Source organism: Sminthopsis crassicaudata, chromosome 5 (assembly GCF_048593235.1).
Source record: "Sminthopsis crassicaudata isolate SCR6 chromosome 5, ASM4859323v1, whole genome shotgun sequence".
Classification (NCBI taxonomy): domain Eukaryota; kingdom Metazoa; phylum Chordata; class Mammalia; order Dasyuromorphia; family Dasyuridae; genus Sminthopsis; species Sminthopsis crassicaudata.
The window spans coordinates 287,537,826-287,609,914 of NC_133621.1; the positions used below are offsets into that span (position 1 = coordinate 287,537,826).

A 72,089-nucleotide genomic window follows, 5' to 3' on the forward strand; every position below is an offset into this window, starting at 1 on the left:
AATATCCCCAAATTTAAGATGTCCTGGTAGAGCTACTTAGAACAGTCATGCAAGTAGAGACATTGGTTAAAAGTATACATCCCGTCATGCCGTCATGTTGATATCAGCTTCACTTCCCCTGATCCTGTGGCTCCCTCAAGCCATTGTCTTATAGCCCTCTTCCTCTTTACTCCTAAGCTGTTTGGAAAGAAAAGTCTGGAGTCATCATCTCATTTTCCATTCATTTCTCAAGACCTTGTTCCTCTGGCTTCAGATCTTAAAGTCAGTGGCCTTCTGATTGCCAAATACAAGTTTTTTTCATTTCTCATTCTTCTCAGTTTCTATAGATTGACCCTGTTGAGAATTTTCCCCTTCTCTTCATTTGGTTTCTTGATATGACTTTCTCCTATTTTTCCCCCCATCTGTCTTATCCCCTCTTTGCCAATCTCCTCCACTGGTTCAACTTCTACACATTTCATAAATGTTTTTAGTCCTGTCCCCTCTCTTAACCCCTGTTCTATCCTTTTCTTTTGCCTTCTCTTTTTTCCTGCTCTCCCCTCTCTTCTACCTTCCTCTCTCCTCTCCTTGGACAATCATTTCATTGATAGCTACAGCTTAAATGATCTCTGTAGGTAGCTTCTCAAACTATATCTAGTCCCAACCTCTCATTTAATTTCAGTCTTGCATGTCCAGCCACCTACTAGATATCTCCTGCTAGATGTCCTATCAACATCCCAAACTGTTTATTAAATTAAATTACTTTAAAATTAAAATGATTGTCTCTCCTTCATCCCTACCTCCAACCTGCTTCTTCTTCAGCTCTCTTCTCTGTATTGATGGTGTTATAACCCTTCCAATCACCCAGGCTTTTTAGCCTCTGACTTACCTTAGATATTTTCCATTTCTTTATTCAATATATCCAATTAGTTGTTAAATCTTGTAGATTTAACACTATAAATCTTCTTGTATTCTTTCCCTCCTGGGCATCCATATTACCTCTACCATAATGGAAGTAACTTATCCACTCTCACTCTCTGGACTATATAGACTATGAGTCTCCAAATTAGTTTCCCTGAGTCCCCTTTCATCAAGCCAACCTTTTTCCAACTGCTCATCTTCTGGTATTCTGATCACCTTGTGCTTCAGCTCAGTAGTCTTCAGTGGTTCCTAGGGGGTCAAATATAGAGTCCTTAATTCAGCTGGCATTTGAAACCCTCAATTTGGCTCAAGCTTACCTTTGTGGAATTGTTTCCTCATTATTCTCCTTTACATACAGGGACTTAATAGCTATCCAACTTAATCCTACATTTTCCTACTTTTTTTTTTAAATTTTTTTTTATTTTTATGCTGAGGTAATTGGGGTTAAGTGACTTGCCCAGGGTCACACAGCTAGGAAATATTAAGTGACTGAGGCCAGATTTGAACTCAGGCCCTCCTGACTCCAGGACCGGCACAGTATCCACTGCACTATCTAGCTGCTCTATTTTTCTAATTTTTTATATGTTCACATTCTTCCATTCCTGGAATTGATTATGAAACATGCAAACTAGCCCAAAATTGTCCAATATGACATACCTACATTAAAGAAGATGCTGTTCTTTATAAGCAAAGTCTAATTGGAGGAGCTTCAAAGAAGTGAGATGCACAAATTTAGAGACATCGCCACTCAAAATATTCATATGAATTAATTGTGCCTTATCTGTGGTAGAACATTCTGAGCTCATATTGGTCTGATTAGTCACAGTCAGACAGACATACTGTATTTTGACCCTGATCTAGGGATATCTTTGAGTACAAAGGACAACAACCTGATTGCCTTCACATTTATGCTTTTTGAAATCCTTCTTTTTCTTTTTGATCCAGTTCAGGTGCCCCTCTCCTGCAGACATCAGCAGTAACCTAGTGGAGTGAATAGTGTTAGATAGATTGAGAATCAAGAAAACCTCAGTTCAAATCCTGCCTCCAAATAGTTACTAGCTAAGAGAATCTAGGCAAATCATTTCACATCTTTCTGCTTCAGTTTCCTCATTGGTTACATGGAGATAATAATAATAACACCTATTTTTCAAAGTTGTAAGAATCTAATGAATTAACACATGTAAAACTCCCTCACAAATCTTACTATGTAAAGGCTAGTTATTATTATTATTCTCCAATTTTTAGAGATGAGAGTAATTTCTCATCCCTTATATCCTCATATGGTGCTTTCTTTGGATCAAATAACATATAGTGTGGAAAAATCATTTTGTATTTATTTCATAAACAACCTGTATTTGTCAGTGAACATTCTGTATTCCTCCAGCAGAAGGCAAGCTAGCTGGGGGCAGGGGCACTTTCCCTTTAGCCTTTGTATAGTCTTTTACAAAGGTATATAGGGTATGGGTTTGTGATATCTTTCTTTCTTTCTTTCTTTCTTTCTTTCTTTCTTTCTTTCTTTCTTTCTTTCTTTCTTTCTTTCTTTCTTTCTTTCTTTCTTTCTTTCTTTCTTTCTGACTGTTTAATTTGATCAGAAAAAGGAAAGAAATAAAAAACAACAACAACAAAATAAGCAAACAAACAAATCACCAGCATGAAAAATTAAAGGGTTGAATATATTACCAGTGAAAAAGAAATCAAGACAACAATTAGGAGCTATTTTGCCCAATTATATGGCAGCAAGTCTGACACTTTACCAGAAATGAATATTGACAAAAATATAAATTGTTCAGATCAACAAAAGAGGAATTAAAATACTCAAATATCCCCATTTTAGAAAAAAGAAATTGAACAAGCCACCAATGGACTCCCTAAAAATAAATCTCCACAGCCAGATGAATTTGCAAGTGAATCTGTGATTTCTTAGGATAGGAAACTTCCATCCTTTACATTTGGAGGTTGGCAACCTCTCTGCAACTTTAAGAGCTAGATCTTTGGGAGGTCATAGACTTGCTTAGATTCTCACACAGCCTGAATAATGAAGCATGACTTGAACCCAGGTTTTCTTGGTTCCAAAGTCATCTGTCTTTTGAATATGTCACTTAGTAGGTGCTTAAAATAAGTGCTTGTTGATTGATTGATCTCTCTTTTGTCTCTGTAATGCTGAATCTTATATATTTGTCTAATTACCATGCTTCCCATATTAGGTGCATGTCTTTGGTAAAATCTTTCATTTTTTTATATCCAGAGTCTAGCAATGTGCCTTTGTCATAACAGTTATTTCACAAATTTTTATTGATCTGAATTAATGTTTTATTCTTTATCTTGAGAAATCTGAGTTGCCCCTTGGTTGATCTCAGCACTACCAACTGTCCCTTTATTTCTTGGATTCAATTCCACTGGCATTTCTTGGAAGATTTTATTTACATTCCCTTTTCCTCTCAGATGACTATCCTTTAAAAGTTAAAAGCTTCAAAAGTTACTGACTGGTTTTCTTGTGTTTTCTTTGAGTAGGCCATCATTTTTTTTCCCTCTTGCCAGCTGTGATTAAATGACTTCCATGGGGCAGCTAGGTGGCGCAGTGAATAGAGCACCAGCCTTGAATTCAGGAGGAACCGAGTTCAAATCTAGTCTCAGACACTTAACATTTCCTAACTGTGTGACTGGGCAAGTCACTTAACCCCAGCCTCCAAAAAAAAAAAAAAAAAAAAAAAAAAAAAAAAAAAAGACTTGTCCAGAGTGATATAGCTATCACAACTAGTAAGTATCTGAAGCTGGTTTAGAACTCAGGTACTGCTGACTCTAGGACTGGTGCTCTGTCCATTGTGTCACTTAGCTGCTTTAGGTGGATCTGTGTTATGCCAGATTTAAGATAGATAATTACCCTAAATCTGGCATAACACACCCATCTTTAGCCACATTCAAATGAGGTTAGTAATCAGAGGCAACTAAAAGAACCTAGTTTAAGACAATCTCACTTTTTATTGATTATGTAAGCTCCTTAAAGGACAGGACAATTCCTTTTTCTAGATCTGTACCACCTAGCATGTCTAACCCAGAGTGCTACATTTGGAATCAGGAGGTCTACAGTCATATTCGAGCTCTGCTATTTGCTGCATTGGGTCACTTTAACTCTCTGTGAAATTTTTGGACAAGAGGGTTTCTAGCAACCTTTCTAGCTATAGGTCAATGAAGCTATCATGATGCTTAATAAATGCTTTGTGATGAAAGGAATAGCACAGAGGACAGTATGTATTTAGCAAAGCTTCTAATAAATGATACTATAATCATTTCACAGAGCTGGACCTACCTTCAAAGAGTTTATAGTATTATGCCATCTGACTTATGAAAGATGGCATTGATGAGGGAAATTCATACATGTAACATAACACTAAGTAGGAGGAAAACTTCTGAAGGAAAATAAAAGAGAATTCAAATTTCATTATTTAAATGTAAAAAGTAGCTGCATTTCAAGAAGAGGTCAAAGAAAGTAAAACAGGCAAGTTGAGTTCCAGAGAAGACAGAGGGATACAGAGAGTCTAAAATAAGCATATGTCCAGCAATAAGATATTTGATTTTAGTTTCTCCATTGAATTGTAAACTCTGAGGGATCAAGGATTTAGCCACACTTTTTAAAATCCTTCATAACATTTAGCATAATGCCTTCCATATAGTAGAGTTTTTGTTTTTTTTTTTTTTTTTTTTTTCTTAAATGAAGTGAAGAATGTCTGTGGTCTGGACAATGATGGATGGGTAACTCATAGTTGAGTGGACCAAATGAAAATCAATTTTCCAAATGATATGGCATGATATAGGGAGAGTCCATAAAAGAATGTACCAAGTGAAGAAAAGCTATTTTCTTGTCTTCATGAAATGCTAGGCAAACCACATTACTAACTTGACTCCATCAAAGAGTTGGGGAAAATTCTCTTTTTTTACTATCCTACTATGCCAGACTTAAAAAAAAAAAAAAAAAGCCCAACATATGGGGCAGCTAGGTGGCACAGTGGATAGAGCACCACTCTTGAAGTCAGGAGGACCTGAGTTCAAATCTGGTCTCAGACACTTAACACTTCCTGGCTGTGTGACCCTGGGCAAGTCACTTAACTCCAATTACCTCTGCAAAAAACAAAACAAAAAACAATATATGAATAATCCAAGCAACCTATGTGCTTGCCAGTGACTATTCACTTACACAGCAATCTTTGTCCTATGCAATGGATGATTTAAATGAAGAGTGTCTGTTGATCAGATTTTTGTATGCTGTGGATGAACAAATCCAATAAGTCAATCAAAGTGGATGAAAAATGCCACTTTTTTGGGTAGACAATTCATAGAGTTTGTCCACTGAATATATGTTGAATAGCTCTGGCAAATGGATGTTGAACTGGATCCAAAATTTAGCAGAAGAAGAGACTAGGCTAAGTTGTCTTTGGGACAGCTTTTTAAAAAATAACTTCTAGCCTTCTCTTTGAAAAAAGGCCCATCTCTTTAATGCCCATAGACTTTTGGTAATTTAGAGTACTGTTTCTGAGAGCAAGTACTAGCGTCTCCAAGGAATTGAAATGGAGGAATAGTCAGAGGAAAATTGAGAGATAAACAGGTTCCAATGCATTGTAAATGGCAAATTATGCTAAAGAAGGATGTTAGAGGAGAAATGGATGTTGGGAGAGGGGGGAGGGGCTAAGATGAGACCAAGGTATAAGCAATTGACAGCTGGCATGCTTCACTGATACCTACATAATTTAGTCAAGGAAACTCAGTAGCAAACTCATGGGAGGACATGACTCCAGTCCCATGGAACCGGAATGCCTAGGTGAGTTTTGATATGCATTGCTAGAAGAGAGATCTTACATCTATTCAAAGTACTGTGGCATTACAAAAAAAAAAAAAAAAAAAAAAATACAGGTTTTTAGCACATTTAGCACAACCCCAGGGTTGGAAAATTAATTTTTAAAATTAAATTTAAAATAATTTAAATACATTCCTTATGTAAAGTCAATCTATAAAATTCCTTAAAAATAAAGATTAGTCTGGAGCTGTGCTCAGTATGCACTCAATAAATTCTCTTTGAATAAAGAAATCTCTCTAGCCCCAGCATCTCACACAGGGTGCAATTTGTTACAATGCCAAACCAGAAAATCACTAAACTAATAAGTATTTGTCAGTTGCCTCTCATGTGTCTAGATGGTCCTCAAACTTTTTAAATAGAGTGGGTCAGTTCCCTGTCCCTCAGACTGTGGGAGGGCTCACACTCTGTCTTGGCCCCTCAGCCCATTTGCCATAACCCAGCGGGCCCCTAAACGTCCTCAGCCGGCTCACAGGCGTAGTTCAAGAACCCCTGGGTGAAGACTTCTGTGTAAGTGAATAGTGACTGGCAAACACATAGGCCTCAACTGTTTGGAGTATTCACATATTGGATTTTCTTAAAGCCTGTAGTAAAGAAAGTGAATGGTCCCCAAATTCTTAGAAGGATGGAGTCAAGCTGGTATTACCGGCAGCTCTCCTTCCAGCCATTAGCTAAGTCAAGAGAGGGCTATTAAAATATATGTAATAGGCTATGAAAGGATTAAAAATCCGGCCCATGAATGAGAAGCAGGTTGTTACCTTTAATTCTATGTTGGAGTTTCAAGTACTAATTGTCACGTTAGAGCCAAGTTAAATTCGAGATACTGAGGGGATGCTATAATTAGGGCCTTGTGGGCTGGGCCCTAAGGAATTAATGTAAAAGGGCAGGAGGATTCACTTCAATTCAGTTCAGTTCAACAAGGACTCGGTAAAGGCCTATAATAAGACCTGCTTTAAGTTAGGCCTCGGGCAATCCATTAACAAGCATTTATTAAGTGCCTACTACATACCAAGAGATGAGACGGATAGGAGCCATTAGCACCGAAAGTTGGGGTCTGGCACCAAATGACGGGGTTCAGTAGTAATTCACATAGGAAGATTCACAACGACCTATCTCTGCCAAAAGGAAGATTTATTTATGAGAAGAGGTTACGGGCAAAATGAAGACGTAAAACAGGCAGCAGGAGTCGTAAATATGAATAAGATTTGGGTAAGTGTAGGGTTTGCGAGGAAAGTGGAAAGACAAGCTCCCCGGTGGAACTCACAACTAACCAGGAGAAGGGGCTAGGCCGTGAGGTGGGAGTAAGTCATTACATTCATAGAGGAGCTAGAAGAGTTAGCTACGAGGAGAACGGGACCGCGAGGCAATGGGGGAGGGGTGGAGAGAAAAAGAACAGGTTGATCGGGGAGATTTAACCCCTGGCGCTCTCTGATTGGATACAGTGAGTTGGGTTATTCAAGGCCTGCCGGAGGAGTGGGGCTTTGAGGATGAGCCGATCCCCATTAGTGCCCTCCCTGCTTGCCTCAGGGAGAAGGCTTATCAGCACTTCCGGCTTTCCCGGCCTGTTCTAAAGATCCAGGACCTCATCACCGGCCCTGGAAGGACAAAAAGACCGAAGGAATTAAATGATCCTTCAACTCCTCAAGGGGATGTGAAAGACAAGCTATAGATAGTCTATGTCAGTTTCACCTCAAGTCAGTTTCCTCCTATGAAACAGACGGACTGAATGTCTTCTAAGGGCATATAGGGGACAAGAGGAATAGGATGGAGTTAAGACGACCTTCCTAACTGGATAACCCTGGGCAAGTCTCCGGACCCGCAGCAGTAAAGCTGGGGATTAGGAAGAAAGGAATTGAGCGCAGGTATACGGCGTGCACCTGCGCCCCGCCCCGCCTCTTCTCCCGCCCCCAGGGCGGTCCGGAGAGAGCACAGGCCGCGGGCTCGCGGACGGCCGGCCCGCCCAGAAAGAGGAGAGGGCGGGGCCCCCCGCGGTGAGTCAGCTCCTCGCGCCAGTCCTGCGCTCCTCCTGGGCAATCCCGGTGGGCGGGGCCTCGCCCTTCCTCCGGGCAACGCCTCTCTCCGCTTTTGATTGGTCCTTTCGAAAGAGGCGGCGGCGGCGGCTCGGAGACGGAGCCTGAGGCGGGGACGGTTTGCTCCGGGATTAGATAGCGCTTCAGCCTTGGGATGGGGATCCGAGGAAGGAGCTGAGCCGCTGGTGCTGGAGCCGGTGAGTAGTTCGCCGCTGCCTTGTGGGTGCTCGTTCCCGGGTCCTGGACAGACTATGACTCTGTTGGGTTCGGCTTGGAACTGTGGTCCGGGGGTCCCTCAGAGTGAGGGAGGGGGAGTCCTCGCGTAAGTCCCGCCCATACCTGGCCGCCATTGGCCCTGCCGGAAAGGGGGGAACCTTTCATTCTGGTTGGTCCGTGGCGACGCCTTTCTGCCCCCTCGCCGCCCCGGCCCCCTGCTGGGGGAGCTGTCCGGCTGCGGGAAAAGAAGTCCGGCTGAGAGGCCGCTACCTCCAGTCCTGTCCGGACCAGGAGCGCGCGCGCGCGTGTGTATGTGTGTGCTTGTGTGCGTGTGTGTGTGTAGCAGACAGCTGGTCCTATAGCTCAATCACTAGTTATAGTTATATATGCAGCCCTTGATCTCACTTTACAGCTGAGGAAACTGAGGCAAAGAAGGGTGACTTTACCCGCCACGGGTTGCACCGGTCTATCTTAGCATCGTAAGATCATAGTGAGGTTAGAGGTCACTTAGTCCACCCTTCCCCCATTTTACAAATAAGGAAACTGAGGAACAGAATGGTGACATCACCTGCCCAAAGTCACACATATCTACCATAGTATAAACTAATAAATTAAGAGCCTGAAAGGGACCTTAGTGGTCATTTGTCCCATTTTACGGAGGGGGAGGGGAAATACTGAGGCTCAGGTGTAGCAGTCACAGAATCCTAAATTAGGTAGAATGGATTTTGAAATCACAGAGGGGTCCAGCTGTCCACCTCACAGTGGAGAATACTGGCTCCCAGGTTTATCCAGAAAGACAGCGCCATTTGTTCCAGTTCTATAAGAAGTTATTTCGGGGCTCCTCACTTGGGTCCAAAATCAACCCTGTAGAGGGGACAGAGGCTGAATTGGGAGATTCCCTGGTTTCCAATTTACCTTATCAGGTAATTAATTTGGTTTTATTTTCCTCATCTTTGAGGTCTATTCCCACTCTAAGCCTATGGTTCTGTGATTTCCATAGCATAGTGCCTGGCCGTTAGTAAATGGGATTTCATTGGGTGATGGATTATGATTTAATTTTATGATTACTGATTTAATTTTCCCAAGACCACACCCTCGGGGGGGCAAAATGGGACCATTATCTTAGATTGCATCCTTTGGCCATCTTCAAGTGAAAGTGTTCTTTCTAGTACCCACTTCTGCTCCGAATTTTCCCTCCTTCCCTCCATCCCCTCCCCTAGATGGCAGGCAGTCCCATACATGTTAAATGTGTTACAGTATATCCTAGGTACAATCTATGTGTGCAGAACCGAATTTCTTGTTGCACAGGAAGAATTGGATTCCTGTCGCAGCATCCTCACAAGTTGTAATTCAGCCTCTGCTTTAATACCTTCAGAAAGGAGCTCACTGCAGCTGACAGCCCATTCTGCTTAATGGTAGCTCTTAGTGTTAGGAAGCTTTTCCTGACAGCAGGATTCCAAGTCTTGCTTGTGACACACATACTGTCTGACCTTGAGTTCTAAAATCTCTCAGTGAGTCAGAAAACTTTGAAATCATAGAAATCTTGTTGGTCAGCATTGGTAGAAGGCATTTCCATGGATAGGAGTTTTCTCTCTGAACCCATGAAATCACAGGTTAAAATCAAAACTTTAAAAGCTTTACTTGTATAAAGGTTTACAACCTACTTTAGGTTACAATTACCCTTTGAAGTGGGGAGCATGACTGTTAACTGTTATTTTACAAATGAGGAAACTATATGCAGAAAGATTAAATTATAAGCTAGGAAGTATTAGAAATGGAACTAGAAGCAGGTCTTTTGGAATCCAAGACCACAGTTCTTTGCCTTTGTGTCATTCTTATTTATAATGGGGCTGAAAATAGTACCAAGGCAATTCTTTCTGCACAACATTTTGTCCTTGAAGAATTGCACAAACAAGGCGGGATTTATTTTCTTCTTTATCTTTTTCTCTATTTTTTGAGTGAGATTTACTAAACTGGAAATCTTACATTTAGACAGTGATAGAGATAAATCAAGCAATTAACAAGTATTTTAAGTGTCTCCAGAACACCTGGCAAAGTGTGAGGCCTAAAAGATAATAAGTACAAAACTCAAACTGCCTCTGCCCTCAAGGTGTGTACATTCTACAGTACTCATAGTATTTGGACTGGGTCTGTAGAATAGTTCCTTTTTCAAACAGTTCTTTGCCAGTTTACAGGCTACTTTTTTTTTTTTAAACAAAAATAGATAATTATTAGATAATTTATTATTTTAGGGTTTGCTAATTGTTTTGTGTACATTATATCATTTTATCCCTCCAATTTCCTTGAGAGGTGGGTACTCTGTTAAATGTCTCCATTTTACAAATAAGGGAACTGAATTTTGGGCTAAGAGACTTGCCTAGGATTATACAACCAGTAAGTGTCTGAGTTGTTCATTCATTTCAGTTGTGTTAACTTTCTGTGATCTCATTTTAAGTTTTCTTGGTAGACATACCACTTCCTTCTGCAGATTATTTTATCCATGAGGAACTCGAGCAAATAGGATTAAATACCTTTCCTAGGATCATACAACTAGGAAGTATCTGAGGCTGTATTTGAACTCATGAAGATGATGAGTCTTCTTGATTTCAAGCACAGTGCTCTATCCACTGAACTGCCTAGCTATCCCAGGTGCCTGAGACAATATTAAAATTCAGGTCTTCTTGGCTTGCCAAATCTATCCACTATGCCGTGCTGCCTAGATTCGGTATCTGTAGATAACCTATTCATTTTGTAGAAAAACTCTTTTCTCCTCCACTTTGGCTCCTTGTCATTCTTTTCAAATGGAAAAGACTGAAACTGGAGCAATCTAAGCCACGTCTAACTGACGCAATTGGCGGCTCATACTTTCATTATGGGAATGGACAATTTCAAAAGATTCCCGCTTCTGGCTTTTAATTCTGGTATGACTCCACTTGAGGGTGTGGACTGTTCTAAAACTCAGCTCTCAAAGACACATGATTCTGAGTTTTGCTTTTTGGCCACACCTCTTCTGGAGTTTAAATGAACTGAAATAGAAATCTTAATGGAAAATCAACTGCTGAACTTCCTGAGACATGACCGTTGGCTGAGTCATCTATTTCATGCACTCCATTCACAAGCCAGCTGAAATCAAGCAATAGTCACTGTTTCTCTTTTTATTATTTTGAGCCTATTGAGTTAGAATCAATTTTCTTTTTTCTCAGATGAAAAGCTATATGTTGTCATTCTGCTGGAAAGGCAGATCTAAAAGGAAATCTCTTCCAGTGATGATGGCTATTTATTGAAAATGAAAGGAAGCAAGAGAATTGGACGGTTATAAGTTAGCTCATAGAAGGAGGTCATTCCATGGGAAGGAATGTGATTCTTCTAATCTGCTCCTTTAGTGTTCACTTTATCTGACCAGACATTTTTGAAAAGCCTTTCAACGGCACCGAGACTAGAGGGAGATGAGATACAGTCTTCTAACTGGCACAATATAGTTTCTCTCTCTCTCTCTCCATATATATGTACATATACATATATCTTTGACTACTTTTTGATGACAATTTAAGATATGAGGACATGCTCATACATAAAAAGCTTCTGTTATTTCATAATCAGAATTACAAGTCTGTTCCTGATTCCATTTCATATAAAACAGTTATATCTCTTGCTTGGATTATGACTTAGTAATTACTAAATGTAAAAAATTTTTAAAAACCCAACTCAAAACCCAGTCATCCACCTTATGAGTTGACATGGGGAAGCAATCATAGAATCATGAAATAATCCTGGATGGTTCTAAATTTCTTAAAGTTCTTACTTTAAAATTCGTTGTCATAGCAGTTTTTTCCTTCCCCATCTATAAGAATGGATGTGTGTGGGGATAACCTTTAATTGTATTGTAAAAGAAAACTTAAAAGTCTTATATAAATGTGTGTCCTATTGTCCCAGGTGGACTGAGATTGAGTTACACATAAGTTTGAAATGATTAATTCTTTAAAAAAAAAAAATCATTTTGGAAGTTGAGGAAACTTGTACATCTGTTTACATTTCTCCACCAAGGTCCATATTAACTACATTCTAACTTCAGAGTTAAACTGTGAACTCAGCAAAACCAAGTAGCACTTATTGATACTATCTAATTGTCTAATGTTGACCTCTGAGGAGGTAAACAAAATAAGGCATCCTTGTTCCCACTAATGTTTCCTGATAATGATACTATGTTCCAAAGTCAGCAAGGGCTTATTAGCTTACTGGGATCATCCACACTCATTCCCTTATTATTTAGTGGCTTAAATTTGCTTACTGTAAAGTTTTGTCTTCCCAATTTTAAAATGCAAAGTTCCTAAAGATCTGGAATGAAGTATGACTCATTTTGCATTTGGTTTGGAGGGTCCATCGTATGTGAAAATGAGCACTCAATATTAATACTGATTATAGTTGCAAAAATCTTAGAATTGTGGTTGCAAGGGGTTCAAGTTAAGTCTTACAAATACTTGTCTAGTATGTGTTATCTATAAGACAGTAAATAGCCATGGGGATAAAGACACAAAAGCAAGAGAAGAGATGTCATGGTATTTATGTTATCTTGAGATGAGGCAAATAGGATCTTGGAACATGTATGGAAATAGAAGATGACTTGAGGAAGGAGAGAACAGTAAGCATTAAGATACCAGAAAAGGCTTTGCAGAAGTGTCTCTGGTGCTGAGCTTTGAATAAAGAGTATTATGAAAGGTGAAGATGAGAGGGGATGTATCTCAGGGATGTGCAAAGGTGAGGAGGGAACTGTTATCTAGTTGTGTATTTGTTTGGAAGATGGTTAGATGGTTCTTGGAGAGGATTACTGGTAGATAATGGTGGGGAAGTGGTTTTGTCAGAATGTGAGGGACCTTAAATACCACTTTGAGGAGATTGTATATATTATCTCAGAGGCTATAGAGGATTTAAATGTGGTAGTGAAGGACTCATATCTGTGTTTTAGGAAGATTATTTTGGAAGTTCTTTGGAAGATACTCTAGAGCTTCAAAATAGAGAAGCCAGTTGAGTTTTACAATCACAGAATTATGGATTTGAAAGAAGGCTGAGCTTGGAATCTTGTTGCCTCTTGCATTTTATAACTGTGAATAAAGGTCTCTATTTCCTGTCTGTAAAAGAAGGTGGTTAGACTATGACTTCAAGGTCACTTCCACCTTTAGATTTAGGATTAAGTTAAGAAGTTTTATGGGGCTTGCACTAGAGAGGGGCAGTTGTGTAAGTAGAGAGGAAGATGATAAGATATTGTGGAGGTAGAATCCCCAAGACTTAACTAGTTGTTACTCAAATGTGAAGGTAAAAGGGAGAATCATTGAGTAGGAGAATTGTGTTTCTCTCCACAGAAATAAGGCAGTTTGAAGAGAGGAGGTGACTTCTTCTTTGAACACATTGACTTTCAGATGCTAGTGGTACATTTGGGGACATTACCTAGCAGGTAGCTGGTTTTCCAGGACTGGGGAGAAGGAGGAGATCAGGACTGGAAATAGAGATTTCAGTGTCATTTGTGTAACTTAGATGATATTTAAATCTATGAGTGCTCACCTATCAATAACATTTTTTTTTTAGGTGCCCACTAAATTCTGAGTGCTGTTCTGGATATGGGGAATACAAGTATAAAGAGGGAAACAATCCCTACCCTCTAGGAACTTCCATTCTTCCATTCATTTTTTGGACATCTCTGGTCATGCTGCCTTCCTTGATTATATTATAGAGTCATTGTCTCAGCTTCTTCCTTACCAGAAAAATTGGACTCTATCCAGAACAACTGTGGGCTTTGAGAGGCAAGCTATATATAGCCTTATCCTGCTGGCTTCCAGGTCTCCAAAACACTTCTCTGACATATCTAGTCATTCGTCCACTTTCTACCTATTTCTATTGTGTTGTCTTCCCCTTTAGAATATAGGCTCCATGATGCGAAGTATTGAGTATAATATCTAGACTTAGTAAGGATTTAAAAAGATTACCTCTCTGGTGCAGTGGTTAGAACAACATTCCTTGGGGCAGGAGGTCCTGAGTTCAAATCCAGTCTCAGATATTTGATGCTTACTAACTGTATGACTTTGGCCAAATCACTTAACCCCAATTGCCTTGCAAGCTCTCCTCCTGCACCCCCCCCCCCAAGATTATCTCTTTGTGTCTGTCCATTCTATAGGAAGATATGGGTATCTATAGAAATGTATACAGTCTGAGGCTAGAGGGGAAGCTTTAGAAAAACCACAGCCTAGAAAATGATAGAATGTACCAGGGTACAATAAGGGGGTGAAATTAAATAACACAGATTTGTAATGGCCTGGTTGGCTCAATTATATGATTTCTCACCCATAGGAACTGACCACCCTAGAGTAGGATCTGAGAAGGTGGATGGTGAGGATGCCCCAGGGTGAAGAACTGGCAATAACTTCATGAGGAGGTGAGAGTCAAGAGTGGAAAAGAGTATACAGTGGAGTTGGTAATTACAGGGTCAAGACTGTAAAAGGCCCAGTGATGACAGGGGAGGGTGGATGCACGGAGAGGACTGAAAGGTTGCAAGAGACAGTGATGCTGAAGAAGAGGCTTTATGAGCCATGAGGTCAGGGGGAGAAGGAAGTACAAGAGTTCATAATTAAAGAGAGGAATCTCTTAGCTTTCCATTTACAGAGGATGGAGTTCTAAGCTAGGCCTAGTGCTGTTGGTGGCAGAGATGTGGCTTGGGAATTCAGGTGTAAGGACTGAAGCCAGGATGTTCTTGAGGATCATAGTTTGGCCCTCGAGAATCAGGGCAGACACAGATTGATATGGAAAGGAAAGCTCTGAGACAGGTGCCATGGCCCCCTCCGGCAGAGATCACTGGGTCTTGTAGTTATCTAGTCAAAAGCTGCTTTAACTTCTTCATCTGGAACTTAGTGACTGAAGCACGTCAGCTTGCCCAGTCCACAGTGGGATCTGGATCGTTTCACCAGTATTCTACTTGGGGGTTTGCTTCGGTGGACATCCTATTGTATCCATTTGGCAGAGAACAAAAGTAAATTAATGAATTGTTATTGTTTGGCACATCCGACTCTTCGTTATCCCATCGACCATAGCATGCCAGTGTTGTCCCTGCGGTGTTCTTGGCATAGATGCTGGAGTGGTTTACCATTTCTTTCTCCAGGGGATTGAGGCAGACAGGATAAAGTGACTTACCCAGAGTTACACAGCTAGTATGTGTCTGGATTTGAAGGCTGGATTTGAACTCAGGCCTTCCTGACTCCTGGTGTGGAGCTCTATCCACTGAGAATAGAATGATGTTATTTCAGCAGCATTTCCAACAATCATATAATTTTGTTTATATAGCTGTTCTTGTCTAATAACCATTACTGATGGCTGTCACATGTATGCTGACAGATATAGGATTTGGACAATGTTTTTGATCTTCAGCAATCACTCGTGACTTCTAGGACTTGCCTGTGAGTAGTGCCCTGGGCATGGTCTCCCAGCCAAATGGGGCTGTGACCCTGCAGCCCCTTAAACCTTTTCTCAAGGCTCTGTTTACATCTCTCTTTCTCCCTGAACCTTCCCTCTCTTTGGAACTAATTGTCTCTCCAGACCCAGCTCAGAGGATGCTGCCTCTGTGATGTCTTCCTGTAGTCTCCTAATCAGAGGGAAGTCATCTTTCCCCAGGCTTTGAATAATATTTTGTATCTTTCTTAGATACTTATTCCATTTTGCATTATAGTTATTATGTAATTATTCTACATTTATGGACCTATCTTTGTCTTTGCTAGATTGTAATCGCTTTGAAGACTCAATTATTTTTGTATTTGCCTCAGCCCTTAATGGTTTGTTTTATACAGTCACTTAATATAAGGTTATTGACTAAAAAGATGCATGTGTATTCACTTGGGGTGTAGCTTTATTTATGAAAGTTTAATGAATTACAAGGTAAGGACAAGATACTAAGAAATACTCTTTAGTGGTCTAAATTTCCTATAAAAAGAATGATGTTCTGTAATAAACAAAAGCTAAAATAGTAATGATAGCGTTATTATTTCTGTTTTTTAGTGCAGAATTACTCAACCTAAGAGCAATTGTTTTTAATTATTATTTATTCACTTAATTGTTTTTGTTCTCTGTGTCACAGTTGAGGCATTTCACTACCAAATTTACTCATATCATTCAATTAATTATTAAACTTTAATTGAATCTAATCAGAGATTGTGATATTATATCAAATTTTGCATAAAAATGAATGGCAGGAGAATGCTTCATTGGGGTGTCAACCTGTGAGATCTCTATAAGTTTGAGTGCAAAGAAGGATTCAATCCAAGTATTATAGTTCTCTGCTGACTAGGAAAGTTATTACAACCTTAGGGCAGCTTACTTACTTGATCAGCCTTGAAGATTGTTTGTTTCCCTGTCCACACTGGAGAGTAGACGGAGTTCTATTTCATGTTGAGCTATGTGATTTAGTACAACAGGAACAAGATTAGGTTTGGGACAAACAACTGTTAGTGTTCTCTCTGTCATTTTCACTTGGCCTTGTTGAGCCTCTGTTGTGTTTATAACGATATTGAAATACCTCATGAGAAATAAAGGTTCGCAATGTATTCTTATATAGTATCTTGTACTGACACAGTAGGAGGCATCTAGATGGCTCAAAGGATAGAACCCTGGGCCTGGAGTTCAAACCTCAGACATCACCGTATGCATGGACCATTTGTGCCCCATTTGTAGCCTAGCCTTCTGAGCTCCCATTGGTCTCTTCAGCCACAGCCAGGCACACTGGAGCTCAACTCTTAACATATGATGTTAATTTGGTCAACTTTGAGAAGGAAGTTCAACAACCAACCAATCAGACACTTAGTAGCGGTGTGATCCTGGGCAAGCTATTTAACCTGTCTGACTTACTTCCCTGGAGAAGGAAATGGCAAAGTACTCTATCTTTGCCAAGAAAACCCCATGGAGAATATGGTCCATGAGGACATGAAGAACAGGGAGCAACAAAATAACAACAACTTAGAGAGTGCTTCTTTTTATAACCTCATTGTTTTGTGACTATCACAAGAAAGGATGGGCTTTGCTTATCTGATTGTTAACAAATATATAGATTATTATTAATTTTTAAAGTGTGGAATATAGAAAAATGCCTTTACCATTAAAATGAGAGAAGCTATATTTTAATCTTTAGGTTAGGTTTATTATTTTGAAAACCAGTTATATATTTGAGTATATACTGAAGTAATGGCTGATAGTATTAATAGAATTTTAGCTAAATCAACTTGTACTGCTGTAACAGAAATCCTACTGGATTCTTTGAGTATCTCACTAGTCTTCTTACTCGCTCTTTTGAATTTTCTGAAATAGCTCTTGTGAGCTGCCAATTTAAGTCATTCTCATTTCTCTTAAAAGTCTTACTCTTCTGTTTCCTTTTTCCCATGTTTTTGATAAATTACCACACCTCTTAGTTGTCAGTGAGGGGACATCTTCCTAGCCCAACAAAGCGGTCTTTATGGTAAAAGCTATTTCCCTTCATCTTATTAAGGATTGCTCTTCTGCCAGAGATCACACTAATGACCGCATCTATTTTCTGAGGTGGTGTGTGATAGAAGAAGAAGATATTGCTTAGTGCGAGTTGACTTTTTCTGTAGTTATTAACAGGAAGTGATTTCTATTGGATAGTGTTGCAGGTGGAGGACAGAAGACTTACTGGTGAATTATTCATAATCTTAAGTGGAAGAATAATATGATTATAGTGTTGGACTTAAGGTGAGGGACTAGATCTTCCAATGAATATACCTAAGTGAATCTTGGAGACTTCTAGTAATTCCAGGTTAGAAGAGTTGATGTTTATTCAAGAAGGAGCTAAACAAGGAACTCCAAGATCAAGTGACAGGGGACATAGGACTAAATTTTGCAGGATTAAGCAGTGTTATTATCCAGTGACAGTTTGAGGCAAGTTGAAGACATAGGAGGAAGGGGATAGCAGCTTTACCAGAAAAATCCAAAGAGTGGAGAAAGTCTAAAGCTGATATAGCCCATGATCAGTAGGAGGGCCCAGGGATCTGGGTAACTGTAATAACAATCCCCAAACTACCTTTGTTTTATGTATAGACAGCCAAGATGGAGGTACTTTCAGAACATCCTGACTTATTAGTATATTTAATAAAGATGGAGAGTGTCATTTGCTATTGCAATAAAACTTTCATTGCCCCATATACTTTTCTCTCCAGAACATAGACAGATGGGTAGATTTCTGCTCAGAATACACAAAAGTGATAAGCACTATGAGCATATTTGAGAGAGAGGATCTATAAAGGCATACACACACACACACACACACACACACACACACACACACACACACACACACACACACACAAAGAGAGAAAGAGAGAAAGATAGACCAGAGTTACAGGGAGAGGGAAAGAAAGAGGGAGCCACAGAGATAGAAACAGACAATATAAGAGCACTTGTTTGACTATTTTGATTAAGTGGAGGTATTCTGTTTCTTTGGTGCAGTTGGCAGCTGCAGCTATATATTTATCTCCGGGGGCTCAATGAAATAATGATCTGTAACTGTTCCTGCTGCTGTTTCTGTCTTCTGCTTTAGGGCAAGTACAATGGCCCCACATTTATAGTAAAGTGGATTTAAAGGACCCTTACAATCTTGTTACAGTTTGAACTAGAGATGAATAGAAGATAGCTTTCAGGTACAATTTGAACATAACAAATACCACTTGAAACTGGGCTGGCCATGTTCTCAACAACATTTGATAGCTTCATAACTGATGGTCCTGTAGACCTGATGGATATACTGTAGTTTATTTACTAGGATAGCATCTTAACATCTTTGCCTCATAGGCAGGAACATAAGTTAGGAACTTAATTGTGGAATGATAGTAAGGTAGAAAAAAAAATGTTCCTTTAATTGGTCTCAGGTAAGACTTGAGAGATTCATTTTTGGATCAGATGTACTGAAGATAAATATGAAATTTGTTCAAGCATATGGAACCAGATGGCATTCCAGGAAGGAAGCTTCTTGTATTGTCTGTTAGGATCTGCCTGTTTTGATAAATCAGTTACACACCAGTGTTTTGCAACTGATGGAACACTTTGCGTTAACTTTTAAGAAACAAGCAAAAGCAGGGTGCTTCCAGGCATTGAAAAAACTTTTCATACAAGTTACCATAGTGGCTTCCTAAGCTTAAGTGTACGTTTGTGTGTTGGTGTTTGTGTTTGTGTGTGAATGGATGCCCATCCACTCAGCTTCTAGTTCCTTGCCACTACAAACATTTTTGCACATATCAGTCTTTTCCCCCCTTTTTTGTTATCTCTTTGGGATATAGGCCCAGTAGAGATACTGCTGGATCAAAGGGGATGCACAGTTTGATAGCCCATTGGGCAGAGTTCCAAATTGCTCTCCAGAATGGTTGGATCAGTTCACAATTCCACCAACAATGCATTAGTGTCTCGATTTTCCCAAATTCCTTCCAATATTTATCATTATCTTTTTCTGTCATCTTATCCAATCTGAGAGGGGTGTAGTGGTACCTCAGAATTGTTTTAATTTGCAGAGAATTTTTTTTTTTTGATAGAAATAGGGAGGGATAAACTATAACAGGAGTTCTTAATCCTTTCTATATCATGAGCTCTTTGGCAGGTTAGTGAAGCAAAGGGCCCCTTATCTTTTCCCTTTTTGATAATTGATCAACACCATTTCACGAACACCTTGGTGGATGCATTGGCCTGGAGTATGGGGTTAGCAGAAGATCTGGAAGATCTGACATACAAAACCTTAGACTTAGAGGCCTTTCCAGGCACATTAAAAGATGAGGGTGAGCCAAGGCTACACTATTTTCATTTTTGTCTGATAGTGTGCCCATAGTGTCAGAAGAAGGAAGTCATATGACTCATTGTGATGTATTGCTGACTGGGCATTCACAGCAGAACTAAATGAGATAGTTTTCTTTTGCTGCGGGTGGTTGGCATGACGGAGTCCTAGGATCTTTTCTAAGCCAGTGTACGTACTACAGAATCCTGCCAGGAACCATGGGGCTGGTTGAAACTATTGCTTGTTTCCCCCACACTCTTAGATCTGGATGGATTTCATCTCTGTGCTTTGGTGATAAAGCCATAGTGGCAAATCTCTTTTCTCAAATGTGTAACTTAATCTTGTGTCCTGTTTACTCTGTTCATTCACATATGTTGGGATTTCCTAAAGGGGAAAAAAAGCACAGCTATTTTTTCAATCACTCTGTGTGTGTGTGCGCGTGTGTGTGTGCAACCTAGGGACTGGATTATAAGCAAGATTGCTCAGGAAAGATTTCTATATGAACTCCCTACAAAGCCGACACTGCAGCCCCAGAGATAGCACAAGAAAGATCTCCCATAACCATAGGAGGTGAGCTTACCCTGAGTCAGGCGCTCTACCAAGCACTGGGGATACAAAAGGGCAAAAGATAATGCCTGTCCTCAAAAAGCTCACAATCTAAAGGAGGACATAAGTAAGCAAATATGTACAAAAAAGCAACATATAAGATAAATAGGAAATAAATAAGAGAGGGAAGGAACAAGAATGAAGAAGGGTTGTGAAACCCTTAATGTAGAAGATAGGATTTTAGTTGAGACTTAATGAGACAGGAAGGACATTCAAGGGATAGGAGACAACTGAAGAAAATGCACAGAGCTGAGAGATAGAATGTCTTGTTCATGTAAAAGCAGCAAGGCCAGTGTGGATTAAAAAATGTGTGGAAGGGAGTAAGAAGACTGGAAAGATAGGAAGGGATCAGGTCTTTGAATACCTAGTCAAGAATTTTATATTTGATCTTAAAGGCAGTAGGGAGTCAGTAGAATTTTTTGAGTAGGGTGATAATATAGGTTGACTTCTGTTTTAGAAAAATCACTTCTAATTCAGTTCCAATTGATCAATGATGGACAGAATCAGCTACACCCAGAGAAGGAACATTGGGAAATGAGTGTAAACTGTTTGCATGTTTGTTTTTCCTCCCAGGTTATTTTTTACTTTCTGAATCCAATTCTTCCTGTGCAACAAGAAATTCGGTTCTGCACACATATATTGTATCTAAAATACACTATAACATATTTAACATGTATGGGATCGCCTGCCATCTAGGGGAGGGTATGGAGGGAAGGAGGGGAAAATTCAGAAAAGAAGGGAGTACAAGGGATAATGTTGTAAAAAATTACCCATGCATATGTACTGTCAAAAAAAAAGTTATAATTATAAAATTAATTTTAAAAAATAAAAAAAAAAAAAAAAGAAAGAAAAGAAAAATCACTTCTCATTATTCCTCCCCTTCCCCCCAGGCTGGGGTTAAGTACTTGCCCAGGGTCACACAGCTAGGAAGTCTTAAGTGTCTGAGACCAGATTTGAACTCGGGTCCTCCTGAATTCAAGGCTGGTGCTCTATCCACTGCGTGACCTAGCTGCCCCCAGAAAAATCACTTCTAATGGCTGAAATATTGATTAGAGTGAAGAGAGACTTGAGGTAGGAAGACCCACCTAGCAGGTTATTGCTATATAGTCCAGGAATAAAGTGGTGAGTACATGTACCAGAAGGTAGCAGTTTCCAAGGAGAGAAGGGGACATATTCTAGATATGCTGCAAAAAAATGAAATTGATGGGCTTTGACAACGAATTGAAAATGGGATGTGAGAGACAGGAAGGAGTCTAAGATGACACAGGTTGCAAACCTGAGAATTCTGTAAGGATGGTGTTACCTTCTAAGGTAGGAGAGGGATCTAGTGTAGGAAGAAAGATAATGAGTTCCATTTTGAACATGCTAAATTTAAGATATCTACTGGAAATCCTGTTCAAAATCTCTGAATGACAGTGAATTTGGAGGTCAGCATAAAGTTTGGGAGAGGATATGTGTTATTTGAGAATCTTCTGCATAGATATGGTAATTAAATCCATGGGAGTTGTTGAAATAACCAAGTGAATAGTATGGAGGGAAAAGAGAAAGCTCAGTACCAAATCCCGTTGGACCATACGTTTAGAAAATTATAATCTGGAAGGGGATCCAGCAAAGGAAACTTAACAAGGGGCAGTAGGCAGGAGAAGAATGAGGAGAGAGTGGTATCCTGAAAACTTAAAAGCGATTATCAAGGAAGAAAGGATGATCAGTAGTGGTAAAGGTGCAGAAAGGTTGAGGAGAATTTGGATTGGGAAAAGGCCATTAAAAGATTTGGTGATTAAAAGATCACTGGTAACTTTTTAAGAGAATAGTTTTGATGGAATAATGATGAATTCAGAAACTGGCTTTAAGATATTAAGAAAAAAATGAAAGGAGAGAAAGTAGACGCACCTTATGAAAATTGCCTTTTGGGGCAGTTTAGCCACAAGGTCGGAAGAAATGATGGTTACAAGGAATGGAAAGTTTGAGAGGAGTTTTTGAGAATACGTGAGATATGGTCATGTTTATAGGTAATAGGGAAGGGGCCAATAGAAAGGGATTGGGGATAACATGGGGGAAAGTGAATTGAAAGGGAATAAGATGGAATGGGATTATTTGAGCAGGTGAGAGTAAGGAATAAAGCTAACCCTCATGTAAGACAGAGATAAAAAAAGGAGATAATGGCAGAGGATATATGAGTGGTATGAAAACAGGAAGAGGGCAAAAGAGGGAACTCATGGCAAATGGCTTCATTTTAAAAATTCATTTTTAGAAATAAAAGGCAAGGTTCTCAGCTGACAAGGTTGGGGGAGGGTGAGCTATGGGAAGTTTAAGGAGGGATGGAGAGGTTTGGAAGGGCAACTAAGGAGAATGGGATAGTGAGTTGAAAAGGGAGGGATTGACTGTTAGTAGAGAGGGTCTAATACATAAATTTATAGTGGATACAGTCAGAATAGTGACATGATTTTCTCCATCTTTTTTTAGTGTCACATGTAGGAATGAAGCATGAGGATGGTAGGAATGAACCAAAGCTGAGGTTTGGCAAGGTACAATTAATGAAATGAAAAGGGGGCCAGAGATTCAAGGAGACACTGTAAAGATGAATAGGCTTACAAGGGATCAAGAGGGGGGAAGAAAAGGAAAAGAACTAGGCCTTGGAGAGAATGTAGTAGGGGGTCAAGGGACTGGAGATCAAGGTGTGGACAGAGTAGAGTTAGGTAAGCAAGGGAAAGCAAAAGGAAAGGTGGAATAGGTTATGGTTGGATTAGGGGATTTGGATTATGCTTGGATAAGGGCTGTTCAGAGTTCTTGATCTTGGAGGTATATGTTTAGGGTGATGCCTTTTAGATCTTAATTCCTTCAAAGCTTAATTTAATGTCATCTCTTCCATGAAGTCTTGTTTCTTGATTCCACTCAAGGCTGCTTTGCTTCAACTTACCCTTATTATTGTGTATTTGTTTATACTTATCTAATATAGACTTGTATATGTACATACACCTCCTTCTATATATATAGAATGTCAGTTTCTGGAGGTCATTTTTGACCTCTTTTATATTTCCTTTTCGCTGTACAGCACAGTGCTATGGTCAAACCAAGTGTTTATAAACTTCAATTGATTGATTGGTACAAAGGAAATGGAACACATGGTCTTTAGATATTCACTGATCAGAACACAGAGATCTGAATGTGGTGGGCCAAAAACGTTCAACATACCAGCTGGTACACTATGGTTAGAGAGACATTGGACTTAGTTCTCCTGAGAATGCTTTGTTTCCTTTGGATTAGCCCTCTTACCCACTGAACAATTTTCTTGTTCTACTTTAAAAGGATTATTTAAATAGGGTTAATGGTGACTTGATTTTAAGGAGAGAAAGAATAAAAAACAGGAGATATGCGATGACAGAAGTAGAAATTAAGTAGAGATAGAAGTTGAATGGGTAAAGAACTGGGGAACTGGGGAACTGGGGATGGGAGGCTAAAAATCCAGGGTTAAAAGAGCTCATCATCCTTAAGCTTCCTTATTAGGAAGAAGCAAGTATTTCAGGAGTATCACCTGGATACTCTTAAGGTTGCCCACAACTGGCTTTCATTTATTTATTTCAGACAGTTTCTACATAAATTAAAAACACAAAATTCCCAGACATACAATTGTGTTATCATTCATTTAGATGGTTTTCCCCCATAAGCATATCCAGGTACTTATTTGCTAGTTCCTTCTCAGTAGTCACTCTCTTTGCCACCAAAAGCATAGTTATAAAGCTATTTAGGTAAATACAAAGTTCAAGTGTCACTATCTCATTTTCAAATTCATTTCATAAAAGCATATTATGTTGAATTTTCCATAAAGTGCAACCAGTAAACATTCTTGCAATAGCTTCTTGGTGAATGCATCACTGTCTCCAATTTCCACTTGCCTTGCCATTTAGGCCTTCTTTTGTTTCTGCTTGACAGTAGCAACTGTTCCAGCCCTTGTCTGATTATGTGGGACGCCTTCATTTAATGGGAGCAGCTTCTTTGCTGCCTCCTTTTTTTTTTTTATATGCAAGGAAGCCTCTTACTGGGGATCTTTGTTGGGGACAAAGCGTTATTTATGCTAAAGAAAAATGTATTCCCCTTTGAATGAGCTCGTGGGAAGCATAACAAGCTCATTAGTTATGCTCAGTTTGTACCCTGATCTTGCTTATAGTAGAGAGTAGCAAAGATGACATCAAAAAGGGATATTCTGCTGCTGTTGGCATTTCATGCAAGGAGAATGTCATGCATCTTGGGTCTCTTCAATTAGGTTCAACTTAGGTTCAATAATTTAGTTGACTTTTATGAATCTCTTTGGTACAATAAGAGAATAATTTATCTTGGAAGTAAAGCATATGTAAAGTACAAGGTACATAAGGTATGTCTTTTGTCCCTGGAAGCTGTGGGAGAAGAAAATACATCTTTACTCTTGAAAGTGACATTATTATTGATTTATCATAATTACTTTGTACCTTCTCAGTGTGAAGTATTTTGTTGGTTTGGGGTACAAAGAGCTTTTATAACGGAAGCCTGAATATGGACTAGATGATTAGACTGCTAAGAATTAGTCAAAGATTCTAGTTACCTCCTGGATCAACAACACAGAAGTAAGTATGCAAAGGGGTTTTGAATGTGGAAAAAATAGTTTTTTTTTCCCTGAACTTACACTAAGCAATTTTATATTATTAACTTAAGAAATCATCTTTGGAATTTTACCAAGATATTTTTAAGGAAAAGGAAACTATTGCTATGGATGAAATTTCTGGTTAGGTCCTACCTACTTAAGACAAATATATCTAGATGACTTGTTTGTGGATATTAAGTACCTAATTGTTGAATTAAATATGTACCTGTTTAAAATCTGTTGAATTGTATTTTTTTCCCACTGTAATAGTTTGCTTATTAAATCTTTAGCTAGTCAGAGAAGTTAGTTATATTATAAAAATATTTTACATGAATAAAATTTTGGTTTAATGGCAAAAGATGGAAGATTTTTCGTTTTGCTATGTTGCTCTTTGGCAGAGGAAGATTGTGATGCTAGATTTTGCTATATACTATGGCATATAACTTGCAAATTTCTAAAATATGACATAGACCAAGTAAAGATAAAACAGTTTCAGAAGTAATTATTATAGTTTAATATAATTTCTTTTAAAAAAAACATAAATATAAGGGAATTTTTGAAAAAAAAATGCCCTTATTACATTTTAATCAAATACTACCAGAGCTTCTCTGAACCTGATGGTAAAAGTCATTTATCATACAAGCACTTTTCTATTTTCCATCTTTTAGAAAATATAAACAAGCAAGATGAGATTAGTGTTATGTCCCCTGGAAATCGGATTCTTTATTTGAAAGCAGAAAGATTTGTGTGAATTTTTACTCACAAGTAGTGTGACCTGAGATTAACTCACCTTACCTCATTTTAGTTAATTAACAGTTTCTTCATCATTAAGTGAGTGACCTGAAGTAGGTAATCTTTTAATAGCCTTTTCACTTACTGTGATTTTGGATTCCTTTTATGAATAACAAGGGGAAGAAAAGTTTTATTTGGCCAATTCACTGGAGCAGATTCCTTAGCTATAGTCTTATATTAATTTTGTTTGGGTAAAATGGGGGGAAAGCTACTACCTTTATACATCACTTTTTCTGTCTTCCTTCAGGAAAAGAATTTAATTTCATTATAGATGACCATGCAGCATGCAGTTCAAGTAAGTAATATATATTTATTCAAACTCCAAATCGCAGCTAAATTCTGGACATAATGGAAATTCAATTATAAGATTAAGTTGCTTTTAAGTAATTTCTGAAATTCTTCAGTTTTGTTAACTGGTTTTTAAAGTTGGGTTTTAATACTAGTGGTGTTCTGTGGTTTTCTAGATTTGTCTTGTGGGTGATTTTTAAATTTTGTTTTGAATTTTCTGCCAAAAATGGTTTCTGCAAGGATCAAAAAATAGCCCAAGGTTAATAGAATTAGCTCACTTAAACCACCTCCACAAAAAAAATCGATAGTTTTCTTCATCTTTTTTTTCCCCCACTACCATCTCGTACATTAAAAATTGAATGGATTTTTCATTTAGTGAGAAGTAAAAACAAATATTAGAATTTTGAACTGGAAGGAACCTCTTAGCCACTTATTCCAGAAAAGACAGCCACAGGGCACATGGGAAGTAATCAAGTGACCTGGATCACACAGATGATGCGTGTCAAAAGTAGCATTTGAACCTAAGTCTGGATTTGAGAGTCAGTACTCATTCAGCCATATCATACAACCACACAACCTTCTAGTAGAGAGAAATGCTTTTTTTAAAAAATCAAAGATATTGAAAATACCTACATAAATAGAATTAATTGAGGGGAGGAGGGGATGATGAAAAAAATCCAATTTAGTTGGCATTCAGAGTTTGGGCTTCTATAGTTATTTTAAAATCCAAACAAGATATATTCTTTCCCATGGTGTAAGCACTATAGAAAAATATTAGATCTTAGATAAAAACACTTCAAAGCTCCTCTTAGAACTATCAGATAAGTATTAGCTGCTATTAAAGCTTAACCATCCCCAGGGTGGAGTTAAGTCTCTCCTCTTTGATGGTCATAATAACAACAGTAACTCCTAGTATTTATTGACTGTTTTGAGATTTGCAGGACACTTTATGTGTATGTTATTCTGAAAGTTGAGATTTGTCTTGTATAAATAAAGCTTTTATTTTATTTTAAAAAGACACTCATAACAAGAAAAACAAGTTTTTTTTTTTTTTTTTTTTTTTAAGAAAAAAATTATATTTGCAACAGTTGTTTGATCCTTAAGTGCAAGTTCTACACAAACTGGTTAACTGGCTTTTGCCCTCTCCCCCCCCCCACCCCCGCCCTGTCATTTAGAGATGCTGCTTCTTTAATAGGTAAAAGATCTCATGGTCTTGTTTTCCAGTCAGTGCTTGGAAATTCATGACAATCTTTTGGAGACTGTAGACTTGTTCTTTCCTTTGTTATCTACCTTCTGCTGTCATGCTTTCATCTTCTAGATCTTATTTATTCTTAAATCTGTAATTGACCTGATCAAAGCATCTAAGCCCTATTCCATCAAGTTTTTTCTTTTCATGTTCAAGCTGCAGGAATTTGCCATTTTAGTTAATTCTCAATGCTGTTTTTATTTGATTGTATTATCCTTGTCACTTTGTTGAAATTGTTCTTATTTATAACTCCAGTCACTTCTCATTCAAATTTAATGATCCTTTCTTAAAATTCAGTTTTCTCTCTTGCTGTTTTTTTTTTTTTTTTTTTTTTTTTTTTTTTTTAACAATCTTATGTTTCCCCTGATCTTCATTTTCACAGACGACTTCTTTGCAATGCCTCTTTCTTAGTTGTGTGCCTTGAAAGAACCTTCAGGGAGTGCATTTTTCATAGGGTTTTCTTCTTCTTTTTTTTGTCACTTTCTCTACTAGATGTATTTGATTACTTTATCTTATGAATTTTTCTAGGCATGACAATCAATTTTTGTGGTTAATTTTTCATCTATGAAATTATTTTAACTTATATTGACTTTTCTTTTACTTCTGCTGTCTTTGTGATAATCTATACAAGTCTGAGAACTAGACAACACATATAATCTTTAGACATTCATTTTTCATGGGCAATATATGTTTTAGAAATATTAGCATCTTACTACATCATCTGGCTAACTCTAAAGACAGGACTTTGTATTTTGCTTGTAGTCCTAGGATTAACTTGAGATGTCTTTCTGAAAACTAGAAATTTACTTCGCTGAAGTTTAGTCTATCTTCTCATTTTCACAAATGCATTACTGATGTCAGATATGATAACAACCTGTGGTTTCATAGTTGTGAGTGCTTCATCAAAGCAGATTACAACCCTTTTTAAAAAATTACAGCTGGAGAGAGAGTTGCTTATGGCTCCAGGAATTAAAGAGTTTTATCCACAGATATATCACTAGTGTTAGAAGTGAGATTTGACCTAGCCCTTTACCCTCTTATTTCACACTATTTTTAACTTGTAATTTTAGGTAAATTCACCCTTTTGACTCATGCATACCTCCTCTTCATGCACATTAATTTTCTGGCTAGCTCGACTAACTCCTTTCTACTTATTCATTCATGTGGTTAATAAGAACAATACTGGTCTTCACATTCTGCCAAAACAGGTACTAGCCAGGGGATATTCAAGCTGGGAAGCTGGAGGGAATTGAGTCAGGATCTAGCTTTGGTGAGGGAATTGAGTCAGGATCTAGTGTTGGTGGGGGGGAGGAGGAGAGGAAGAAGGGAAGGACCAAGAGGTAAGCCCATGGCCATGGCTATTTAAGCTGTGTTCTGGCTCTAAAACATCATATGTGGTCACAGTTTGGCCATGTGTGTATCTTTGCTGTATTCAAAGTGAGATAATTATGCCATATTGAAGAGAAGACAAGCTTTGGGCTTAGCTTGAATCTATTTTAGATCCCTTATGAACAATTGATTTTATTCATGTTCGTGAATGACAGAATTTACTATATGTGTCTGCTTTTGTTTATTTCCCCCCCCCTTTGACTTTGCTATTTCCTTCTTGTCTTTTGTTGTGTGTGTTTTCCTCCTCTCTTCCCTTGAGAGTTCATCTGTTTCTTAGAGGATGCCACAAGCTGATTTTTTTTTTAAACTGTGTTTATATTAACTGTTAGTGCTGGATCTGCCAATTTGGTGTAGTAGTCATTGACATAAAAGCATCTCAAAATATAATTGTCATATGTATATATATATATTCATACACATATATAAATATACATATGTATATATAAGAGGGTAATGTTTTAAAGTCTTTTTTAGATTAGTTATTTACAATTATAAACATGACTGCCTCTTTTAGAATATTAACAATTTTTTACTTTTATAAACCATTTTGTTCATTCAAAAGTATATAATAGTATGTTAAATTTTTACATGTATAATCTATAGCCCTGGAATTTTCAAAGTGTCCGTGCTTACCTGGATTGGGTCCCATCCAAAGGGAGATGTTTAACTGTGTTTAAAAAAGGAAACAACCATCTAGCTGTATATGGAAGCATTTCCTAGTTTCACTCATGTAAAAGACCAGGGATGGTGGTATAATCCATGGGAATAAGGTTTTTGTGGGATGATTCTGGCAGAGAAGCCTAGGCCTGCCAAGGCTTGGAGCAGCCCCAGCAACATGCAAGTGCTTACTTATCCTTCCTTCATTTTCTATCCCTGATTGGATCATTTTTCTTTTTTAGTTTTTTTCTTACTTGGTTCAAAGGGGAAAAGGTTCAGGATTACGCAGAGGTGAATATATATTCAGGCATATATGTTCTGGAAGATGACTAATTTAAAAAAAATCTTCTCATTGGACCTGCCATCACATCTGTTAAAGAACAAGGAAAATGAACAGAATCTCAGTCCCACTCTCCACATGCAATAATTGATGCAGACAGCTTGGGTTGATGGCCATCAAGTTTTGTATCACAAGCTTAAATACCACAGATACTGAAAATGAAAAGAGAAACAAACTCCCAGAAGCTGCCTGTACTAGTAATCTTTGCTCAAGGAAGGATAACTAGGAAGATGATGAAGGTGGCCTTCTGTTTCTGGATGAAGAAAAAGTGGTATTAACCAAGGCTGACCAAGGGACTGCTATCCCTTACCTCAAACTTATCAAGCCTCCCACATCTCTGCTTAGCAACTATTCCTGATCTCCAGCTCTTGAACAAATATTTCTAGAGGGTGTTCTCCCTAGGCTCTTTGAACTTTTCACTCCTCTGATTCTCTGCCATTGTTTCTGTGGCTTCTTCTTTAGGAAAGAGGGATGGTTTCTTCTCCAAATTTTATTAGGTTTAAAATTGAGGGCAATATCTCATTGTAAGGAATTCTGGGTGATTTATTTGCCTACAGACATATTCTCTGGTTTCCATGGTCACACCTAAGAAAAACTGAGCATAAGGTTACATATATGATTTTCTTTGAATTGAATAAATTTTGAAATATTCATTTGTTGATGATTTTAGAATTCATAACAAAAAAGGAATGTTTCAAGTCAAGCCAGACTGTCCTTTCTTCTTGTAAACAGGATGGCTATCACTATATTATGTAGATAAAAGGAACTATATAGTCTGATTATATTTTTTGGAAAACTTTTGATGGAGTTTCTATGCCATCCTTTTGGACAACACAGAGATATGTGGGCTGAGGAGTACTGGTATTGGATGGATTCAGTATTGGTTGGATCACACCTAAGAGTGATCTGAACAGGTCAGTGTTTCAGCTGTGAGGCAGATTAGGAGTTAAGTGCTTGAGAGCTCTTCCCTTGTGTACTGGTGACTTAGATGGACTTAGATGAAAGGAAAAATGGCCTACTTACTAAATTTACCACTGAAGTGAGGTTTGGAGAACTTGCTAATGTATAGATGATATCAAGATAGAAAAGAATTTTAGCAGCGTAGGCTAATAGGCTGAATTGAACAAGATTATATATCTTATATCTTACTCATAAATATCAACTTAGAGGCCTTGGGTTAAGGTAGAACTAGTCTGTAGGTTTTAGATTATGGGCCTTGTAATAGACTTTAAGCTCAAAATGAGGCAGTAATTTGATGTGATAACCAAAAATGCTGTTATTATTCTTGGTTATATTAAGAAAGACTTAGCATCCAGTGAAGTGAAAGACCTTTTATATTTTGCACTGGTCAAACCACATGTGGATTTTGGCAGTCTGACCTCCTAGAGGAAAGCAGCTAGCTGGGTGGTGGAAGTAAATACTATACCATAGAAATATCCTTTGAAGGAACCAGTGAGCATTTAGTTTAGAAGGTAAGATTTAATGGGGTTGGGGAATGGTATCTGTCTTCATTGTTTAAAAAGTTATTTATTATGTGAAACATTGATTAGATTTGAGTTTTTTCCAGTTATATCCCCTTTTTTCTTTCTTAAACAATGCTTTTTCATTCTTTCCATGGCCAACATTTAAACTTTTTTTTTTTCTAGAAGAAAATATTTGTTATAAAGATATTCTTGTGTCCTCTTAAGTCTTTAAGCCTCTCTCATTCTTTTCATAAGCCATAATTTCTCCTGTAGCTCTCAGCATCTTCATCATTTCCCATCTTTCCTTTGAGATCCCCAAATATCAAAGTGAATGTTGTTTTAATTTGGAGGATTTCATCACATTAAACCTCTTTGTTCTCAACAACCATTGTGGTTGCCTAAGCTGCAATTACTTTCATGATTTTTTAAAAAACATATTTGTCATTAATACTGCAATACCAAATAACCCACTAAAGAATATTTTTTGGATTTTTGATAAAACCCACTGCCCCAGGTCCTATGGATTTCCTGTGAGCCATCCTTCCATTAAGCCATAACTTCTTTCTTCTGGTATCATTTACACCAGGAATGTTGATAGAAAGGGTTCAGATCCTTCAGCATTATGTCTACTTTATCTTTATTGGGCAAGGGTCTTTCATTTAGCATTATCAATGGTTAAAAGTTAATCATTCTAATGTGATTCTTAATACTCTTTGCTTCCTTTTCTTCTATTTTGTTCCCATCACTGCAAAAGCAGAGGGCTGTCATGAAAGTATGAGGGTCATTTTATATATTTTTCTTTCTTTAATGGACTACCATAACCAAAATATCATCACTAAGTGGCCTGCCTATTGATAATTGTCTTTCTATATTTAGCCTAACTGGTCCTGGGAAAGCAGGTCATGTGAAACCTTTCTATCATAGTATAATCTTCCAAGGCTTCTGTTTCACTGGGCCAGTGTGGCCATAGGATAGGATTTTGTGGAACATTCAAAATGTATAATGAGGATAATTTCCTAGCATTGTGAGCTATCCAAAGGGAGAATGGGCTGCCCCATAGGTCTCGATTTCCCTCTTGCTGGTGACATTTTCAGAGATTGAAGGATCACTTGGTAAGGTTGTAAACAAGATTCTTATTCTGAATGGATGGATGCTGTCCAAGAATTTATCCTTTTCAGAGATTCTTTGGATCTGTGGCTTTCCCTGCCTGTTTTGGGGTCAGATCTTTGTTTTTACTTCTGTTGTTTGTTAGACTGTAAGGCATTTGAGGGAAGGGACAATTTCATTCTTTGTCCTTGTATCCCCAGCATTTGATACTAAGTGCATGATAAAGAAATGCTTGTTAAGTAACTATTTAATTCAAAACTCAAACAGTATAAATGAATATTTCTGGTTTTTATTACTTTGTTTTCATTTCAAAAACCTTCTTTACTTCTAGAGGATTTTTAATCTTTATTTTTTTGTTTTGTTTTGTTTTTTGTTTTTGTTTTTGTTTCTGTCAGTTTACTGCTCTTTGATTTAATTGGACATCACTGAGCGTTTGTGTCAAAATAATGCTTTGCAAATCTTAGAGCTCAAAATAAATTTGAGCTATTATTTTTTTTAAAGCATAGGAAGGTCTTTCAATGTTTGTTGTGGTTTTTCTGTTATATTGATTCAAATAACTTTATTTTTTTAAGGTATGGTTTGGAGAAGATCTTCCTCTAAGTCCCCGAAGTCCTCTGACTCCCCGTCATGGGCCAGGTTTGGCAGATGTTTGCCAGTATGATGAATGGATAGCAGTGCGCCATGAAGCTACTTTGGTACCTATGCGAGAAGATTTGACAATCTGGCTAAATGGTTTATTGGGTAAGGCTTTGAGATCTACTCCGGAGTGAATTCTAAGAAAAACATTTGCCATGATATTTTATGTGTGTGTGTGTGTGTGTGTGTGTGCATGCACATGCGTGTGCGCCTTCCCATGTGTGTATTCATACTTGGGCAAGATTTTCACACAAATGTTAGGATTGAATACTGAGAAAATTGTTATAACTGATGTGATCACCATGCTCAAGCTAATTTAAAAATTTTAAGTACTTACAATGGCAGATGTATGACTTTTAAAATTTCAAGCTTTTATTATTCTCTGTTTACATGGCCACTCTCTTAGTTCAGGCCCTCATTATTTCTTGCCTGGACAACTGTAATAATTCTTCAAATTTATCTTCTGGCCTCCAATCTCCCTACTCCAGTCCTTCCTCCCCTTAGCTGCCAAAATGATTTTACTCGTATAATGTGGGTTTTGTTGTTGTTTTGTTTTGTTTTGTTTTTTGCTTGAATTTGGTGTCTTTGGAAGAATTGTCATTTTTAATTCTTTTTTTAGGTGTTGATGTCAAGGCAGAAAGATTATTAGAAGAACTTGATAATGGTGTCCTTCTGTGCCAGCTGATCAATGTATTGCAAAACACAATTAAAACATGTTGTGATTCTGAGGAACTAGAAGTGAGTCACCTTTAAAAAAAGTTTTTGTAATAATGTTATAATCTAAAGTTTTCATTAATTTATGTTAATGTTTATCTAAGGTTTCACATCAATAGAGATGGGCACAGATTCTTAATTTTGTACTTGAAATACCTTTTTATCCCCCACCAATTCCTTAGTCTAATGTTTAAAGTTCTCTACAGATTGATCTCTAGTTTCCCTTTTTATCCTTATCTCTTCACATTCTCTTTTCTATTGTATATCCTTTATTCTAGCCAATCTGGACCACTCCCTATTCCCTGAGTTAAAACTTATTCCCAGGTTAAAAATACAAGATAATCACCATGTAAGTGTAGGCTATGTCTCTCTGGAAAACAAAGCCCAGCTCCACCATCTCCAAAATTCATTTTCATAATCCTTTTTGATTTATGGTATATGTGTGTCTTCCATTTTAATAGAATAAACTTCATTCCTATAATTTTTTCTTATATGAAAAAATCAGGTCATTTTGGAATTGCAAAAAAAAGTATAATTTCTTCAGATTTGCTTGTATCATTCCCTCTGTTTAAATTGCCCTCTCAGTTTATAGTCTTCATTCACTAATTTTTGTATGTAGCCTTCAAATGCCATTTTTAATATGAAGGCTTCCAGAAGTCATCTTTCTCTCTGAATTAAGTTCCACAAATATTGATTAAGCTCCTGTATGTAAGACCCTGAAAATTCAGTGAAGAAATGGCTCAAGCCCTGCCCTCAAAGGATTTACCTTTTACAATTTCATTGGGAGATTAGACATGTGTCTAAATTAAGTGTTAGGACAGGTCAGAATGTGCTCAGTGCTTTAGATGAGTCGGGAGTCATGAGAGATCTGGAGTAGGAGGGATCTCTTGGGAATGTGTTTGGGGAGATGGATCATGGTGAATGTAGGAATGAAGGTAGGCCTTCAAGGAAGGCTTAACATGTGGTGACATGAGGAGGCCGTTCTAGGAGAAGAGAGACCTACTCTGGTCAGACTGGAGGGCCAATGCTTGGAAGGTAGAACGAGAGTATGAAAATGAAGAGTAGGAAAGAAGTGGATGATTGTTGGACCAGATTACAGAGGGTGTAAATACCTGGTCTTCATCCTATAAATGATGAGTCCATATGGAGCACTTCTGGGCAGGGGGTGGAAATGATCAGAGGGAGTTAGACATTGGAGTCAGGGAGAACGGTGAGGAAGCTGTGGCAGAAGTCCTGAGAGGAGGTAATAGAGACCCAAACATGGTGTCAGGGGAGATGGAATGAATATGAGCATCTTGGAGATACCAATGACAGAATTTAGCAGCCTCTTCCTTGGTACTCTCTACCTGGTCCTCAGGTTGCTTGGTACTAGGATTTTAACTCTCTTAATAGATTGTGAGCTTCTTGAAAATAGGTCTTGGGTCTTAGTCATCTTTGTATCCTTAACAGAAACTAATGCAATGCCTGATATATAACTGTAGGCATGTGGTACGCAATCATTATATTGGCTATATGATAGAAAGATTTAATTATTTTATATATTCATTAAGGCTAGGATGAAATTGGGAGGAAGAAAAAAAGCTTAAGGTGCATTTCTTCTCCTTTAATCAACAAATGGGCTGTCTGAGCTAAACTAAGGCTACTTTACCTGACAGAATCCATCATCAAGAGTTTACAGCTGGGTGTCTGTTTTTAGAGCTTTTGAATCACAGATTACCTGTCATTTTCTCTGGTGACCTCTTTAAGAATTGAAGGACCACTCTTCTCCTATGATGTGAAAAAGAATGTCTAAAAGGCTTCTGGTCTTTTTGAATGATGGGATTTGAGGAGATACCTGATTTCCTGGGTTTGAAGACTCATGCAGTGCAAACTCCTTCCATGTAATGCAGGCTAGCAACTTCTCTATTACTTAGGGATTTAGAGAATTTGGAGCAACAGGAAAATAAGTGACCTATCCAGTCAGTGTGGCAGAGATCCAGTTTCATCTGAGATCTTCTGATTCCAACACTGATTCTCACTTTTGGCCATGTTGCCTTTTAGGCGATTTTAATCTATAGTTCTTTTCTGCTTTTGAAAAGGGCTGTAAGAGATGGAAGACAGGTTAGAAAAGTCACATGGGACATTCCTTTTCCTAGAAAGTATTTAAACAAAGGCTTTTTTGTGCTTTTTTTTTTTTTTAACTTAACAAAAGAAAAAGCTTGGAAAGGCCTTTAACATCATCTGGTCTAGGATTTCTTAACTTTTTTAGTGTCATAAACTCTTGGCAGGCTGGAGAAGCCAACACTGCTCTAATTTGGTGCTTAGTTTCATAATTGCAACAATTACTCAGTTAAAATTAGAGGGTTTTTTCCCATTCAGGTTCATAGGCCCCCTAAAATAGATCCATGGATCTCTTTAGGGTGTCTGGACCAGGGAAGAATCTTTGGTTCTCTTCATTTTACAGTTAAGAAAATTAAAAATCAGCCAAAAAACCAATTTGCCCAAGATCATTTAGCAAGTCGATGGGAGAACCAGGCCTTTTCATGCTAATTTTAACTGGGCTCTTTTCCTAAGAAAACAGTACTGAAATGAATAAGATTGAAAGGAAATTAGACTATAATATAACAATTGTTTGGGTTTTTTCCCCAAATCAGTTTTATTCTGTAACTAATATATAGCTATGGTTAATGTATTGAACTTTCTTTTTTAGCTTATAAAAATATATTTCTGTTTTACCCTTTTTTGATTTCTATATATTTTTAATTTTTAGGATTTTCCAATGAGAAAAATTCCCTGTAAAAAAGATGCCCCATCAGGCTCATTCTTTGCTAGAGACAATACTGCTAACTTCCTTCACTGGTGCAGGCGTGTTGGTGTTGATGAGACTTACCTCTTTGAATCTGAAGGTTTAGGTGATTATTTCACTATTTTTAGTGTTTGATATTTATGTTTATGTTTGATAAATCATATTTGTATCATTTACTTTGCTTTTAATCCTCTAAATAAAATGGCAGACCTTGAATCTCCTAAAAGACTTGACACAATTGGGAAATCACACATATTCTGAGTCAATAGAATTTCAATCCTTATCCATTGATGACAATCTTCACCTGGAAAACTTTCCACACAGAACTCAGTTGATATGCTTAAATGAACTGATTTCAGAAATGTTCTTAACTAAACTTGCAACCCTATGTTAGCAGTTAACATTTACATTAAGTGGTACTGTAGAAAGATGAATTGCTACTTATACATAAAAAGCAGCAGATTCTGCTCATTGTCCAGATGAAATGAAGTCATACTTTTCAACCACCACTGCCACCCCACTACTATGAACCAAGCACTGTATTAAGTGCATTATGCATCCTATCTCTCTCTTTTTTTTTTTTTCCTGAGGTTGGGGTTAAGTGACTTGCCCAGGGCCATACAGTTAGGAAGTGTTAAGTGTCTGAGACCAGATTTGAACTCGGGTCCTCCTGAATTCAAGGCTGGTACTCTATCCACTGCACCACCTAGCTGCCCTCTATGCATCCTATCTCATTTGATCCTCACAACATCCCTGAGAGTTAAGATCTATTGATAGCCACATTTTATTGATGTGGAAACTAAGGCAAACATTAAATTACTTGCTTGGGCAAGTCACCTAGTTAATAATTGTCTTGAGGTGAGATTTGAACTTGAGTCTTCCTGACTCCAGCCAGACCCAGTGCACTGTGCCATGCCCTAGTTGCTAGAGATTTATTACCATTCAAGGATTATTGATGTGGTCTTTGCATTAACTTTAAATTAACACAAACATCTATATGAAGGCTAAGGTGATGTAATAATCTGATATAGGCTGTTAGAGAACATTTTGCCCAAATATGGTTTCCTTCTGAGAAAGACATAAATGAAACACAAAAGGTCTTTGAGTTTTTATCAAATCAGGGATGCTGATCCTTTTTGACATCTTTATGACAGGCCTGGTTTCCAGAAGTCCTCAGCAGGAGCTGGTTCTGTCTCAGACCCATTTTCCTTTTTCTGGGAGAAAGCAAGAAGGAATTTTTCACTTTGCCTTCCTGGTGAGAAAGTATTTCACCATGGATGTACTTGATGCCAGAGCTATCCAGAAGAAACCAAATCATGAAATGTGGTTTCTAAGCTAAACACTTAGTTGTCCCTGTGTTCTGAGAAGCTCTGAGATGTTTGAGCTTTGTTTGGACCTCTACCTCTTTTTGCCAGGATCTTGCAAGCAGTGCTGCTGTAGAGGAATAGAATTCTGAAGTAATCCCCAGGGTATTCTTGCAGCCGGAGAGAAGAAGCAAACCATGTAACATATTTCCAGGAGAAATGCCCCAGTGGCTAAGCTATTTAAAATTGCTTTCCATCCTCCAGTAGTTAGGCTTATGCTGCCTACTTTAGAACAATAACTTCTGCCTGGAAAATATAAAGAAGTCCAAGTCACAGGCTATCCTACCTTTCATATGGGAAAGTATGCCAGCTAGCAGCAAGCCAGCATAATTGGATTAATATTTTAAAACTTTCCATTACTTTTTAGTACAAAATGAAAAAAAGATTAAAAATAAACAGAAGAGAAAAGCTAAAACACAGAGAAAGGAAAGTTTTAAATTTAGGCTGGTCAATTTCCATTTTCAGCACAACTAGGATGAGTTCCCATAGTCACTATTAGCTAGAAATAAGGTTTCTCTTCTTACTTTCACACATCATATTTGGAGAATGCTCTTCATTTTTGAGGTTCTATACCTTCTGTTGCTGTTCTTTTGAAGTAGGTAGGTAGTTAGTAAGGATGTCCCAGAAGGTGAAAATGAGTCAGAGGAATCCAGTAACTTGCCAAGTAAAAGAAAGGTAAATTGATGGCACACAACACTAGAATGTAGTTCTGGCTAAAACAGATTAGGTCTTAGCTCCTAAGGTTTTGTCCCATGGAGCATTAGCCCTGGGGAAATATAAAAAAGTTATGGTTTCAAATCTTGATTTATTTTGTAAGTGAGAAATTTTATAAGTAGCAGGACACAGTTTTCACAGTTCAGTCTTCTTCAACCTTTATTAGACATGTTTTATATATTTCTAGTATAAAAATGTGGGTGTTAGAATTTCTTACCTTTCAGAGGTAACTTGTTACTTTTCTTAGATAATGGTCAGATTGATAGTTTCTTACTTTGTTCAACAATTCAGCAAAACAGTTCTACAAAGATTTATACAATGACAGAAATGAAACTCTCTGCTGTCAGAGGAGTTACATTTAAACCCTTGGCTTTTTTTCACAGCTCTCTTTCATATCAAAAGAAAAATTTGCTTGTTTAATTTTGAACAGTAAAATACAACTTTTTATTTTCCAGTTTTACACAAAGATCCAAGACAAGTTTATCTTTGCCTTCTGGAAATTGGGAGGATTGTATCAAGGTATGTCATCAGTAAAATTATAGACTTTTGATATTTTAATTTTTAAAAAAATAATTAGCCATTTTACTTTAGAGCAAAGGAATGCCCTATCAGCAAATATAATCATTAGAACAAAGGAACTGAACTGCACACATTTCTTTTTCTTTTGTCACTTAAGAAAATAGAATAAATAAATATCTTTCCATCTAGTACACTGTGTCATAATAGGTTAATAGAAAGGTGTTATCTAAATGGATGACCTGAGGTTTGTCATTCTTTTTCCCCTCAAAAATGGTTATACTCTATAATTGTGTTGATCTTTAATCCTAAGATATTTTTTTCTTCTCAAAAGAACTTTCAGTTTAATTTTGGAATGACAGACTTTTGGGTTTTGGAATGACTTTGTAAAATAGATTACATACAAATTGAGAAAAGACAAAGGCTACAGCTGTCTAAAGAGAAGTAAGTCCTCTTTAAATATGAAAGGGGGTCATTCAGAATGACTTTAAGATGAAACCACCTGAACTCTTCTGGTTCCCAATCTATACCCTCATGGTGTTTACCAAGTAGTCCAGCAGATAGCAGATTAATAGATGACAGTGAGACTTGGAATACAAGAGTGTTTAAAGAATAAAACATGAATATCACACAGAAGACAATGGAGAGACACAAGGTACCTGTGCTTGGTTACAAACAATACATAACCAGTGAAACACTTTGAAGAAGTGTAGTCTAAGATATCATCCGGTAAATGCAGAGGATGAGGATTAATAGGTGAAGGGCAACATTAGGAAGCCTCGTAATGTCAGGAGTTAAATTCTCATCAGTCCCCAAAAAATGCCTTTATGACTTGTTACTGGGTCATTGTAAATCTGATGAGATGTGTTTGTTGCAGTGACCAGCATTGTCTTTACATCACTTGCATCAGACTTTAACCTCAATAACCTTCTGTCCTTTTCTTCCCTCAACACTATCTTCCTTTCCCTCCACCAGATATGGGGTTGAACCACCTGTATTAATAAAACTTGAGAAAGAGATTGAACTAGAAGAAACCTTGCTAAATACTTCTGGGTCTCTCCTACCGGAAAGCCCACCAAAGACCTGCTGTCATCATGGAGAGCTCCATGAAGCTGTAAGTACCAGTCATACTGGCCGACTTAATATGACATTTTCTTCCCTTGATCTTTGGCTACAACTCCAGTAGTGAGTAGGGGTATGCTTTGATTACAGCTGAAGAAAGGCTGCTATAAGTTGTAAATATCCAGTAATTCTTAGGACTGGGAAAGACTTGATTGTTTCTTGGATTTTTATATTCTTTCTTAGTACTTGATTCACAAAATAACATGCATATTCACTTGTCCTATTTATACTTTTGGAAAGTGATCATTTTAAATGCAATGGACACATTTAAGTTGTCTATAGTTTTAAAAAAATCTGGTCTAAAAATGCCTTACCAGAATATAAAATATTCATCTATGCTTATATAGTTCATCAACACAATAAAACTAATAATAGCAGTATTAGAATGTGCAATGGTGATATGCTAATGACTATCATCATGGAAAAAAATTAAAATTACTTCTTTTAGAATCACTCTACTTTGTTTTAGATTATGGCCATCTATGATGGTTAGAGATTAATAGTATTTAGACAGAGAAGTGTTCAGATAGATATAGAGATTGGATCATTGATTTCATTAGTATTAAAAATTCTCAGGTACCAACACAGCCCTTGCTCTGCAACTTTTAGACTTGGAGAACTGCCTAGAGCACTAAGGGATTAAGTGACTTTTCCCAAGTGTCACATAGCTGTTATATGTCAGAGACTTGAACATGCAGTTTCTTGGCCTGTAGGATAGCTCTCCATCTCTACCACCTGCTGCCCCCGAATTCAGCTACTCAGTCTAAACTAATATTCTTTCAGGAAATGGAAGCAATTTCCTTCCTGAAGGGAATGAATCATTCTGCTTAGAATATAAAGAAAAAATGCAAAACACATTTTTTTTCAAAATGTTTTTGTTTTACACATTTATCTAGAGACATTGTACAGTATCTTATGTGTCATAGCTAAAGATAGAAATTAGGCTAATGTCGATGTGAATAGAGAATTGTTATTAGCAAATTCATTTTTTCAGGCCTATTTTTAGTTGTATTTTTAAACTTAAGTTATATGAGTCATGTAATAACTTGTTATATCCTGTACCTTCCTGAGAACTATTCTATAAAACATTGTTTGAGATTAGGGACCCTTACACCCACCCCAGGAAACACAATTGTATTTCATAGAATTTCTGAAATCTGAGCATCTTGTCTCATAGTGACAGGTGGCTATAAATAAAATAAACCAAGGAAATCATAGTTCAGACAAATGACAGATGCCTTTTGTTAACTAAAGGAAATGTGACTCTAATTAATGAGTTTGATATGGTATCTGCAGACATCTCAAGTTTTTCTTTAGCTACGTAATAATAGATCTGAATTTATAGGCATATGTAACTTCTAGAAATCAATGTTATTACTTTATGAGTTTACCATCTATGTAGGTATCTGCACCAAAAGGATAATTCCAAAAAATATAGCTTATTTCTGTAGGAATTTCCTTTTGATTTGTTGTTTGGGACCAGTTCCCAGAACCCTTAAAAATAACCATCCAGTGTTTTCAGTTTGGTCTGGACATCCATCCTTACCAGCTTCCTTAGGAATAAAATGGTTCTTAAAAACAGTTTTTGAATCTTCATCCTTCAATTTGATTTCACCAACTATTCATGACATTTCACATGTTAACTTCACTTTCAATACAGTTGTTATACTGAGTCCTAAATTTTGGTTGAAAATTTAGGTTAAGCACATCGCCGAAGATCCTCCATGCAGTTGTTCTCATCGATTTTCCATTGAATATTTGTCTGAGGGACGCTACAGATTAGGAGACAAAATACTTTTCATAAGAGTAAGTATATTCTGTGCATGAGTGTGTGTGTTGCTATTGTATATACCTTACTTTAGAACAGGGGTTCTCAAACTACGGCCCACGGGACAGATCTGGCCCGCTGAGGACATTTATGCGGCCCGCCGGATTATGGCAAATGGGCTGAGGGGCGAAAACAGAGTGTGAGTTTTTGTTTTTACTATAGTCCGGCCTCCCACAGTCTGAGGGACAAGTGAACTGGCCCCCTATTTAAAAAGTTTGAGGACCACTGCTTTAGAATTTTGACCTTTATTTGGTTATTTCTGAAGTAGCAAGGTGTGTTTAAAAGGAAAATGATGTTTTTTTTTGGGGGGGGGGAGGATTGGCATTAAAAAAATGGAATTTTTGCTGCAATCACCATGATTTGTGTTTCTAGTGGATTATATGTATAGTTTTCTTAGGTATAGAGATGAATAGAATAGGACATTTTTGTCTTAACTTGCAAGAAGAAAAGGGAAACATAACATATGTAAGAATAAATTGGAATTAGTGAAAATAAAAAGGAAACAAGAAACATCAAAGCCTTTGGACCCTAAAGAAAAGACTGTTAATTTAAATTAGCAATGAAATAGCATCTAAGCACTCTGGTAGCTATACCGCTTCATCTCCAGCTTTGTCTTTTTTCTGGGTGCTTATTTTTGTTATCATAAGAGGATCGAAAGCCAAAACTTTGCTTTTTTATAAGGTAATATAACAGCTGCTTGTATCATTATTTGCCCTGTTCCTAACTTGAGAAGGTAGTGGGAATGGGTTCCTATGGATGAGTTTCCTCCCATGGTCTCTTCCATTTCAAGCTTAATCTTTATTTTCAGACCTTCACCCAATTTCTGTATTTTTTTCCCTTCGTTAATTCTATCTCTATAGCCTTTCCCCTCAGCTTACTAAATATTTATGGATATAAACCCTTCCAACAAATAGCTCTCTATTAGCTGAATGACTTTTCAAGTCTTTAGTCATATGTGGAGATGAGTTTTGTGAAGCATACAATTTCTCATAGCTGCTTCACGACAGATAGCTGGAATATGCCTGGTATTTTAAAATTCACAATTTGATTTGACATGACATATACCAATAGACGACCATTCTATAGACTACAGAATGTAGATCACTCTCTATTCCCTATGCCTGTGAATCCCATAGAACTCATTCAAGATGATATGTAAACCTCAAGATTTTCTTTCCCCTCTTTTACTTGGACAGATGCTTCATGGCAAACACGTGATGGTTCGTGTTGGTGGAGGTTGGGATACCCTTCAAGGTTTTCTGCTTAAATATGACCCCTGCCGAGTGCTGCAATTTGCAACTCTGGAGCAAAAAATCCTTGCGTTTCAAAAAGGCATCTCTAATGAGAGCATTCCCGATTCACCTGCCAGAACCCCACCACCACCTTTAATGGATCCAATGTCGGCTGTCAACATGATTCAGAAGCAGAATTCGAGACCTGGCACACCAGTTTCTGTACTGAGGGCCAGGGAGAAGCAGACCATTAGCAAACGCCCTCAGTCTCCTGCTCAGGCATGTGCCACACCTACACTGCCTCTGCCCAGCTCACTAAAAGCTGGTCACTCAAACTCTGGGCGTTCTAAAGCACCAAATTCATCAACAACAGCTTCTCCTCAACATCATATGAGTTCAAAAGGAGCACCAAAGAAACCATTGGCTCTTTCCCATGCTGTCAGCACTTCTTCCCCTGGTTCGTTGAGGACTGCATCGAGTGTCTCTGAGTCTCTACGCAAACGGGTCTTGTCCCCTGACCACTCCAAAGTCAGGTGCCCACCAGTGCAGAATTCAGGGAGCAGGCCTCCTGCTGCTCATCTTTCCCAGAAGTCTTCTGGGCAGTTAAAGCACAATTCAGTTTCTTCCAAGCACAGTGCAGTGTCTCACTCAGCCTCACCAAAGCCCCCCAAACTTCCCACAGCAAATGGCCAGCTAGGATCTAAACCTTCTCCTTCTCTTCAGTCCCCTGCAAAACTAGCAAAATCCAAGACTAAAAGCACAACAGAAAGACTACCAGCAGCACACTCTCAGCCACCCGGCAGAAGGCCGCAGACAGCGAGAGCCCAGCCCCAGAAGCTCAACTCAGTTCAGAATTTAAAGCAGCCAGTTTCTGCAGCCTCAGGTTTTCCTGCAAAAACAGCCTGCGTAGCCACCTTGCTGGGACCGAATGGTAAGAATGTGACTTCTGAGACCAAAAAACAGTCCCAGAATAAGAGTAAAGGCATCCCGGCAGGGTCTAGCCTCTCCGCGTCTTCTGCACGTACCCCATTGTCAGTTGTCAAGCTTTCCCAGTCTTCCACCAAAACACAGGCTTTAGTAAAGGCCACCCTGCCTACCCCAAAAAGTCAGCCTTTGATGAAAACCCCACCAAAATGTGGCAAAACAGTGGCTCTGCCAACCAAGAAAATGCTCTTGTCTGGGAAGGAAACGGTGAATGACAATGACAAACCCTCTCTGAAGAAAAAGGAGGATGACCATTATTTTGTTATGACTGGAAATAAGAAAGCTAGAAAGTAAATAAAAAGGACTGAGCACAGGAAGGAAGAAGAAAAGGATCTAATTTATATGTTCAAGATCTTCAGTGAGATCTTTTCAATTTGTTGTGTCTGAATGTGCAGCAGCTAGCTGTACTGAGGAAAAACACAAAACACCAAACAGCAAAAGAACACTGGATTTGGATTTAAGAAAATCTGGGTTTGAATTCTTTCCATTATCTGTGGGCATCCCCTTGGATAAGCCTTAGTTCCTTCATCTCTAAAATGAGGGCATGCGAGTGGATCTTAAAGGTTACATCCAACTCTGAATAAGTGGGCATGTGCAGCAAAAAATGGCACCCAGGAGCTTCGAGCTGAGGGTGCACTGTGACAGTGCCCCTAATGTGAATGGTTCCCATTATGCTAATGTCTTTGTGTGCAAGAAAAGCTGAAATGTTCAGGAACACTACTGATATTATGGCTACATCCAGTGCCAGTCTAGGAAAATATCAGCTCTAAGGTTATGATATATGTCCTTTAAGCAACACTAAACTCTTGTTTATAGCTTTGGCCTTTGTATATGGCAAAGTCATCATGCACCTACCTTTCCTGTTCAGCACTGCCAATGATGCATAAAGTCAACTATCACTGGTTGCTAATGATTGCTCTGAATTACTGTAGATTTTTAAAAACTATTTTAATTTTCTTGATCGGTGCCTCCAGATAGATTCTGGACTGACTCAGCAAATACCTGTTGTTGTCATGAATAACATTTTACTCCACAGGCCTAATTTATTGACTTACTAATACTGTACTGTAGATAAAAACTAAATCTGGTTCACTCTGCTATCTGAAAACATGCAGATATCTTGTATTTAAGAAAGGGAAATGGTGTGCAAAGTTTATGCAGAAATGGATTCAGTAGCTTGTTTTTTAACACTGTACATAAGAAGAGTTGACATTTATAAAGGTGAATGTCAAAATTCTTTTGGATTAAAATCTTTAAAGACAAGAAACATATTTTGAGTAGTGCTATAAAAATTGGCTTTCAGAAAATATTTTTCTCTTTTCCTTTGAGAGTGTAGCTTTGCCAATTTTAATCACTTTCTCAAAGTTATTCTTTTTTTTTTTTTAACCTGGAACAAAGTTTCTTTAAAATTCAGATAATTTAGATAATCAGTGAGAAACATGTGGTTCCATAAACATATCCCTGTAGTATGGAAGTGGAACTAAATCATGTAATGATAATATACTAGAAGGATATGAAACTTGTAAATACTTTAAAGTGTTACATTTTTCAGCTCTAAAATTTAAGACAGCATGCCTTTAGGGTATTTTGTAATGTTGTTGTATAAAAAAAGTTCCTGCAGGTTTTAATAGTGAATCATGGCTTTTGTGCTTTTGATATATTTTTAATGAAAGTCACACTTTCCTTTTAAAAAAAAAAAACAACAAAAAACAGTATACATTTTTAGAATCTTATTTTCAGTGGCTTAAATTTTTTGCAGTCTAGAAAAGCCTTCTATAAAATATAAATGCCTTGTCTCTTAGATGCTCTTAATATACAGGGCTATGTAGGTCAGTTTTTGGAATGACCTTAATGCTACAAATGTGGTTTCAAATAATTCAATTCAAAAAACATTTGTTAAAAGTCTCCTGTGTACAAGACACTGTTAAGTGCTAGAAACTACAAAGATACAAAAAATTGCTGGTTTAAAAGGAATATTCACCACATAGTTGCCCATGGCCTACTGTATTGAAGCAGTTTGGGAAGAACCCGCCCATCTTTTCAAAAACAATTCACTTTCTCAACAAAAGGTTCATAAATTATTGTTCTTATTAGCATACTAAGAACTAACATTATATAATAGATGGAGAAATGTTCATTGTTAACACATACTAGCAGTATGATCCTAGACAAGCCCTTTAACCATAAAAATACCAATCTGCAGTGGGAGGTTCTGGGACCTCCCCATGCCAATGAAATCACAGGTATAGTCTCCATTTCTACTAGTGAATTAAAAGTTAATGCACTTTCAAGAGACAAGCAACTTACATTTAAGAAAGACTAAGTCTATACTAAGACCAAGGATAACATTTCTTTACTAGTGGCCTTCTAGAACTTTAATATTTTTATATTTTTGATATTTGAGGGAAAACAAGTCTATTTTTTTAAAGCCCATCTAATATATACACAGTTCTGTATACTAAACTGTAGAGAATTAAAAATTTTCTCTTGGCATCTAACATTTGTAAATTGAAGGAGTTGGACCGGAAGGCCTCTAGTCTCTTTTCTGCTCTAGATTTGTGAACAGGACTGGTCTGGAGTCCACTGCTGCCTCATCAGAATATAGAGAGCCCCTGCATCTCTCAAAAGCTGGATCAGAGCACAAACTTAGTCAGATCCTATCTCCAGGCTGGGCCTGGCAACAGCCTCCTGTTGACCATCTGAGAATGCGTAGCAAACTTTACTAGGCTTGCCATTGGGTACTGTTAATTACTTGGCTGTGCCAAGCTCTTGGAGACAATCTGCTGTGTGACATAGATGAGTTGTGATATGTGTCACTGCAAAAACACACACCAACCAAACCATGATTTCCAACAAAAATAACATTTCTGTAGTGTGGCCTGTTAGTCCTGGAGACTTCCCTCTTCAGTCATTCTTGTGGCACACATCTTTTCAATTAGTCATTGTTTTATCCTGTCTTAAGATTTTAACCACCTAAGCCAGTTAGTTTCCCTAAATGCCATTGAAATTTGTCCCTGATAGCTACCATTTTGTTATAGTTTTCAGTATCTAAAATGTAACATTTTGATGTTAGACCAAGGAAGTGCCAGAGGTGAGAAGTGTGAGAGAATATTATTTTCGAATTGTGTTTTGTTATTTGATAAAAGTTTGAGTGTACAAATAAAATCACCAAAGCTCTTAGAAGAAGCAATCATGTTGTTGATTTTTTAAAAAAAAGTGCAATAAGTTTTTAATTACTTTGCCACACTTTTATTAATGCACTGAATGTGTTAGGGCAAACTTCTAAAGAAATCACAACACCGATCCTTTTTAGATTATTTGGTCTTGAATAAGCTGCTGAAACTAATATGGGCATAGATCCAAAAGGACAGTGTTAATTGTCTATAATACAATCATGTATGTGCTAGTGACTAAAAAAAATATTCTGCATTACCAAAAAGGTCTGGAATTTTTAATATCTAATTTTGTGAAGACTCAATACTTGACTCTGAATTCACATATTTGTTGTATTGGTTTTCTTTTACTACACAACTTTAAGTATTAAATATTCAAGTATTAAAATATAAAAACCCATGCCAAGTTTTAATGTCTTTTTTTAAAGTGTGTTTTTAGAATGAATACAAGGGATGATGTTATAAAAAAATTACTCATGCATATATACTGTCAAAAATGTATAATTATAAAATTAATTTTAAAAAAAAGAAAAAGAAAATGTGTTTTTAGCAAAATGATTTACTTTCTGGTTTCAGAAACACGTGGGGATCTTCTCCCTTTCCCCCCTTTAACATATATTTCCAAAGTCATGACAACATGAGGACAATTTTAGATTGAATGATTTGGGGGGTGAGTCTTCCTTACACATAATATTTATTTTACAAGCCCTGTGCTTCATTTTGTTACTATGTCTATCATGGTGATCACTCCAGAGGCTGCATTTCTTTCCTTCTCTTCCAAGACTCTCTCTGTTCTACAGAGCACCTATAGATGCTCTTAAAAACATTTTTTCTTTGGGATCTCTGAACCCTCCCAAAATATCTTGGGGTTTACTGGCTAGCTTTCTTAAGGACCATGCCTTAAATCAAAACCAATCTGATTCCCATTGGCCCAGTCCAAAGCCCCATTTGGTCATTTTTTTGGTCCTGACTCAGTTTGAATGTAAATCATTTTTCTTTGGCCAGAAGCCCTGATAGTCTTCCCCTCTCAGATTTACATATTTATTTATTTATTTATTTTTGATTAGGTGAAAGAGGAGATTTTTTGCCTTGATTGTTACTTAGCCTTAATCACTGAATGGGCACTGCCTAGACCTGTTAAAGACCTGTTAGGCCCCAGTCAAACCTAGACCTGTTAGTTTAAAAAGGCCAAGACCTCCCATTGCATCCAGGACCATCTCCAGTCATCCTGATCTGTATGTGGCCATTGGACCCCAATGGCTCTGGAGGGAGAAGTGAGGCAGGTGACCTTGCCCAGCCCTCACTTAAATCCAATTCACTTGCATTTCATGGTGTTACACCCCCACCCCAATGTCTTGGTCCTCTTTGAGAACAAAGGATAAAAACCAACAACAAGCCCTTTCAAATAAGCTACAGACTGAATGTCATTTGTATTTATGACCTAGCTTATTAGTTATTGAGTAAGTTGGAGGATTGTCCGTAATAGGGGTTGCCGGCAGCTATCTCTCAATTTTAAGCTCTACTTGGCTGGGCTTGTTTCTTTGTAGCCCTTTGAAAATGCCAGTCTACATTTCCATGTTGTAGTTATTCTTTTTTCTGGTACCCTTCCAGCCATAAATCCTCTCAGCCTCCTCTCCATCTTTCCAAATTCTGCCTTTCAACATCTATCTCAAGATCCATGTTGACAAAGTTTTAACTACTTCAGTTCATACTGAGCTCTCTTTTCCCTCTTGGGTGATGTAGTGTGTTTTCTAGAGCTCCCAAGTTGGAGTGCCAAAATATACTGTCCAGACTAGCTCTCTGGAGGACCTCGGGACCAGCCCAAGTCCTTGGTCTCAGTGGGGGAGTGAAGGAGGCAAGAGACCCGAGAGGATGGTCAAAGATGGAGTCCTTTATTTTAAGTCCTTTCAGCCCTTAAATACCTTATTATGATTACATCACTACAGCACACTAAGCATGTGCTAATTAGAAAACCATTACATCACCACCACACACTGCCATTGATGTGTAAATGTCTCTCCACTGTAAATGTCCCTTGCTTCAAGTAGAAAACATGTGGTCATCTTTTCCCCTCCTCGTCCCCCGACTTTTTTTTTTTTTTTTTTTTTTTCTTTTTTCTGTGTTTCTTTTTTTTTTTTTTTTTTAATTTTTTATTTTATTTTATAATTATAACATTTTTTGAAAGTACATATGCATGGGTAATTTTTTACAACATTATCCCTTGCACTTACTTCTATTCAGATTTTTTCCCTTCCTCCCCCAACCCCCTCCCCCTGATGGCAAGCAGTCTTATATATGTTAAATATATTACAGTATAATTTAGATACAATATATGTGTGTAGAACCGAATTTTTTGTTGCACAGGAAGAATTGGATTCAGAAGGTAAAAATAACAGTTTACATTCATTTCCCAGTCCTTTTCTGGATGTAGCTGGTTCTGTCCATCATTAATCAATTGGAATTGGATTAGCTCTTCTCTATGTTGAAGAAATCCACTTCCATCAGCATACATCCTCATACAGTATCATTGTTGAAGTGTATAATGATCTTCTGGTTCTGCTCGTTTCACTCAGCATCAGTTGATGTAAGTCTCTCCAAGCCTCTCTGTATTTCTCCTGTTGGTCATTTCTTATAGAACAGTAATATTCCATAACATTCATATACCATAGTTTACCCAACCATTCTCCAATTGATGGACATCCATTCATCTTCCAGCTTCTAGCCACTATGAAAAGGGCTGCCACAAACATTTTGGCACATACAGGACCCTTTCCCTTCTCTAGTAGTTCCTTGGGGTATAAGCCCAGTAGTAGTATGGCTGGGTCAAAGGGTATGCACATTTTGATAACTTTTTGGGCATAATTCCAGATTGCTCTCCAGAATGGTTGGATTCTTTCACAACTCCACCAACAATGCATCAGTGTCCCAGTTTTCCCACAGCCCCTCCAACATTCATCGTTATTTGTTCCTGTCATTTTAGCCAATCTGACAGGTGTGTAATGATACCTCAGAGTTGTCTTAATTTGCATTTCTCTGATCAATAGTGATTTGGAACACTCTTTCATATGAGTGGAAATAGTTTTAATTTCATCATCTGAAAATTGTCTGTTCATATCCTTTGACCATTTATCAATTGGAGAATGGCTTGATTTCTTATAAATTAAAGTCAATTCTCTGTATATTTTGGAGATGAGGCCTTTATCAGAACCTTTAACTGTAAAAATTTTTTCCCAATTTGTTACTTCCCTTCTAATCTTGTTTGCATTAGTTTTGTTTGTGCAGAAACTTTTTAATTTGGTGTAATCAAAATGTTCTATTTTGTGATCAATAATGGTCTCTAGTTCTCCCTTGGACACAAACTCCTTCCTCCTCCACAAGTCTGAGAGGTAAACCATCCCATGTTCCTCCAATTTATTTATGATTTCGTTCTTTATGCCTAAATCTTGGACCCATTTTGATCTAATCTTAGTATGTGGTGTTAAATGTGGGTCCATGCCTAGTTTCTGCCATACTAATTTCCAGTTTTCCCAGCAGTTTTTGTTAAATAATGAATTCTTATCCCAAAATTTGGGATCTTTGGGTTTGTCAAAGATTAGATTGCTATTTTTATTCACTATCTTGTCCTGTGAACCTAACCTATGCCACTGATCAACTAGTCTATTTCTTAGCCAATACCAAATGGTTTTGGTGACTGTTGCTTTATAATATAGCTTTAAATCAGGTACACTTAGACCACCTTCCTCTGACTTTTTTTTCATTAGTTCCCTTGCAATTCTCGACCTTTTATTCTTCCATATGAATTTTGTTGTTATTTTTTCTAGGTCATTAAAATAGTTTCTTGGGAGTCTGATTGGTATAGCACTAAATAAATAGATTAGTTTGGGGAGTATTGTCATCTTTATTATATTCGCTCGGCCTATCCAAGAACATTGAATGTCTTTCCAATTATTTAAATCTGACTTTATTTTTGTGGCAAGTGTTTTGTAATTTTGCTCATATAATTCCTGACTCTCCTTTGGTAGATATATTCCCAAATATTTGATACTATCGACTGTTATTTTGAATGGAATTTCTCTTTGTATCTCTTGCTGTTGGATTGTGTTGGTAATGTATAAAAATCCTGAGGATTTATGTGGATTTATTTTGTATCCTGCGACTTTGCTAAAATTCTGAATTATTTCTAATAGCTTTTTAGCAGAGTCTTTGGGGTTCTCTAAGTATACCATCATGTCATCTGCGAAAAGTGACAATTTGATTTCTTCATTTCCTACTCTAATTCCTTGGATCTCTTTCTCGGCTCTTATTGCCAAGGCTAGAGTTTCTAGTACTATATTGAATAGTAATGGTGATAGTGGGCAACCTTGTTTCACTCCTGATCTTACAGGGAAAGGTTCTAGTTTATCACCATTACATATGATGTTTACTGAAGGTTTTAAATATATGCTCCTTATTATTTTAAGGAATAGTCCATTTATTCCTATACTCTCAAGCGTTTTTAGTAGGAATGGATGTTGGATTTTATCAAATGCCTTTTCTGCATCTATTGAGATGATCATATGGTTTTTATTAATTTGATTATTAATATGGTCAATTATACTAATAGTTTTCCTAATATTAAACCATCCCTGCATTCCTGGTATAAATCCCACTTGGTCATAGTGTATTATCCTGGGGATGATTTTCTGAAGTCTATTTGCTAATATCTTATTTAAGATTTTAGCATCAATATTCATTAAGGAAATTGGTCTATAGTTTTCTTTCTCAGTTTTCAATCTACCTGGTTTAGGTATCAGTACCATGTCTGTGTCATAGAAGGAATTTGGTAGGACTCCTTCAATCCCTATTTTTTCAAATAGTTTACATAGCATTGGAGTTAGTTGTTCTTTAAATGTTTGGTAGAATTCACCTGTAAATCCATCTGGTCCTGGGGACTTTTTCTTAGGAAGTTGGTTAATAGCTTGGTCTATTTCTTTTTCTGAGATGGGACTATTTAAACTACTTACTTCTTCCTCTGTTAATCTGGGCAAGCTATATTTTTGAAGGTATTCTTCCATTTCATTTAAGTTATCGAATTTATCGGCATAAAGTTGAGCAAAGTAGTTCCTAACTATTGTTCTAATTTCCTCTTCATTAGTGGTGAGTTCACCCTTTTCATTTTCAAGACTATCAATTTGCTTTTTCTCTTTCCTTTTTTTAATCAGGTTTACTAAGGGTTTGTCTATTTTGTTGGTTTTTTCATAAAACCAACTCTTAGTTTTATTAATTAATTCAATAGTTTTTTTACTTTCAATTTTATTAATCTCACCTTTTATTTTTTGAATTTCAAGTTTTGTGTTTGTCTGGGGGTTTTTAATTTGTTCCTTTTCTAGCAATTTTAGTTGTAAACCCAATTCGTTGGCCCTCTCTTTCTCTATTTTATGCAGGTAGGCCTGTAGAGATATAAAACTTCCCCTAATTACTGCTTTGGCTGTATCCCACACATTTTGGTATGATGTCTCATTATTGTCATTTTCTTGGGTGAAGTTATTAATTATGTCTATGATTTGCTGTTTTACCCAATCATTCTTTAGTATAAGATTATTTAGTTTCCAATTATTTTTTGGTCTATTTTCCCCTGGCTTTTTATTAAATGTTATTTTGATTGCATTATGGTCTGAAAAGGATGCATTTACTATTTCTGCCTTACTGCATTTGATTTTGAGGTTTTTATGCCCTAGTATATGATCAATTTTTGTATAGGTTCCATGAACTGCTGAGAAGAAAGTATATTCCTTTCTGTCTCCATTTAGCTTTCGCCAAAGATCTATCATATCAAACTTTTCTAGTATTCTATTTACCTCTATTTACCCCCGACTTTTTAAAAGGCTGTGATGCCCCAAGGAGAGATGGGGAGCCGGACCAGACACTGTCAGCAGGTTCCTCTGGGATGAAGGGTCTTATACCTCACCCAGAGAGCCCCCATTAAATGTAGCCCTCTACAGGTGGGATTAGCCAAATCTTCGAAGAGTTGCACTAGGAATATAAAGTGCACCAAAGATCCTTAAAGACACATTGGGGTGATATGGTTAGATAAGAATCTCTACTGGAAAGAGTAGGGGTGCTTTAATGGAATGACTTCATGCTCTTATTTGTCACCATTTAAATAGCCAAAAACTTTGGTCTTAGCATTAGTAAAAAAACAGTGATATGTCAAACTGTTCTCTCCCTGGTGCAGATGACATCTGGAGTGTTGTGCTCAGTCTGGGTCTCAGGCACTGAAACTTAACCAGAGGAGAGCAACTGGTCAGTCAGGATCCCTTAGACCTGGGATTCTCAAACTACGGCCCGTGGGCCACATGCTGCCCACTGAGGATGGGGGTTTGCCAGGTTACGGCAAATGGGCTGAGGGGCGGAGACAGAGTGTGAGCTTTTGTTTTTACTATAGTCCGGCCTCTCACAGTCTGAGGAACAATGAACTGGCCCCCTATTTAAAAAGTTTGACGGCCACTGCCCTAAACTATGCATAGGAATAACTGAAAAAATATTAATCACCAGAAAATTTTGTAAACTAATAATCAGCTATTCCTACATCTTCATTTTGGTAATTGGAATTTAAATCATAGGATCTAAGGAGCTGAAAAAATCTTGGGAGAGCCTTATTCAAGATCAACATGTCCTTTTCACTCAGGGATGAAAAAAGATTTGCCTAGAGTCTCAATAAGTGGAAGCCAGTTGTGACTCTTAACTGAAATTGGCTCAATACCTTTGTGTCACTGATAGTTCCATTGTTAGCACAACACATCAGGAAGATAGGTATGCTTATCACCTGGATATATCTAGTGATATCTTCAGAACCAGTATCATTTACACAATCCCATTCTTTGCATTGGTCCCATTCTGGATTCCTTCCAGTGACTATATAGATTTTAGTTTATGATAAACATGTGGGATTCCCAACATAGAGATCAAATAGCCAAATCTAAAGACCAGATTTTCCTTATGTGAAGAATAAAACAAATATCTTAGCCTGTTGACATGAACAGTAAGAGGAAATCACTGTTTAGCATCTTACTGTATTTGCAAACACACACACACACACACACACACACACACACACACACACACACACACACACACCCCCAAGGAACAATTACTAATTTTGTTTGCTAGGAAAAGGTTCTATCTCCATGACCATGATTAAAGCTCAGCATCTCAGCTCCAAGGGGAAACCCCTGGATAACATGTCAGTTAGTTAGCAAGACTCTTCTCTTGACTTGCATGGCAGCCTCCAGATGTCTTTCCTGAGTTTAGTGACTTTAATGATCATTTGGGTCAATGAATTTTGAGTTTATTCTCTATGATGACTGATATAAGGGGATTGGAAGGGAGGGCAGCACAGAACCATCTAGTTCAGGGGTTCTTAAACTATGGCCGAGGGCCAGATGTGGCCCTCTGAGGACATTTATTCGGCCCGCCAGGTTATGGCAAATGGGCTGAGGGGCAGAGACAGTGTGAGCTTTTGTTTTTACTATAGTCCAGCCCTCCCACAATCTGAGGCACAGCGAACTGGCCCCCTATTTTAAAAGTTTGAGGACCACTGAATTCTAGTTAGTATCTGCAGGGCTGTCATCTTAAAGAAGTGTTTCGTTTATTCTACAGGGCAGGACCCAGAGAAATGACTGGAAGTACCAACGAAGCAAACTTTTTGATATGATCATGATCATAAAGACTATCATCAGTTAAAGTGGAATCAGCTGCCTTGAGAGGCGGTGAGTTCCCCATCTCTGGAAGTCTTTTAGTAGAATCTGAACATTGAATATGTTATAGCCAGGATTCCTTTATATCTGAATAAGGCTAGAAAGTTGAGATTCCTTCCAAATCTAAAATCTGAGTTTCTTTGAAGTACGAAGAAGCTAATTTAGACTTATAAGGAAAAAAAAAATTCTATTAGTAGAACTTTATGAAAAAAGATGAGCTGCATTAGAAGGCAATAGATATTTTTAGATTAAATGCTATTTCATATTTGACCCTTCTAGCCCTTCTATATATGAAATTTATTCCATAATCCCTTGCTTTCCCATTTACTTTAGGTCTTCCTGTAGAGATTAAATAACCTCTTGTTTGGTCTGGACTGTATGGTCTGTGAGGTCTTATCTAACTTTGAAATTCTTTTATTCTATAGATATTAGCCTGTTGGAGCAGGACTTCTTAGACTTTTTCCATTTGGGACTCCTTTCATCTGAGAAATTTTTATGTTACCCTGAGTATATCAGTATATAAAACAGATATACAAATCAAACAAAAATCATAATTTCACAGCTACCATATTAAGTTATGAGACTCCATTTGGGGTTTAAGAAGCTGGATTTTAGAATGATTGGTAGCCCAACAGGCAGGATAAGTCAACTTCTAACAGTAATCATGTTTCCTAATAAGCTACTTAAAATACTTTGTTACTGAATCCAGGACATAATATAAATACACAGAGGTTACAGATGATGTCTGGAATGGTTACTATATCAGCCAGTGCCATTGGTGAGATAGATTATTGCTATCCAGTCAATGGGGTGAACCACACTGATCATCACTGCAGAGAGAATGATTCTGGGCAAAGAGACCATGATCCAGTTATTTAGCCAAGAAAAAAATTGGAAAACTTTGTCACTGTATTGAAGCATCATGTTAATTTTCCTTGGATGAATGCCCATGGGAATTAAATTATTTGACATGAACAAATACTTTAGCAAGCTTAAGTCAAATGGATCGTCTTCAGAGACATGTTTGACTTGATTTGCTGTGTTTTCTTGGGGCTTAAAATGAAAAATAATCTTTACCATTTCACAGAACTCTAGATTCTTAGAAGGATTAATGATGGAGATGAATGTTCACGTATGGGTTGGACTAAATGACTTCTGCAATTCCCTTCCGATTTGGGCACTCGAGGCTTCTGGGAGATCATCCAACTCAACTTTCCCTATCTCAGACTTTTTTTTTTTTCTTATGTTAGAAAATGTTTTCCTCTTTGACTTGCTTTATTTAAATTTCATTTTATTTATTTAAAAACCATATTGTGTCACCTGGGTATAGGAGGTAGACTGCCACAATTCTTAATTCCATCTGGGTCTCAGTTTCCTCATCTGTATAGTGGGAAAACATTGGACTAAATAATTCCTATCAAATTCTAAATCTCTAATCCTATGAATGAAAATGACAATTCCTAGAAATGAAAGGCTGATAGGACTATGTATTATAGAGACCTCTAGTGGTCAGAATCTGGTATTGAGACACCAATTTTGCTTCTCTACCTACAATTATTACACAGTATGGGAGTCTGGGAGTCAGGAAAATCTAGGTTCAGATATATACTGGCATTATGCCTTTCATAGCCTTTCGGTGTCTCTAACAACTCTTATTAGGAAGACTAAGTGAGAGGAAGGTGGTAGAGTAAGCTGGTATTGTATTTGGTGTTGGGCATTTCTGGAGTAAATCCTTTCTGTGACCTGATTTTATAATTCTGGAAAAGTCACATAACTGCTGTTGGTGCTCCTCAATGCTCCAGACTTCTGTTGAACAGGTGCTGATTTATATTAATAGAGTTCCCTAACCCAATAATGTTAATCAATAAGCATTATAGATCTAGCCCCCAGTTTCCCCCCCAAAAAAATAATTACTATGACCACTCTCCAGCTTCTTCAAGAGATGAATCAATACTTGCCTCTTGAACTTTTTCCCGGTTTCTTTTCCATTCCCCTATTTTCAGAAACCTTTCCTGTTCAAGATTGAACCTGGTTTGTTAAGTCAGTGATCATTTTCTCACCTTCATCTTCCTTGACTTCCTTATAACACCAATGTTGATAAAACCAGCCTGTCCTGCATGGTTTCCTTGGTTCCCTGGTACTGTCCTGGTTATTTCTGCAGCTGTCCTCCTCTGATTCCCTTTTTTTTTCTTCAAGCTCTAAATACGGGCATTTTTCCAAAATTCTGTGACTTGGCCTCCTTCTCTCCCTTCTACTTTCCTCTGTAGTGATCTTAACCAGCCTGTACCTTTAAATGTCCTCTCTTTTTAAGGGACTCCCAAATCTAAACTGCAGTGGTGATTTTCCTCCAGAGCTCCCAAATCCATATGGTATCCAAGGTCCATCCACTCTAAATCTGTGATCTCATGACCCTATATTTCTATTTGCCTGATGGTTTACAGGTTCATTATTCTCTTAAGTCAAGAATTTTCAGTGTTATGTTTGATTTCTTTGTTCTCCCTTTCATCTTCCACCACCCAGTTTCATCACTGAATCCCATCAATATATATCCGTCAAATTCATTCTATGTTCCAGGTCCATTGATTTTTCAGACTCTTGTCTTCTCTCCTCTGAACTTTTGCTTGAGTCTGCTAACTCCTTTTCGTCCTTCCAGTCTCTTTCTCTACTAATTTGCTTCTGCTAAATACATTTTCCTAAAGCACAGATAATTAATAATGATACTACTACTATAATATAAAATGTTTTAAGTTTTGCAAAGAACTTATACATTATCTCATTTGATCTTCAAAATAACACTGGGAGATAGCTCTTATTATTATTCCCCACACTAATTTTAACTTTGGCCAAATCTCTTAACTTCTCCAAGTCTCTATTCCTTATCAAAGATAATTACTAAATTCCTCAGAGATACTAATATGTGCACTACTTACCCGTCTCTCTCTCTCTCTCTGTGTCTCTGTCTCTGTCTCTCTCTCTGTCTCTGTCTCTCTGTCTCTCTGTCTCTCTCTCTCTCTCTGTCTCTGTCTCTGTCTCTGTCTCTCTGTGTCTCTCTCTCTCTCTCTGTCTTTGTCTCTCTGTCTCTGTCTCTCTTTGTCTGTCTCTGTCTCTGTCTCTGTCTCTCTGTCTCTCTCTGTCTCTCTGTCTCTCTCTCTGTCTCTCTCTCTCTCTCTCTCTCTCTCTCTCTCTCTCTCTCTCTCTCTGTCTCTCTCTCTCTCTCTCTCTTTCTCTCTTTCTCTCTCTCTCTCTCATTTAGAAAGCAATTTAAAAACCTTAAAGACAGAGCTCCAGGGATCTGGTTTGTGAACAGGGAGCTTCTAAATAACATCTCCCTATATATAGAGGCTGAGCAACCTGCTTTCAGGAGAGCTGTGAGGATGAGCATGGGAAGAACTGAGTGATATTTGGGCAGAAGCAGATATTCTGTAACTAGCTCCAGTTGGCTAACCAAGATAGGGCATGGCATCAGAGGTACTCTGCACATATTACACCCCCAAATGTTAATAAGACATTGATAATAATAATAGCTAACATTTACATGGTGCTTTTATCATTCAATCTGTAAATAAGTAATAAATGGTTGCTCTGTCCCAGCACTGATACTACTGATACAACACTCAGGATACAATTAAAGAGCAAATCTAAATCACTATTAATTAGAGAAATGCAAATTAAAACAATTTGGAGGTACCACCTCCCACCTCTAAGATTGGCTAAGATGACAGGAAAAAATAATGATGAATGTTGGAGGAGATGTGGGAAAACTGGTTCACTAATGCATTGTTGGTGGAGTTGTGAACTGATCCAACCATTTGGGAGAGCAATGTGGAAATATGCCAAAAGGACTCTAAAATTGTGTATACCCTTTGATTCATCAGTGCCATTACTGGGTCTGTATCCCAAAAAGATCATAAAGAAGGGAAAAGGACCCACGTGTACAACAATGTTTGTAGCAGATCTTTTTGTGGTAGCAAAGAACTAGAAAATGAGTGGATGCCCATCAATTGGGGAATGGTTGAACAAGTTGTGGCATATGAAGGTAATGGAATATTTTTTTTTATTAAAGCTTTTTATTTACAAAGTATATACATAGGTAATTTTTCCAAAATTGACCCTTGCATAACATTTTTGTTCCATGTTTTCCCCTCTTTCCCCTCACCCCTTCTCCTAGCTAGCAGGTAGTCCAATAAATGGTAAATATTGTTGAAATACATGTTAGATCCAACGTATGTATACATATTTATACAGTTATCTTGTTGCACAAGAAAAATCAGATCAAGAAGGAAGAAAAAGAAAAACTGAGAAAGAAAACAAAATGCAAGCAAATAACAGCAGAGGGAGTGAGAATGCTATGTTGTGATCCACACTCAGTTCCCACAGTTCTCTCTCTGGGTATATAGATGGCTCTCTTCATCACTGCATAAATAGAACTGATTTGAATCATCTCAATGTTGAAGAGAGCCACTTCTATCAGAATTGATCATCATATTGTCTTATTGTTGCCATGTATAATGATCTGGTTCTGCTCATTTTACTTAACGTCAGATCATATAAATCTCTCCAGGCCTCTCTGAAATCATCCTGCTGGTCATTTCTTATAGAACAATAATATTCCATAGCATTGATATACCACAATTTATTCAGCTATTCTCCATTGATGGGCATCCACTCAGTTTCCAGTTTCTGGCCATTACAAAGAGGGCTGCCACAAACATTTTTGCATTTATTTTTTCCCTCCTTTAAGATCTCTTTGGAATTTAATCCCAGTAGAAACACTGCTGGATCAAAGGGTAAAATTTGATAACTTTTTGAGCCTAGCTCCAAATTGTTCTCCAGAATGGTTGGATCTGTTCACAGTTCCACCAGCAATGTATCAGTGTCCTAGTTTTCCCACATTCCTTCCAAGTTAATGGAATATTATTGTTCTATTAAAAAATGATGAACAAACTGATTTTAGACCTTTTACGAACTGATGCTGAGCAAAACAAGGGGAACCAGGAATACACTGTACACAATAACAGCAAGAATGTATGATGATCAGCTATGAAGACTTGGTTCTTCTCAGTGATTCAGTGATTTAAAGCAATCCCAATAGACTTTGGACAGAAAATGCCATCTGCATCCAGAAAAAGAACTATGGAGATTGAATGCAAATCAACGCATACTATAGTCACTTTTTTCTATTTGTTTTTTTTTAACCTCTTCCATGGTTTTTCTCTTTTGCTAAGATTTTTCTCTCCCAACATGATTCATAAAGCAATGTGTATTAAAAATAAATAATAAAAATTAATTAAAGAGCAAAAACAGTCCCTGCCCTCAAGGAGCTTTACATTCTAATCGTACTGAGAAAAAATGTTTTGTAAATCTTAAAGTGCCATAGAAGTGGTACTTTGATTCTTGGTTTAGAAGTTAAATAGGAACAAATAATGTAAAGATGTAATCTAGATGAAAGTGAATCAAAAAAAGATTCTTAAGCTGCTATTGTGGCTGATTTATAACATTAAAGTATAGCGGACTTTGAAATCTCTGTTACATCATAATGTGCCTTTCTAAGAATTCATGTAGATGACACACAGATTGCCCAGTGCCCTAGGAGTTAAGAAATTTAGATGTGGATCCATGCAAGTAAAGGCCAAAGGTGGGATACGAGACCAGCATGTTACTCACTCCATCATTTTGCCTTTCAGAATCAAGGAATCGATTGCACCATCAAATGAGTCACTAGGTCCCTAAGGCTTTCATAAAAAGAAGATATCTTTCATTCTCAGACATCTAATGACAAGAGGATTTCAGAAAAGCATGGAGGGAACAGAGAACATTCCTCTATCTATCATCCCAGTGTTTTCCCCAAAAGCAGTCAGTAGAAAATAAAAATGTTATTAGTTGAAGAACCAAAACTAATTAACTCCAAAAACTACTTTAGTTTCAATTTCAAAATTATAAAAAATTTAAATTATATAATTAGTATAAAAACTTTTACCACCTGAATAATCTTAATACTTTTATTTATACCCTCAAATTTCTTTCGGTGTCTATCCATGTTGTTATTTAAGTTTATTTTCCTTAAGAAATTCCTGTTAGTTGAAAGAAAAATAGCTCGTGACAGATTGAGATGGATTTTTTTCCTCATCAATAACCACTATGATGCAGGTAGAGACAATAAATAGATTTATTGACTGTCAGGCTATACCACTCAGCTGTGTATAGAGCAATCTCTGCATTTTCTCACAATTTTATCTAGCTTAAAAACATCTGAATATTCCAATAAAGACTTTCTCTTGATGGAAGTGACCTTGAACACAAAGTACCAGGGGAGTGATAAGTCTGATCATGGTGAAAAGAATGGTGGATTCAGCATCAGAAAGGCTCAGGGTCAATTCATGCCTTTGACTGTGACGTTTGGCAAGCAATTAAACCTCTCTGAACTTGTTTCCTCATTTACAAAGTGAGGGGGTTGAACTAGATTATTTTAAAAGTCCCTTCTAACTTTAAATCTATGATCCTATAGATACCAACCAGATGTTGATCAAGTCACTCTGTGAACCTCAGTTTCCTCAACTATAAATATCAGAATTTGGATGAAATAAATCCTTAGGCCTTTTCCAGCTCTGTGTTTCTCTTAAGTATAATAAGAAATGTCTTTAATTAGAGTAATAGAGTGGTTTGTAATGAGCCAATCTCCTGCCTTCCAGGGCAGGAGCCTCCAGCTCAAATCTCACCTCCTGTGAAAGGTCTGCCCTGTTCCCTTTACCCCCTCAGATGGGAAGATAGTGCCTTCCATCTGAGATAACTTTCCAATTACACTGTATGTATTTTGTACGTAACAATCATTTCCATGTCATCTATCCCATTCAGAATATAAATTCCTTAAAGCAAGCTGTTTTTGCTTTTCTTTGTATTCTCAGTGTTTGACACAAGGCCTGGTTTGTAAGAAACACTTAATGAATTCATTAACTTCTGACTAAAGGAAGAATTTGTGTTTTGAGTTCAAATTGTACCAGGAATGCTCTCTAAAGTCCCTTCTAAATCTGAAATTTAATGATTTTATATGTTGGAGGAGGAAGGTAATTATAATAGCTAGCGTGTATGTAATGCTTTTAGCTTTGCAAAGTGTTGTTATATTATTGGTCCTTACAGCTACCCTAGAATGTAGATACTTTTAATATTATTGTCATTTTATAAATGAGGAAGTTAATCTGAAGGATGTAAAGTTACTTGTCCAGAGTCAAATAGTTAGTGAATTTCTGAGACAGAATTTGACTCAAGGATCTCCTGTCTCCATACTCGCTTTGCCCAGTTCTCATTGCTTCTCTGGCAGAATGGGTGATGCATTGGGAAAAGTTCCATCTCCAGCCTTGATTTTGATAATTGACTGGTTGCCTGAAAGGTGAGCAGCAATTGGGAGAAAAAAAAATCACTGAAATTGGGACCAAGACAAAGCATTTCTGTCTGGGAACTGGCATAGGATTATTCATTCCCAGGAGTAGTTTTCTGGGATTGCACTTGTCATACTCTCTGCAGAGGACAGATGCCTGATAGAACACATCTAAAAACTTTCAGAGACAAAAACTTGCCTCCTTTCAAAGATCTCTTGTATCTGTCCTGATTCTCTTCTCACTGCAATCTGGTTAGCTTTATTTCAGCCTTACTGTGTAAGATGAATATCTCAAGTTTAAAAGGACTTTAACAATTGTCTAGTTCAGGGGGCTAACATCTTTTTGTATACTGGAACCTTTTGGCAAACTGGTGAATTATAGGACTTCCTTCTCTGAATGATGTTTTTAAATGCACAAAATAAAATACATCGGATAATGAAGAAATTATCCATTCTATTGAAATGCAGGTACAAAAGTATTTTTTAAAAGTTTATGGACTAAAACTGTGTATACCTTTTGACATAGCAATACCAATTTTAGATTTGTTTCCCAAGGTTATTAGAGAAAAAGGAAAAGAACTTAATGTGTCCTAAAATATTTATAGCAGTTCTCTTTGTGGTGGCAAAGACCTGGTAATTGAGGGGATGCCCATCAGTTGGGAAACTGCTGAACAAGCTGTGGATTGTAATGGAAAACTACTGTGCTATAAAAAATGACGAGCTGGTTGATATTAGAAAAAACATGGAAAGACTTGCATGAAATAATGAAAAGTGAAATGAAAAGAACCGAGAGAACATTGTACACAATAATTGCAATATTCTTAGAACAACTAAGTTATTTTTAATATTATAAATCCTCAAATCAACTACAAAGGACCTATGAAGGAAGAAGCTATACACTTCTAGAGAAAGAAGTGATAAATAAAAGTATGTACAGTACAGTTTTACACATATGCATATTTGTGCCTTTTCTAAGTTTAGGAGAGACAGGGAGAAAAAAAATTAAAAGTGAAGCAGAGAACAAAAAAAAAAAAACTTAGAAGGGAATACAGAAAAGCAAGATAGCTTTGAAAATGATGTATAGTATTTATTACATAATTTTTCCAAAAACAGTAATTGAATGGAAAATTCATGGTATTTTATTGAATGTTTTTTTATGTTATGCTGTATATATGGAAATGTTCCTTTTTTGTCTTTTTGTATTTTATGAATCTCAAATTAAGAACTTCTAGGGTAGCCTGAACCTTTGTGTTTTTACAGATGAGGAAAAGACCTGAAGAGGGCAAGTGAAGGTCTAAGGTTTCATGGTTTTTAAAAACAGACCAAAGATACAAAGCCAAATTTCCTAACTCAAATCATGCTATTTTTCCATCATCACTGTCATTTCCATTATGACCCAATGTCCTTGAGCACTTCCTGGATGGTTTCCCTAACTCCAGTCTTTCCCTCCTCCAACCCATCCTGGATATCATAGCTTGATTTATCATCAACATCATCATCATCATCATCGTCATCATCATCACCATTCATATTTACATAATGTTGCAAACCATGGCTACATTTATCATCATCATCATCATCATCAACATTGTCATCCCCATCTGTCATGCTTATAATGGTGGGCTTGCAGGCTGAAAAGTGCTTTCTTTACAACAGTCCTAGAAAGTGGGTAGTACAAGTAGTAATCCCATTTTACAGATGAAGAAGCTGCAGACTAAAGAATTTAAGTGCTTGGCCAAGGGTTATATAGCTAATGCATCTGAGATTATTAAACCCAGGTCTCCTAACTCTGAAAGTCGTTTCTCTAACTCGTACATCTCTGGTCAAACTAAAAGACTTCCCACACATGGTCTTATATTGTTTTTTGACCTGTTTTTTTTTTCCTTTTCTATTATTTTTAGCTCCCTAAGTGAGTTGTAAGCTATATGATCATCTCGGAATTGTGGTCAGTGCTCATTGCAGTGAAAAATAACATTAGATTTAGAAGCCAGAGGACCTGGCTTCAAACTGTGTCTCTATCATTATTCTGATAACTCGGAGCAAATCAATTTCTTCGGCTTACCTAACACTGATAGTATCTAGGTGCTCAACTGATGCTTGTGTCCGAACTAAACTTCCAAATTCCTGCACCATTTAAGCAGGACACAATAAAATATTAGCATATTTTAATTTTATGCAAAATCTTTGAAAATGACTGCTGTGTGGGATTAAAATAATCTTAGTGAGAGAGAAGGAAGAAAAAACTCTAACCATCTGCAGATAGGTTAAATTTAGAAAATCCTCACAACAGAGATGTGCAGTGTTCGTTTAACTGAAATAGAAGAAGAAAAAATTGTTCAGGGCCTGCTTAACAGAACGTTTCCTTTGATGGCAATTAAAATTTGAAGCTCCATCCTTTTTATAGAAATGACTCCCATTTTAAAAGCAGCACTGATTGTTCCCGCCTGCTGTCAGAGCGCCTTCCTAACCCTCAGAATGGCCCCAGAATTAACTCCATTCAGGAAACAAAGCAGTGGCCATCCCTCTGATCCACTTTCAACCCTTTTTAATTTTTTTTCCATTTTCTGGAGAGAAGGGAAGTTTTAGAATATCTTTCCAAACTGAACATGAATTTCTTCTGGACTTTGGGGCATTGGGATGGCAATCATTTATTTTCAGTTGATTTCTAGAGGTCGAGAGAAGAGATTAATTTCCTGGGTTAAGGTGGTCAATGGTGAATTTAAGGAAATGGGAAAAATTGCCACTTCTAGAGATTTGATGGTTATATTGAGGGTACCAGAGTTATGTGGACTTATTTTTCATAATGTGAAATTTTGGCCTCAAATACCTCTTGATTTATCTGCTAATGTTCTACCTTCTCTAAAATTATTTATCAATCTGTCTCACTTGCAAAGTGTTCCATACATTTTTTTATCTAGAAGAATTTTTCAGCAAAGAGATTTTAAGTAGAAAAAAAAATTAAGAGGAAAGAATTTTAATTATATAATTAAATTGTATGCTGCAAAATGTTTATCTAATATGTAAATAATCCTTCTTTGTCTACAAACATTTGATGGTTGTAGTTGTTTGGGAGAATGGCAAAGTGTAGACCTTCATCTACTGATGCAGTAGCCAGTTTGCCTGTAACTTATAAGTTATCTGAGACATTGAGAGGGTACGTGACATGCAGTTATTCGGCAAGTATATATCAGAAATGAGAAACCAAAAGGTCTTTTTGACTCCATCCCCTGTGCCATGGTGGCTCTCAAGAATCATCCCCATCTCCTCCACCTGAAACTTGGACTCTGCCTTTGGAATTTGGTCTACAATAGGTGAGTTTTTATCTTTCTTAAAATCAGGTCTCCTGGTTCGCTTCCCAATTACCATTTCCGGGTCATGCCCTCATCCCTGATTCTGCTTTCTCTTATGTGCTGTCTTACCCCATTAGAATGTAAGTTCTTTGAGGGTGAGAATTGATTCTCCTTTTTGATTCTTAGCAAAGTTCTTTTTTTTTCCCCCCTAAATGTTCCTTCACAAATGCTTTTTTTTAAATTAAAGCTTTTTATTTTCAAAACATATGCATGGATAGTTTTTCAACATTGATTTTTCCCCCTGGGGCATTTAGGGTTAAATGACTTGCCCAAGGTCACACAGCTAGGAAGTATTAAGTGTCTGAGGTCAAATTTGAACTCAGGTCCTCCTGACTTCAGGGCTGGTGCTTTATCCACTGTGCTATCTCAATACTGATTCTTTGTGAAACCTTGTGTTCCAATTTCTCCTTTCTTCCCCCCATCTTCTCCCTCAGATGACAAATAACCTAATATATGTTAAACATCGTGAAAATATATGTTAAATCCAATATAGGCATACATATTTATACAATTATCTTGCTGCATAAGAAAAATCAGATCAAAAATGGAAAAAATGAGAAACAAAATAAAATGCAAGCAAAAAAGAAGAAAAAGAGTGAAAATACTATGTTGTGATCCACACTCAGTCCCCACAGTCCTCTCTCCGTGTGTAGATGGATCTCATCATCACAAGATCTTTGGAAATGGCCTGAATCATTTCATCGTTGAAAAGAGCCACATCCATCAGAATTGATTATCGTATAATCTTGTTGTTGCCATGTACAATGATCTCCTGGTTCTTTAGCAAAGTTCTTAATAAATACTTTATGATGTTAATCATTTTTAATCAAATTTGCTGAATCACTGAGGAGGGTCTGGAGTCTCACAGCCAGTAGTGTCAGAGGCAACATTAGAATCCAGGTCTTCCTGAATCCAAGTTTAGCTCTCTGTGTTACATTATTTCCACAAACTCTTTAAAACTGCCAGCTGCAAAGTAGATGCCAATCTGTGTTGCCAAAGGAAGTTTCTTCACTAGGAACTTCCTACACCAATTAAAACACAATCCAAAAAATTATTGACAGTAATACACCAAGCATCTGTGATTTCATTGGCAGATTTGAAAACAGATATTAAGCCACATAAAACTAAACAAATATGTCTTAGGCAGGGATTCTCAAACTAGAGTCCATTGATTTAGTTTTTTCCACTAATATTTTGGTAACTTTAGTATAATTGGTTTTCTTTGTCCTATGCACATTTCATTTTTTCCTCTCTTAAAAGTAATAATAGCTTTTTCTTTTTTAAATAATTTTTTATTTTCAAAATGTATTCAAAGATAATTTTTAATACTCACTCTTGCAAAACCTTGTGTTCCAAATTTTTTTTTTCCTTCCTCAAGTCTTCCCTCCCCTAGACAGCAAAGTTAAACATGCACATTAAATTATACTGTATTTAAAAACATGGTTCTGAGAAGGGATCCATAGGTTTCACCGGGCTGACTGCCAGAGGGATCCATAATACCCTAAAAGGTAACACCTTCCTTCAGAGAGTTCCTTGAAAGTCAATTACACAGCTAGTATAAGAACCTAGATTCTCAGACTCCAGATACCACACCATGCAATAGGTCTTGATAAGATATTTAATTTGCATGGAAAACAACATCGTCACAACAACCCTATAAAGTAGTTAGTAAAAACATCTTCCCCTCCTCCTTTGGATCTGTGATTTTATCAGGGTAGAGAGCTTTCAAAAGTAAACTTTTTTCTTTTTACCATTATACATCTGCAATTGCTCTGCAACTTATTAGATTTAGTGCATTGGCTGATGCTCTGAGAGGGTAGGACATGATCAAGATCACACAGTCAGTAAGTACCAGAATCAACACTTGAACCCACATCTCCACCTTTGCGACTGGCCTACTATCATCTATGAAGCTTAGTCTCTGTGCAAACATCATTCTGTCCACTTTACCTAAGAGGAAACTGAGGTCCAGGGAATTTAGGTGACCCACAAAAGGGAGTAAGTCAGAGAGTCAGAATCTGACTTCAAAGGCTCCGCAAATCTAGTGAGCTTTCTGCCATGCTAGAATGGATTTAGGCACAGGCCACTCTCAGCAATTTCAAAAAATTATTTCTTAATTCAAGCCATTCTCCAATTGATAAATGGTCAAAGGATATGAGTAGACAATTTTCAGATGAAGTCTGAAACCATTTCTAGTCATATGAAAAGGTGCTCTAAATCACTATTGATCAGAAAAATGCAAATTAAGACAACTCTGAGATACCACTACACACCTGTCAGATCGGCTAAAATGACAGGAAAAGAATGACGAATGTTGGAGGGGATGTGGGAAAACTGGGACACTGATACATTGTTGGTGAAGTTGATTCATCCATTCTAGAGAGCAATCTGGAACTTTGCCCAAAGGGCTATCAAACTGCGCACACCCTTTGACCCAGCAGTATCTCTACTGGATCTGTATTCCAAAGAAATTATAAAGGAGGGAAAGGGACCCACATGTGCACAAATGTTTGTGGCAGCCCTCTTTGTAGTGGCCAGAAACTGGAAACTGAGTGGATACCAATCAATTGGAGAATGGCTGAATAAGTTATGGCATATGAATGTTATGGGATACTATTGTTCTGTAAGAAACAACCAGCAAGATGATTTCAGAAAGGCCTGGAGAGACTTAGATGAACTGATGATGAGTGAAAGGAGCAGGACCAGGAGATCATTGTACACTGCAACAATAAGATTACATAATGATCAATTCTGGTGGATGTGGCTCTTCTCAACAATGAGATGATTGATGGCAGTTCATTTTGTGATGAAGAGAGCCACATACACCTAGAGAGAAGACTGGGAACTGATATGGATCACAACATAGTATTTTTGCCTTTTTTGTTGTTTGTTTGCTTGCATTTTGTTTTCTTTCTAATATTTTCCCTTTTTGATCTGATTTTTTGTGTGCAGCATGTAAATTGGGACAATATGGATAGAAGAATTTTACATGTTTAACATATATTGAATTACTTTGCCATCTAAGAGAGAGGGTGGGGAGAAGGGAGAGTAAAAATTTGGAACACAAGGTTTTTCAAGAGTGAATGCTGAAAATGGTCTATGCATATGTTTTTAAAATAAAAAGCCTTAATTTAAAAAAAAAAACTTTTTTTAATGAAAGAGAAATTAATCTGGGCCTAATATCTGTCTGTGTGTCTATATATGAATTTTTTTTTCAGCTGTGGGCAACAGGTAATCCCCCTCTGCATGGAAGTAGTACAATACAATTTCATTCTTAATTTAGTCATTAAAGACGGTCCCTCCTCTCACTCAGTGGGGTCTATTGAGTTCTTACAATTTAGACTTGAAAGTAGCTAAGTATGAGTACAATTATAAATTAATTAATAACTTATTGCTAATCAATATCTACATTACATTAATTAAATATTTGCTATGCTTAATGATTTTCATTCAATCTCTCAAAGCCTTTTCTCATCTGTAAATTGAATATAATAATGTCCACATTGAGGCGGCATAGTACAATCTAAATATGGAGCTAGTCTTAGAGCTCCATTCTAGTGCCTCCAAGTATGATACATCTTACTGACTGTGATCTTGGACTAGTCACTTAATATCTAAAGGCCCTAAATAATGCTCTAAGATTATAAATCTTCTCATATGTATTGATAATGGGAATTTCTTTATCTGGAAATTCCTTATACCAGTGAAATCACAGCTCTAATCGATATCTCTCTCCTACTGTATGTAGTACTAGTGTCTGAGGAAAGACAAAAAAATGAGACATGAAAAGAAATTCCATCCTCAAGGAGCTCAGGTACAGTAATTGAATAAGAAACCAACATAGGTAGCTGTATTACATTTGGTCTTTTGGGAGTACATCGTTCATGAGAGAATACAAAATGAAGTGCTTGCTATGTGACATCTGAAGGAGAAAGTTGTTTCTGACTGAGAAATCAGGGAGAATTCTGGGAGAGATAGCATTGGAGTAAGGCTTTAAAAGATAGGAACAATAGGGGGAAATAGGAAAGGATAGCATTCTAAGTCTAAGGAACAGTCTGAAGCAAGAGCATGGAGACATACAAAATGAAGGGACAGAGTTAATCCATTTGGCTTGTGAATGAAGGACAATGAAAGACACATGAAAGATTGACTAAGGATCCAAAGAATGATAGAATAGAATAGATAGGAAGGTTCAATCTTAGACAGGAACACTCATTTACTAACTCATTGCCCCATTATGGAGGCATTATGATTTTTTAAAAATTATAGCTTTTTATTTATAAAACCTATATATGCATGGGTAATTTTTCAACACTAACCCTTACAAAACCTTTTGTTCCAATTTTTCCCCTCCTTTCTCCCGTCCCCTCCCCTAAATGGCAAGTATTCCAATACATGTTTAAAAAAATTATATGTATATATATATATATATATATATATATGCATATACATATCCAGTTATCTTGCTGCACAAGAAAAATGGGATCTAGAAAGAAAAAAAAACCTGAGAAGGAAAACAAACATGCAAGCAAACAACAACAGAGAGTGAAAATGCTATGTTGTGGTCCACATTCAGTTCCCACAGTCCTCTCCCTGAGTGTAGATGGCTCTCTTCATTTCTGAACAATTGGAACTAGTCTGAATCAATTCATTGTTGAGCCACATCCATTAGAATTGATCATCATATAGTCTTCTTGTTGCCATGTACAATGATCTCCTAGTTCTGCTCGTTTCACTTAACATCAGTTCATGTAAGTCTTTACAAGCTTCTCTGAAATTATCCTGCAGATTTTTTAAAATTAATTTTATAATTATAACATTTTTTGACAGTACATATGCATGGATAATTTTTACAACATTATCCCTTGCACTCTTTTCTGTTCTAAATTTTCCCCTCCTTCTCTCCCCTTGATGGCAGGCATTTCCATACATATTAAATATGTTATAGTATATCCTAGATACAATATATGTGTGCAGAACCGATTTTTTTTTGTTGTTGTTGCAAAGAAAGAATTGGATTCAGAAGGTAAAAATAACCTGGGAAGAAAAACCAAAATGCAAACAGTGTTCCTTCTCTGGGTGTAGCTGATTCTGTCCATCATTGATCAATTGGCACTGAATTAGATCTTCTCTTTGTTGAAGATATTCACTTCCATCAGAATACATCCTCATACAGTATTGTTGTTAAAGTGTATAGTGATCTTCTGGTTTTACTCAACTGCTGGTTGTTTCTTACAGAACAATAATATTCCATAACATTTATATACCATAACTTATTCAGTCATTCTCCCACTGATGGGCATCTACTCAGTTCCAGTTTCTTGCCACTACAAAAAGGGCTGCCACAAACATTTTGGCACGAAGATCTCTTTGGGATATAAGCCCAGTAGAAACACTGCTGGATCAAAGGGTATGCACAGTTTGATAACTTTTTGAGCATAGTTCCAAACTGCTCTCCAGAATGGTTGGATTTGTTCCACCAACAATGTATCAGTGTCCCAGTTTTCCCACATCCCCTCCAACATTCGTCATTATCTTTTCCTGTCATCTTAGCCAATCTGACAGGTGTGTAGTAGTATCTCAGAGTTGTCTTAATTTGCATTTCTGTGATCAATGGTAATTTGGAACACCTTTTCATATGACTAGAAATAAGTTTCAGTTTCTTCATCTGAAAATTGTCGTTCATATCCTTTGACCATTTATCAATTGGAGAATGGCTTGATTTCTTATAAATTTGAGTCAATTCTCTGTATATTTTGGATATGAGACCTTTATCAGAACCTTTGAATGTAAAAATGTTTTCCCAGTTTATTGCTTTTCTTCTAATCTTGTCTGCATTAGTTTTCTTTGTACAAAAGCCTTTTAACTTAATATAATCAAAATTATGTATTTTGTGATCAATAATGATCTCTAGTTCTTCTTTGGTCACAAATTCTTTCCTCCTCCACAGGTCTGAGAGGTAAATTATCCTATGTTCCTCTAATTGATTTATAATCTCATTTTTTATGTCTAAATCATGAACCTATTTTGACCTAATCTTGGTATATGGTGTTGTATGGGTCAATGCCTAGTTTCTGCCATAATAATTTCCAATTTTTCTAGCAGTTTTTGTCAAATAGTGAATTCTTATCCCAAAAGCTAGGGTCTTTGGGTTTGTCAAACATTAGATTGCTATAGTTATTGATTATTTTGTCCTATGAACCTAACCTATTCCATTGATCAACTTGTCCATTTCTTAGCCAATACCAAATGGTTTTGATGACCTCTG

The 72,089-nt window shown here is 37.2% G+C and overlaps 1 protein-coding gene across 3 annotated transcripts; it reads left to right on the forward strand.

Moving 5' to 3' along the window:
* Positions 1-7,844: 7,844 nt before the first annotated feature.
* GAS2L3 (growth arrest specific 2 like 3) lies at positions 7,845-47,380 on the forward strand. Of its 3 annotated transcripts, XM_074271347.1 has the most exons (10): positions 7,857-7,970; positions 14,329-14,413; positions 26,053-26,100; positions 32,868-33,036; positions 33,551-33,669; positions 36,395-36,536; positions 38,964-39,027; positions 40,000-40,138; positions 41,845-41,952; positions 43,171-47,380. In XM_074271347.1, exons 3-10 carry the CDS (start codon positions 26,077-26,079, stop codon positions 44,482-44,484), a joined length of 2,079 nt encoding a protein of 692 aa, XP_074127448.1. In that variant the 5' UTR covers positions 7,857-7,970; positions 14,329-14,413; positions 26,053-26,076; the 3' UTR covers positions 44,485-47,380. The 3 variants fall into 3 exon arrangements, with proteins under 3 accessions (XP_074127447.1, XP_074127449.1, XP_074127448.1); XM_074271346.1 differs by lacking the exon at positions 14,329-14,413 and having other exon boundaries at positions 7,845-7,970; XM_074271348.1 differs by lacking the exons at positions 14,329-14,413; positions 26,053-26,100 and having other exon boundaries at positions 7,852-7,970.
* Positions 47,381-72,089: the final 24,709 nt, after the last annotated feature.

What these genes read in the sequence shown, in the direction of transcription:
- GAS2L3 (XM_074271346.1), top strand. Translation starts at nt 26,077, where the DNA reads ATGACCATGCAGCATGCAGTTCAA. An exon ending in ATTGGGAGGATTGTATCAAG is followed by an intron (nt 39,028 to 39,999) that starts GTATGTCATCAG and finishes TCCCTCCACCAG; the next exon opens with ATATGGGGTTGAACCACCTG. An exon ending in ATGGAGAGCTCCATGAAGCT is followed by an intron (nt 40,139 to 41,844) that starts GTAAGTACCAGT and finishes TTGAAAATTTAG; the next exon opens with GTTAAGCACATCGCCGAAGA.